Raw genomic sequence first — 70,980 nt, 5'->3', positions numbered from 1 at the left:
GATCTCTGGATTTCCTTGCTGCTCTTTTAGTCCCTCACTTCAGTGTATGCGTTTCTTGCTCCATCTTTCATGCTAGAGGAATTCCTCAAATATCAAGTGGTCCTTGGCTACCCATTCATATTTCTGTGAGGGGAGGAAAACAGCTGAGTAGGATCTCTGTGGGCCTGATGGGGCCTGTGTCTGTCTGGATTCAGTGTTTCCTCAGGGGTGTAGAGGGTTGAACTATTAACAGGCAAACAGTGTTGGAGCCCTCACTGATCTCTAAAAACATACTTATTCCACACATTACCACAATGACAGACATCCTCTGAACACGTGGAAATGCTGACAACACACCCACACCCACATACACACTATTCGCAAATGACCAGCAGCATTCAGACTGTAAACTACACCTGATAATGCACACTGATACTCAGAACATATACACAAACACACACACATACAGACCACTCACTGTCTCAGAGCCCACAGTGACTTGAACTCTCTAAACACACACAGACATCAACAAAACACACCTTCACATGGATGCCATAATAGACATGCACCCTGTGACCATACAGAATTGCTGAACACACACACATCCACACAACAAGGAACGTGGCTGTGCACGTATGGGCTTTATCAGGAGGTTTTTCACACCTCAGCATCAACATGGACACCCCAGGGTGAGACGGAGAGGCAGAGGGTACAGGGAAAAAATGTGGGGAGCAGTCAAGAGACAACTGCATAAAGCAAATATGATAACTGTAAAGCTGGTTGCTAAATGACATGTGACTCAAGGGTATGAGGACCCAAGAGGATCTGAAATGGTACAAAGGAGGTGACTGATACAAACCCATCACAAGATATTTAAATGTAAGGAACAGTGATATTTTAAAAGGCACTGAGGAGAGTGCATCAAAGCTTAGATATAATTCCAAACAATGAATGACATGGAATTCTGGCCAAAGAACAGCCATATTGCTGTTAAAATTCCTATTTAAATGTTTCTTATAAAATTATAGAAATACTCATTGAAAAATGACAAATATTCATTGGTTTAAAACATTTAAAACATTTCAGGGTAAAATAACTGCAGGTTCCACTTTTACTGAGTAGCTTTCCTTGGGCAGCTAGAAAAGTAGGACAAAGCACACAGAACAGCTGTGTGAAGGGTCACAGAACATCCTGTGCAGACAGGACTTGGGAGTCTATAATCTCTGAGACGAGGGAAGCACAAGATTGTGAGCCCCAGCTCCATGCAGCTTCTCCCCTAAGGCATTTGCTATTTCAACAGTGAGAGAAGAGAGTCTGAGCAGAAAGAGGAGGAAAAATGAATTGAAATTTGGTTCCAGCCAAGTCCAGTAACTTCTGCTTCCAGTCAGATGTGGTAAAGGCAGAGCAACAATTAAACATTGATTTAATAAATACTGTATGTTTGAAAACACCAAAGGGATGTGGAAGCAAACAGGACTATATGAAATAAAATTTCAAAAAGGGAAGAGCCTTTTTAGGTGAGATTGCCACACATGCCCTCACCCAGGGGAATTTGCTTAATCTGGACTCAGAAAATGAAACCTGTCTTACCAGAAAAACAATTAAAAGTATAATCTGTCATAATTGATCTATGTAAGCTTTCTAATATCACAAGCTTTGTTTGGATGTTAATTTTTATTGCCTCCACTAGAAGACTCTGTGAAGGGAAGGCCATTGTATCATTTGCCACATGATCTCCAGAACATTCTTCAGTTGGGGCTGTATGACTTCTATAAATATTTGTTAATTGTTGGTTTCATGAATGCTATGGACTGAATGTCTATGTAACCCAATTTCATAAGTTAAAATCCTAATCCCCGATGTGAGGGTATTTGGAATTGGGGCCTTTGGGAGTTAATTAGCTTAGATGAGGCCATGAGTGTGAAGCCCCCATGATGGGATTAGTGCCCTTACAAGGAGATGGAGGGCCAGAGCTCTCTCTGCCAGATGAGGGTAGAGCAAGAAGCTGTCCTTTTGCAAAACAGGAAGAAAGCTCTCACCAAAAACAAATCAGCTTGAACCTAGATCTTGAACATTCCAGTCTTCAGAATTGTGAGGAATGCATTTCTGTTGTTAAAAATGCCCAGTCTAGGGACGGCCCCGTGGCTCAGTGGCTAAGTGTGCATGCTCCACTTTGGCAGCCAGAGGGTTCACAGGTTCAGATCCCGGATGCACAGTGACGCACCGTTTGTCAGGCCATGCTGTGGCAGAATCCCATATAAAAAGTAGAGGAAAATGGTCACAGATGTTAGCCCAGGGCCAATCTTCCTTAGCAAAAGGAGGAGGATTGGCATCAGATCTTAGCTCAGGGCTGAGCTTCCTCACAAAAAAAAAAAAGAAAAACCCTAAAAATGCCCAGTCTAGGGGCCTGCCCCACTGCCCAGTGGTTAAGTTCAGTGAGCTCCTCTTCGGTAGCCTGGGTTTGGTTCCTGGACACAGACCTACACCAGCATCAGCAGCCATGCTGTGGGGGTGACTCACATACAAAATAGAGGAAGACTGGCATGGATGTTAGCTCATGGTGAATCTTCCTCAGCAAAAAAAATAAAGTACCCGGTCTATGGTATTTTTGTTACAGCATCTCATACTGACTAGGACACTGAGTGTGTGGATAAGTTCATTTAGATTGACGATCCTTCTTCTACATGACACGTTATTGCCAATGATTCCTGAATGGGTGTGAGTCAGATTTCACTTAAGGATCATGAAGACATTAGGGCCCTTCTTTGTAGTTATGCACATATTGATACACATGAAAACATGTTGCATCAAGTGATTTATTGACACCTTAGTCTCACACCTCATCCCATTAGCCTTCAGTGAACCTCAGTGTTAACAGCCAGTGCTTTGGGCAATAAAGGAAAGTCCCTGAACTGAAGAGGGGCCGGTATCCATCATCCAGCTCCTGTCCTCTGCCCAGCCAGCTCCAGAGCAGGGTCAATTTACAAGATGGGCTTTCCTCCAGGCAGCTCTGTTTTCCTCCCAGCCTGTTCTCATTTAGGATGATCTCACCAAAAGCAATGAGTGGAAATTGGGAGGGAAGAGCTACAGATGGCATCTCCCAGGGGAAATTCTTTGTGGTTACATGATCTAGAATATGGATAACCTGGGCCGGCCTCCTGGCTTAGTGGTTACGTGCACGCTCCACTATCAGCAGCCAGGGTTCAGGTCCTGGGCACGCACCAACACACCACTTCTCTGGCCATGCTGAGGCTGCGTCCCACATACAGCAACTAGAAGGATGTGCAACTATGACATACAACTATCCACTGGGGCTTTGCGGGAAAAAAAGGAGGAGGATTGGGCATAAATGTTAGCTCAGAGCTGGTCTTCCTCAGCAAAAAGAGGAGGATTAGCATGGATGTTAGGTCAGGGCTGATCTTCCTCACAAAAATAGATAGATAGATAGATAGATAGATAGATAGATAGATAGATAGATAGATGAAAGAAAGAAAGAAAGAAGAAAGAGAGAGAGAGAGAGAGAAAGAGAGAGAGAGAGAAAGAGAGAAAGAGAGAAAGAAAAGAAAGAGAAAGAAAAGAGAGAAAGAAAAGAAAGAAAGAAAGGAAGAAAGGAAAGAAAGAAAGGAAGAAAGGAAGGAAGGAAGGAAGGAAGGAAGGAAGGAAGGAAGGAAGGAAGGAAGAAAGAAAGAAAGAAAGAAAGAAAGAAAGAAAGAAAGAAAGAAAGAAAGAAAGAAAGAAAGAAAGAAAGAAAGAAAGAAAGAAAGAGAAAAGAAAGAAAGGAAGGAAGGAAGAAAGAAAGGAAAGGAAGGAAGGAAGGAAGGAAGGAAGGAAGGAAGGAAGGAAGGAAGGAAGGAAGGAAGGAAGGAAGGAAGAATGAATATGGACAGCCGGCAGCTCTAAGGTGTCCTGAAAATGGAACCCTTCCCATGTCTGCAATATCCATCCATGTCCTCTTTCCCCTCCATCTCTCTGTTCTTGGTGGCCAAATTCTCTTGGCAATGACAACAAAAAAATGAAAGTAGGGAATAGCCCATTTCCAGTCTCAGAATTCTATGAAATTTTACTGCCTATCCCCAATCTCCCAGGACTGAGACCCTTTTTATTTTTTTAAGATTAGATTACATTTTAATCTGCTTTAATCAAAGTTTTCTCTCATCCTTGTTATGTATATACATATTCTAATACATAATATTGAAAACATTATTTTTGGCCCTACAATTTCCAGATGGATACATGCCTTTGTAATTATGTTTATAACTCCATTAACTATAGCAATTGGCTAAGTGATGAGTAGTAATGTACTAATACAGGAAAATGGCCCATTTTTATTCAACATAAAGTTTCATATTTTCATCAAGACAAATACCTGAATACTTAATTGTTCAGCAAAAACTCTTACTGTGTACATGTAAGCAATTATAAATCTATTGTAGTTGGTTTACCTTGTTGATTATTCTTTGTTTCTGAATTGTGCATTCAGCATTTCCATGAACACTTTAGAGTCCTGCATCTTTATCTTACCATTTTAAATACTAGGTCATCGACAAAAGTCCACATGACTTGTTCAGTTGTGTGCTAGTGGGTCCTTTGTAGGGTGTCTTCCTGGGTACATCTTCCAATGTGAACTCCAGCTGATGGCCTTGTGACACTGATGTAAATACTGGTGTCTCCACAGACCATGGGGCCAATGATGTGGTCCTTTACAGAGTCATATATAAACTAATACTTTTCATTCAATTAGTGTAAGGAATTCTATGGAAAGTAGATTGGGGACAATTAATAAAAGAAGATTGATTATGAACATGCTGTTAGGGAGAAATATTGAACCTCTGGCTATAAAGGTTTACATTTTATGCAATTAATCAGCCACCCTAACAAACCCCGTTCATAGGCAGGGCTATATACACATATATATTAGATTAAGATTACATCATCTATTAGTTTGAATGTGATTTTTTAAAGTACGCCTTGTTTCTCTTGCACTTTCGTACTGGGAGAAATATGGAATAGATAGAAACCGACTGGATTACTCTGGTCTGAATTCAGATTGAATTCAGGGCTTGAATTCACCAGGGCTTGAATCGTTCAACAAATGAGCCACTAATAGTGGCTACACCACTGGGATTTCCTGATGCAACATCGCGGTCATACACTCTATTGAGGATATGGACTCTAGAATAGGATTGTTCTGTTATCCCGAGGGTAACTTGTTCTGTTGATCAACATTTTGGATCAATAAGTGATAAAATATTTTGATTAGCTGGTCTAGATTTTAATGACTCAGAGGTTATTTTCTTCTCTGAGGTCACCCCAACCAAAATTGTTAGTCCATTTAAGTTTTGTTATCCCTTGATTTGGCTTACCTTTGTTTTTTTTTTTAATGAATTGAAGCTCCATAGGGTCTTCTCGTCTTATTTTCTCATTCCCGCCTCTTCAGGGAAAGGTCAATATCACTGATTAAAGGTAAGAGAGAGTAAAACCCTCGAGTGGCCGTTCATACAAGCCCTCATTTAGACAACAAATGATGATGCTGCCTTTGCAGGGTCCAGTCATTGCAGCCTTTACACCGTGTCACTGGGTAAGCAGTGCCTGTAACACCAGAAATGCCAGAGGAGATGCTTTTGGTAAAGAGGTGGGGGCTGTGTTTGCCGAATTTCTCTTACTTTTTGAAATCTTTCCTTGAATGCCTACCTGTGTTGGGTTAATGATTAATGTAATAAATGATTATTGGGTTGAATTTATTTTATTGTCAACTTTCGGTGATTATCTGTTCTGATATAAGATTATGCAAGGAGAAATAATTCTTGTTCCTCATAGTAACAGTACTACTTCTATGAATTAATAGATTAACGCAGCATTAGATTAGGAGTTAGTTTCTGTGATTGAAATTAAGATAAGTATATTGTTGAACCTGAAGGCTTTCTTAATTTGTAGCTGAATTTAGGCCAACTAGGGTATTGTTTGTACTCCCTCTCTAAGGAAGGTTGTAGCCTGTATCTAAAAGGCTGTACCTCTTTAGGGTTGGGTCGGGTGAGCAGGAGGCTGAACAAGTGTGGACCTGGCTCTGTCCCAGAGGGATGAGCAAGAGACACAGGGCACCTGTTGCCACACACAGCCGCAGCAGACATCACCAATTAGTCACGACGTGCTGGGCTGCAGAGCCCCCAGTCCTCGACAATGTGCTCTCCAAAGCCACTCCCGGGCAGAGCAGGGGACTGTGATGAACCCATTTGCCAACCCAGCTCCCCTAAGACATGCTCCAGGCCTCCTCTCCCCACTTACTCCGCCAGCTCCTCACTGTCCTCGGGACTCAGGCCTTCAAGGCCCGCCAGCAGGCTGCTCCAGCTCTTCTCCCTCCTTCCCATCACCTCCCCTCTCTGCTCCCACTCTAGTTCCAGGGCAAGTTACCTGTGGCTCCTGAGTGCTGCTCCTTGGCTTGGAAGGCCCTTCCTTCACCCCATCCACCCTGTGCACTCCTACTTACCCTTCAAGACTCGACTCCAGTGATGCCTCCTCGGAAAGCCCTCCCTGACGCTCCATCTCCCCAGGCCTGCTCTGAGCCACCACTCTGCCTTCTGCCCATGTCCATCACTGCCTGGAACCTTGCTGGGCTCCCTTGTCTGTTCTCCACATCCAGCCCAGCCCATCAGGAGGGGAGGAAATGCTTAGGCTCAGGGCAATGGAGCAGATTCCTAGACTGTGGTGACACTGCCCACCCCAGGAGAGGTCATTCTTTGGTCACTTCCAGCTTAGGCCCAATGCAGCTCAGGGGGAGCCAGGACACAGGGATGATGGCCCTGCGCTCAGCGGTCACAGGGTTAGCGTAGGGAAAGGGCACAGGGGGTCGGACACAGGGAGGATGGCCCTGCACTCAGCAGGTCACAGGGTCGGCCTAGGGAAAGGGCACAGGGGGCCACACACAGGGGTTCAGGACAAAACTTCAAGTCGACGATACCCTTGCTAAGGGCAGCAGGGGCCAAAGGCAGCTGCACAGCCTTTGAGCTTTTCATCTGCTCAGAGTGTTCCAGGGCTGGATAGAAGGAACTCAGGAGGCCCATCTGAGGTGGAGGTCACCTCGGGGGCATGTAAGCAGAAGCTGAGGGTCCCACAGCAAGTGGAATCTGAAGAGGTGACCTCAAATGTCGTGCAGCTCTAACGTCTCCAAGTTGGAAGTCAGTCCCCTCAGTCACAGCCTCTAGCTGCCCCCTCACAGGGCTGTGCCTCTCAAACACCGCTCCCAAGGCAAGTGGAGGCTGAGGGTGAAGGAAAACTCCTACCCGTGAGAACCGCTGTGATCACAGCCTCCTGCAAGGGGCCAAGGATGATGAGCAAGGGACAGAGGGACTGACCCACACGACTTCCCCTCAGATGCTGAACATGCTTGTGATTCACGGGGCCAATCAGTATCGGTCCTCATCCTCCACTCCTCTCTCCCCAAAAGGACATGTCAGTGTTTACTATGACATCCACAGACACATCAAGGGCATCTGGGAAGAATCATGTGTACATCTGGAGAGAAGGGAACTGTGAAAACCAGTAATATCTGCATCCATGTGTGCAGATACCGACATCTACATACAGCTGTCACATTCCTCCAGCAGCCCCGGAATACTCCGCAATCACGCTGGCAGATTTTGGCACATGGGAGCCAAACCAACTGGTGGTGTCCCCGAATGCCACCACTGCTGGGGCCTACCTTGATGTTGGGGGGAGGCAGGGTGCCATGCCCCATCTCACAAAAGTCTGGCTGGTGTCCAGGAGGGTCTCACAGCCTTCGACCATCATGCCCTCCATGGCTATGTTTTCCTGGATGCTCTCTGTTTCATTTACTTCATTGTGCATTATCCTGTGGGGACACAAAATAAGTCAGAGACAGGCTGCCCCCGTCTCTCAGGGAGAAGGGAATGCTGGGCCTCTGGCCAGACCTAGGAAGAAAGCCTGGCACCCAGGATGCTCAGGTGGAGCCTGTGGTCACGAAGGGGGAGAGAGAATGCATATTGAATGACCACCGTGCTGGGCACTCTATGGGCATAAGCTCACATCATCCTTCTGACAGGCCAAAGAGAAAGGTGTTCTTATTTCAGAGTGAAGGAAATGGAGATTAATAGCTAGAAAACAGGTCTGATTTAAAAGTCTAAACCTCGTGGAACAGAGATGGAAAAACTAGGAGGAGGACCGGAGTAGAGGAAAGAACCTTTCTTCACTATTCTGCCCCCCACACCACTACTGGCCTTATCTCCATCCATAGAACTCCACTCACCCATCCTGCCTCAGGGCCTTTGCACTTACTGTCTCCATCCCTCCCCCAATGCACTTTATACAGTTGCTTCCTTAATGTTCAGGCCCTGGAATGGCTTAGTTTTGGAACACCTGGCAATCCCACTGGCTCACAGAAAGACTGACTTCAGTAGGCTCCAGCACGTCTTGGGGGGAGCAAGACACACCTTGCCCCTCAATCTGAGAATAATGACAACACTCTTATTTGTCATCTTCTGACTGCCGCAACACCCCTCCTCCAGAAGGTGGCGCCATTTAACTGCTTTTTAAAACTAGCATTGCTGGGAAAAGAGGTGTTTGAGTTGCCAACTTTGCTAAGAGCCTTGATGGGTTTTCAGGAGTCTTAGGAAGTTAGTAATTTTGGCGGGAGGAGCGTCTGGAAAAAGTACTCCACCTACTCCAAGAAAAGTACAAAACCCCTTATTTGTCTACTGATGCCTCAAATTCTACAACCACGACCAGATCACCAAGAGGGCTGGTTAATATGCGTGGCTTAACGAAGTTCTCTAGTAGACACTGTCCAACTTAACTCTCCCAGCAGTGAGAGATGACACTGGTCGAGCTGGATCGGTGATTAACGAACTCAGCGTGATGAGCAAATGACTGGGCCCTTCTGACCCTCAGTTTGCTCATCTGTAGAAGGTCGGATGAGGATGGAAGAGAATGCATTTCATGTGCTGACCTCAGGCCCAGCATATGGCAGGTGCTTGAGTAAAGGGCAGTGATCACTGTTTCTAGTATCACTGGTTGCAAAGGTGTTATTATAAAACTACTGTTATCGTTGTTTTCTGGTTATCAGACTGAAGCATGGAGATGGGGTCTCTTTCTTAGGAGCCTCAGTCCCTCCATCCCAGCAACTCTCTTCTCAGCAGCCCAGGCCCTAGCCCTCTTCTGGAAGGGACAGGGTACAGGGAGGCACCTTTCAAGGATATGCTGGTTCCCTGGATATGGACTCATTTTTGCAGGTTAGCAAAGGTAAGCAGAACCATTTCTTTTGACGAGGGTGGGGATTTTGCTGAGGAGGGCTGTATTTGCTACAAACAAGGGGGCGATCCCACAGTAGCAACACTAGTTTCACTGTTAGACAAGTGCCAGATGCAGCTGCTCAGGACTGCTGCCAGCCCCTGCTGGGGTTTGTGTTGAGAGCCACACTGTCACCGCAGCTGGGGAGGAGTGCCCAGGGCCGCAGTCTGCCGGGGGAGCTGGAATTGACGACCTGGGTTACAGTGAGCCCAAGAGATGAGGTTCAGGAGAAAAAGCGGGACAAAGGCCAGAGGTAGGAGAGAGTCAGCCCCAGGGGAGGAGTGTTTCTGAGCAGAGCCAGGGAGGATTTGTTATCTGCTGGCTTCCTGCCCGGCTGGGAGCTTTCCTCAGTCCCCCAAGGGAGGGAGAGAGGAGGATGAAAGGGCTGCTGTCAGGGCGACAGGAAAACCCTCATCTGTGTCACTAGGGCTGTGTTCAGGCCAGGTGCAGGTGATCAGGTGGGACAAAAGACGAGTAGGCTTCGGGAAAGGGGATCAGGGTCTTGGGACAAACGTCTTGGCACCCATGTAGCTTCCTCACCACTGCCCACACCGGGATAGGGCATCCCGCAGGGACAAGGAGCCTCGTTGGAGCCCCAAGTCTTCTCCTTGGGGAAGTGTACAGGATTTGGCTCCTTGGGGCAGGAGAGGACTGGGGTCCCCACCCCACAATGCTTTTTGTTAGTCTGCAATCACACTCTGATTACATCTGCTCCCTGAATGAACCTCCACTCTGGGGCAAGTGCCCTGTCCTGCTCCAGCCTGGTCCTCCCTCTGCCCAGCTGGGAGACGTGGCCTTACTGGCTGCCTTTTGCTGGACTCAGGAAGCCATTTAGGGCACTGAGTGGTTGGCAGGTCTGGGGACTAGACCCTACACGCTGCAGACCGACCCTCCTTTGCAGCTTCTGGCAGCCCATCACTGACTACAAGGTTGCTCATCATCTCTTGGCTTGCACAAAGTGGAGACCCCAGGGCTCAGCTCTTGGTACACATCTCGATCCTGCCTAAACTCACTCCTCTGGTGATCTCACCAGTCTTATGACTTTAAATACCATCTCCGAGCTGATGGCTCCCGAATGGCTCGCTCCCTTACACTCCAGACTCAAACGCCCTCCTCCCTTCTTGTCCCCTCCACCACTGTTGTCCATCTCAAGTTCAACATGCCCCCAGTCAAGCTCCAGTGAAGCAAGAAAGACTTCCCCTCCACACCTACCCATCCTGCCAGTTTTTCCATCTCGGTTAGCAGTAACTCCAACCTTCTGCATGCTCAGCCAAAAACTCTGGAATCACCCTTGAGTCCCATCTTCTCTCACCTCACATCTAATGCATCAGAAACTCCTGTTAGTTCCATCTTCAAAACACACCCAGAATCTGAACCTCCTCCTCACCTCCAGTGCCACCACCTGGTGCAGGCCACCGTCAACTGCTGCCTGGGCTGTTATAGTGGCCTCTTCCCTGGTCCATCTATTTCTGCCCTGGCAGAGGAAGGTTCCCTCTGGGCTTTGGGAACAGAAAGAGGGGCAGCAGAGGGGCCTTGACCAGAGGGCTGGGGCCTCTGACACTGGACAAGTCATTGGCTTGTCCACCCATGACACTGCCTGCTGTTGACTGCAGCCTTGGGTACATGAAGGCCCATCACCCAGGCTCCCCTCTGGGGCTCCTATACCACACGTTGTGACACACTGACACTGGAGAACAGGGGAAGTTGGCAGAGTGCCTGCGAGTCACTGGGCGGATCCCCGTCCTGGCAGATGGGCCCACGTGAGTGCTCAGGGCCCTTCCTCGAAACCCATCTGTGCCAGGGACAGCACACCACCCACACCATCCCACCAACTTTCCCCTGGGCTTGAGCTGTGAACTCCTCAGATTGCTCCAGGGGCCCTGCTTCCAGGTGGGGCAGGCTGGGGGTCCCCCAACCACCACCCCTTGGGATCCTAACCTGAACAAGAGATTTTACCATCTGGGGCTCAGCAAACTCCCACTGGGGAGCATCCTCAGTCCTGGCTTGTCCATTGGTGGGGGCACCTGGGAGCCGGGCTCACCCAGACAGCCCCCCCAATTTAGCCCTGGCGTCGTCCAGGCTGTTGGCTCGATGTGCTGATGAAAAGTGGGCCAGGAGCTCGTGTAGTGTCAGAATGTGTTGGGAATCTGCAGCAGGGAGAGGCAGGGGTCAGGGACAGAGGCAAGGATGGGGAAGGACAGAGGGACAGGGAGACAGAGGCAAGGAGAGAGACAGTGATGAAGCAAGTCAGAGACAGAGCAGCAACGTAGCGAGGGAGAGAGAGACAAAGGAGACAGAGAATGGTTCTCTCAGCTCCCAGCACTCCCACCAGCAGGGCTGAGGATAGACACCCACAGCACTTTTGATCTCAGACTCTAACGTGGAGCCTCTTCCAGGGTCTTGTCTGGGCCAAGAGCCCAAAGCTTGAGGCTCTAAGCTAGCAGGAGGAAGGGCCTGGAAGTGGGCTCAGGACCAGGAGCTCCCCCTCACCTTCCCACACTGCCTGCTCTGTGGAGCTGGACAGGCCTGCCATCCGCTGGGTCAGGGTCTGGCTCTAACCCCATTCTCCAGGCAGCCCAGAGCTGGGGCCTGTTAGGGCCTGGGCTGTCCCAGCCATGGCCCCCTGGTGCCCCCAGGTGTGGCTTCCTCCCAGCTAGGGCCCTCACTGCCCTGGTCCCCAGTAGGCTCCCCAGGCATGCGCCCTCAAGGACAGGGCTAGGTGCCAGCTGGAACATGGGGTCAGTGAGGAAGGCCTCCAGCACCCTCTCCTTGCAGTCAGTTTGGCCTCATAGTGCTTCAGCAGCTTGTCAAAGTCACGTCGCTGTTCTGCTTGCAGTGGGCCAGGATCTGCAGGCTGTACTGGTGGCTGGAGACCAACTCCTGATAGAAATTGACCATCAGCAGCAGGATGGCCAACGGACCTGCTCGGGAGATGCCCCACAAGCCCTCGGTCACCCAGCCCCACCCACGGAGGTCAGGTCCAGGTTCAGAGCTCCCACCCAGAGACACCCTTGCCTTTGTGGATGACTCTGGCACCACTGCCCTATCCAGGGCCAGATAGGTGGCCCCAGGCATCGGGACTGCATCAGAGTCACAGATCTTTATAGAGATGTGGCCGTGTCTAGTCCAACACCTGTGTATTGGAAGGTCAGAGAGGGCTGTTGTGGGTGCTGTGGTGTGCCTCGCCGCCTGAGGGTCTGAAGGGCCACTCAGCTCCGGAGCTTTGGGGGTTCGGCTGAGGCCTCTGTGGTAACTGAATTGCAGCTCCACATCCCCCTTGGCCCTGGCTCTCCCAAGAGGCCTCCCTCCCAGAGTGCCCCACCAGTGACAGAAGTGACCCATCCGTGGTCATAAGGTGAGTCAATAGCTTGCCTGGAACCAGGTCTCCTGAGTCCCCCATTCCAGGGCTTCCCCCATATGACATGTCCTCCCGAGTCGCGTCCCATCAGCTGTCTGTCCCTTTATCCATGTGTCCCTGTCCTTCCATGCCTCCCCTGGTTCAGCAACTTGGGTCTGCTGCTGGCCCGCTCTGTCCCAATCTCCTGGATACACAACACCCTGCCTTCCAGCCCCTGAAACACCAGCCAATCTCCCCAAACCTGTCCCTCAGTATTTGATTGGCAGGGATGGACCCACTGAAACCTCTGCTTACAAACTCCATTAAAAAAGAAAAATGTGCTTTCTTTGCGATGAACTCTAAGTGGGAGCTTATGCAGGGCATTCCACTACCCAAGGGACAGCACCTTCAACCACGCAACTACAGGAAGTGCAGACCTCGTCCTTCTAGGGCCTCTTCTCATTGTGACCTTGGAGAAAAGCGGGGCTCTCTGACTTAGGGAAGTGAACAACAAAATGTCACACTCAGTATGAGAGAGGCGCAATGCAGGGGTCCTGCTGTGGAGCCCTTGGGGCCGTCATGGCGGTACAGCCAGCTCGGAGAGCAGTGACGCAGGGTGGACGGAGTGGGAGCCTTGACTGTGCTTCTACCTTTTATTTCAGTCATTCTACTTTTGGAAACCTGTCCCAAGGAGATGCTCTCCCATATGAACATTTCAGATGCAGAGATGAGTGTTTGTAGTAGCAACAAGTTGCAACAACTTTAAGAGCCAATGATGGGAGATGGCTGCATGGATGAGGGCATGCTCACAGGTACTGGAGCATCATACAGCCATCAAAAAGCATACTTTCAGCATGAGAAAACATTTGTGCTATAATGTTAAGTAAAAAAAAACACATCAAGATTCAAATTCAATATTCATGTGTGACATTATTATTATTATTGTTTTTTTGTGAGGAAGATCAGCCCTGAGCTATCATCTGCCAATCCTCCTCTTTTTTTTTCTTTTTTTGCTGAGGAAGACTGGCCCTGGGGTAACATCCATGCCCATCTTCCTCCACTTTATATGGGATGCCGCCACAGCATGGCTTGACAAGCGGTGAGTCGGTGCGCACCCGTGATCCGAACCAGCGAACCCCGGGCCACCGCAGCAGAGTGCATGCACTTAACCACTTGCACCACCGGGCCGGCCCCTGTGACATTATGTAAATAAAATGGGGGTAAAAACCCCAAGACCTGTGCACAGAAAAAATTTTGAAGAAAACACACCAAAGTCTTTACAGTGGTTTTCTTTGGGAAGCAGAACTATGGCTGTTATAGCTTTTAACATTTTCTGCTTTCCTAGATTGTCAAATTTTCTCAAATGGGTTCATATATATAATTTTTAAAAGGGGAAAAGTAGATAAGAAACTAAAAATACCTCGCTTCGTCCTAGAAAAACAGCTTGCCAACTTGTCTTTCCTCTTCTGCTCCCTCTGAGGGATTCTGTGTGTTTTTAAGGGGCCGCTGTTACACCCCGGGAGGATGGAAGTGCCGCCAGCCTGGAGGAGTGGACCCTGGAGAGGGACTTCTCAGGTGGATTTGGGTGCAGGTGGGGCTGGGGACCTCTGCCAGGGCTTCCTGCTCACCCAGGCCCCAGTGGGCCAGCTGGAGATGCAGGCCTTCAGGCCTTGGTAGAGACCTGGTGCAAACACACGATGGCCTCACTGACAGAGGAGGCACAGGGTAAGCTCCGGCCATGGAGTTCCTGCCCCTCCAAGGGTTCCCCGCCCCCAAGTCCAGCAGAGCTTAGGGGCCCAGGGAGAGGGCAGAGGTTGCCACCACCCGTGGGACTCTAGCAGCAAATGTCTTTCTCATGTGACACCTTATGTGAAAACCTCATCAGCGGGATACACTATGTAATTTGTGGGGTCCAGTGCAGAGCAAATAAGCAGGACCCCTTTTTAAAAAATGACAAAATTTCAAGATGGTGACAGCAGAGCACTAAACCAAACACAAGCTTTTCTAAACATGGTCACACACCCCAGAAGCTGGCAGAGGACAGGAGCTGCTCTCACTGCCAGCCTTCCTGGCACCCTCAGTGCCCACCTGCTGGGGTGACCCTGAGGGATCTTAGAGGAACTCAGGGCTCTGGAGAATTCAGAGGAAATGCCACTGATGATGTGAAAAGAGCTAGGGCTTGAGACCCACACAGAGCAGGCTCAAATCTGCCCTATGCTGCTTCTTCTTCTGCAGCTGCTTCTCAGCTGTGTGACCTCTAGCAAGATGCCTAACATGTCTGAACCTCAGAAAACCTCTTTTCTGTAAAATATGAAGGTGAAATGAGGTCACTCCTGCAAGTAATGGGACAATTTGAGGGCCTGTCTTGACATGAGTGCAGCCATGTTTGGCCGTTCCATTGACCTACAGCCACCAGCACACAAAGAAATATAAAGCTGCTTTCTGTGTGGTGGGAACTGGCCTTTCTCCCACGGAGATAGTTGCAATTTGTAACATCTCAAGGTCCTTTGGGCATTGTAGCCTGGGACAGACTGGCCATCTGTGCTGGGCTGGGACCATAACCAGGGAAAACAATGCACATGCACAACTGCCAGGCTGGGACAATAACCAGGAGGCTCAGTGCACATATGCCACTGATAACCATTTGTGCATGGGAACACTGAATGCTTGCTCTGTAAACTCTGTAACTGTTTACTCTGAAAACTACTGACGCTATATAAACCGCTGGAGACTGAGGCCTGGTGAGAGTCTCACCTGTGAAGGGGACACCTGGCCCAGGACTTTTGATGATTGGATTCCCGCCCAGCCATGTCAATTGAAGGCACTCTCCCAGCAGTGGGGAGTGGATGTTGTGAGTAACCAATCTGATGTGTACTCTTTTCAGTCAACCTGGTGTCTGAATTTCTGATTGATTTGTGTCATTTCCCTTCAGTCGATGTCGATGTTTCCCTTTCCAATTGAGCTAGTGTTTTTCCCTCTTATTATTTGACCTATTCGGATCTGTTTGCGGACTATCGCCTTTACTCTCTTCTGTATAATAAAATATACCTTCAGTCCATTTGTTTGGAGTGGCAAGTTTCTTTTACATCTCCAATCGAGTCCCCTGAACCTCTCAAAACAGGGCCTGGTGCAGAGAAGGTGCTCAGTAAATGCTAGCTCTCCACCACTCCCTTTTGGGGGGAAACTTAGAAAAGCAAAAACACCTGGATTCTCCCAAGCACCTGCTCTGTCACCACCTAAAGAGACCTGGGGAACATGCCTTCTCATTGTCAGTTTAGCACCAGGCTGGGTAAGGGGCCCCTGAGCAACCCTGGCAGCCACATTTGCCATGGCTCCCCTCCCAGCACCCTCTTCCCCGCCCGTACTCCCCAGCCAGCCAGCTCCAGAACACAGCCCGAGTCTCCTCTCCCAGGATGAGCTGTAAGGATGCCAGAGAGACTTCTTCTACTTCCTGCAGCCCCCTCCCCTCCCAACTGTTCCTCCTCTGCCCCTGCTCATCACTCCCAGCTCCTACCTCCCTGGAGACCTGGGAACCTCCCCAATGTGTCTGGGGTTTCAGCTGAATGACAGAGGGGAAGCCAAAGGGACCCTGTCATGCACTCCATTTGTGGACAGGAAAACAAGCCCAGAGAGAAAGAGTGAACCCCTCCAGGAGTCAGGGTAGCCCCAGCCTAGGAGCCTGTCCCCATCTCCCTGCAGTGGTCTCTGTCTTTCTCTGCCACATCAGATGCCCCTTCCTGGTCCCATTCTCCATGTGTGCTCTCTGTTCCATCTCTCTGTGATGACCCAGCACTTTGGCTGTTGGAGGCCCCTAGTGTTGTCCTCCAAGGGGAGCTGTCACAGGGGACTGTGCCTTCTCACAGCAGTTTGTGCCCTGAGGGCAAACCCCCACCTGGGGTCTCACTCGCGCAGTACAACAAGAGCAGGGGGTGGAAAGTGCTGAGTGGGCGCAGAGACACCTCTGAGCTAAGTGGCACACATCCAAAGATAGTAGCTCAGGAAATCACAAATGTGCCACAGAGCCAGCTCTGCTCCCTTTTCAGGGCATGTGGCTTTGTCCCCTCAAGGCCACTTGCTGAACCGCAGGATGAATGGGCTCTGACAATTGAGCGAATGGAGCACTTTAAAAGCAAAATGGGACAGTTACCCTCTGTCCACTTCCGGGTTGCTAAAACTACCCCGGCCTGTGCTTGAAGAGCGGCTGAAAATATCTAATGGAGAAATATTCAGGGCCGATGCAGGCTTTTCTATTTTTTCGATTCTCTGAGAACCTTGGCACATGAAATAATGGCTGTTCTTGGATCTGACCTCTAAAGAGCTAAGAGACTTACACACACAGGCTTGTGCAGAGCTCAGAGACACGTGGATGCCCAGTCAGCACCCTCACTGCCCTGATGTCATCACCCCCATGCCAGTCTGCTCTCTTTGCCAGTTCTGGGATTTGGACGTGGTATCCTTTTCTCTTTAGGATGGTGGTGTGTGTGTGTGTGGGTGGGTGTGTGGGTAAAAGTAGTCTGTATGTAAAACTGATGGCGCTCTTCTCAGAGACATCTACAGGACATCTACTCCACAGGGACCAGAGCAAAAACCAGACGCAGTCAGGTCAGGCGCTCTGCTCCCTGCACAGGCAACACCAGTAGTCTGGGAGTCGGATTTAAAGATCGGGCCAGGTGGGCAAAGCTCTGGAGAGCTGTGAGCCTGGGGACCCTGCAGAAGCCTTGGGCCACAGCCCATCCCTGCTATGAACCAGTGTCAGGATGGAGGTAAGAGCCCCAGCCCTGCTGGGCTCGCAGAGGCTGCCTTTCTCTTACCCTGCAGGTCCCTTCTGGGGATGCATTTGCTTTGGATCCGGGTTGGCTTGGCTGACGTCCAAGGCTAGCTCAGTTGACCCTTGTCAACGATGGCGATGGAGAGTTGGGACTCGGGCTTACACCCCAACTCGCCTGCTAGAGTCCAGCTCTGGCTACCCAACCTGGCTCAATGCCTGGCATCTCAGCTGAGCCCTGCCCACTTGCCATCCAACAGTCTGGCCTTCTTGGCCCATCAGAGGCAAATCCTCATTTGCCACACCCATTAGCAGCACTGCTCATTGGCTCCTGCCACACCCCAGTCCCCTGTCTGGAGACAGTGTCTTTAATCCAGAATGCATTTAGTCAGTGCAGTCATTGATGGGGGAATTAGTCCAGGGTTTTCTCTTGTTTATTAGCAGTCAAGGTTTTGCTAAACATCTCTGTACTTCTCGCTTTTCCAACAGCTGCCACACAACTCAGTTCTCTCTCCTTCATTCTCCATCCCCTCTGGCCTCTTACAAGCCTAAGAGATGCCCATCTCTGTCTCCCTTTGCGCCAATCCTGTCAGCATGTCCTGATGGAGTCTCTGTGGTGGGCACCATGCTGGGCATGGGTGAGACACAGCCGGAGGTGGATGTCAGATCCCTTCCCTGGAGGAGCTTCCAGCCTAAGAAGGGTGTCAGATACCCACAGAGGTAACTTATACTCCAACAAGGTGAGGCCAGAACAGAGGTGTGCCCCTACTGCAGTGGGAGGGTCTCACCATGGAAGCCACAAGCGCTACCCAGAGGTTTTGCAGGACAAAAAAGGAGCCCAACTGGGCTGGCCCCGTGGTGTAGAAGTTAAGTGCACACACTCCGCTGCTGGCGGCCCAGGTTTGGATCCCGGGTCTGCACCGACGCACCGCTTGTCGGGCCATGCTGTGGCGGCGTCCCATATAAAGTGGAGGAAGATGGGCACAGATGTTAGCCCAGGGCCAGTGTTCCTCAGCAAAAAGAGGAGGATTGGCATGGATGTTAGCTCAGGGCTGATCTTCCTCACAAAAAAAAAAAAAAAAAGGTGCCCAATAGGTGTGCTATAGGATGGAAGGAATTGGAGCAGAGGGGATGGTGTGAACAAAGATGCAGAGTATGACAGGGTGTTGAGTGCAGGGCAGCAGGGGTGTGGATGGCAGGAGGAACATGGGAAACAGGACTCAAGGCATAGAGTGGGCCCTGCAGAGGGGCTGCCTCGGAAGGGGTCAAGGCGGCCCTCTCTATGTCAAAGTTGGTTTGCAACCCTGATTCCACGGCTACAGTTTTACCTTAAACCATGAATTAAGATCGCTGCAGTTTATTGCAGAGTCAGCCTTCCAGGATTCTGAGTGCTCCCAAGCCAGGAAAATACCACAACCGTCTCTAAACTCCTACCCTGCCCTTTAGGGCTGCCTAAGCCATCCCAACTTACTTCCAATCATAAATGGGAGAAAAATAGCTATTAAAACAATGAAATGGTGGCAAACTGAGGATTCTAGAGAAGCGGAGGATTCTTCCTAGAGGAGGATGGTCCCGTTGCTTTAGATGGTCCTTGGAGCTTTTTGATTACCAAAGATGGGGCCCAAGAGGGCTGTTTAGATGGAAGAGAAGAGACTGAGCAGAGCTGGATAGTTTCGATAATAAATTTTGTGCAGACTTTTGTTTGGGTGTGATCTCCTGTTACCTCTAGGGAGAGATGGCTGTGGGTGCGGGCTCTGGGGGTGGAGAGTATAGAAGGAGTAGAGACAGGGCCAGTGTCCTCGATGTGTGACCTGTGCACAGCCTGCTTAGAAGGGCCTAATGCCTGGTTTAAGGCTCTGCTGTTGCTGCCTTGAAATTCTTAAGAGCCCTGCATTTTCATTTTGCACTGGGCCCAGCAAAGTATTTAGCTGGTCCTCAAAAAAGGTGTAGACAAGGGTATATTGGTAAAGGATTAACGACCAGCTCTCTGAAAGAAAAACTCTGACTGGTAGCACTGGCCGATTTCCATGGTGTAAACATTCTTACCTTGGCCCATTTTAATCTACCAAAGGGTGAATAACAAGCTTGCAAGATTCTTGAAAATTTCACAACCAACTTGCAAGTTGATATGAGCCAGCTCTGGTACATCACTGGACGGGGGCGAGGGTTTTGACAGATAAAGGGATTATGAACACTCCCACCACCAACAAAATGGCAGTTGGAAGCATGTGGAGAGAGGTCAGTGTCAGGAGAGGAGGTCAGCAAGAAATCCCTGTAGCAGGAAAGGCTGAGTGACAGGAGGGCAAGGATGTCTTCTATTCACCTGTAAGCCATTTTCTGTTTCAGTACTGGAAACCCCCTCTACTGTATCTAAGCCTTTCAGAGAGTCTGGTCCATACTTGCCAGTGTCGGGGTCTTGGGGACTGAAGGAGGAGTCAGTCGGATGTCATTAGGGCTTTCGTGGATACTCTGGTTCTCCTCCTGGGACAGGGCAGGACTGTACTGCCCAGGACCCTGAAGTCGGGTGTGGTCATGTGACTCGCTTTGTCCAATGAAATGTGAGCAGAGCTGTCAGGCACCATTTGCCACATTGCTTCCCCTGCCATGGGACTAGTGAATTTCCTGATGGTGGAGCCCCGTCAGCCTGTGTCCCTGTCTCTGAGAATGTTGTGGAGCAGAACCCACAATGAACACAGTGTGAGAGAGAAAGCAATCTTTGTTGTTTTAAGACACTGAGACTTGGGGGTTGTTTGTAATTGCAGTAGAATCTAGCTCCACCTGACGGACACATGGAGTGACCACACGGGGGTAAGGAGCAGTCAAGACTGAGTGAAGACAGCCATTGTGAGAAGTGATACAAGAAGTCAGGAGAGCAGAATTGGAAGTCAGATGTGGCCAGGAAAATGGAAGACCCTAGAAAATCCTCAGGAATATGTGGGATGGTGCCTGAGGAATTTTTCTGGCTATCAGAGGAAATGTGGCCCAAGAGAGCTTGAAGCCATCCAGGTGACGCAGTGGTTCCCGAACATGCACCTTTTATCTGGCCCGTCTCCCCAGCAAGGAAGGAATAAGTTGTGGGTCAGCCACAGGCCAAGGATCTACACCAGGAGACCCAAGGTTAAGCCTGGATTCCAGCGCTGGAAGTGACCTTAGAGTGACTTTGCATAAGTCCCTTCCTCTTCTGTGGACCTCAGAGTTCTCAGATCCCTCCCAGCTCTGACGTTCTAAGACCCTCTGTCTTTGTCATGGGCGTCACTCCTCACTTATTTGGCTCGTCAGCGCCTCCTGCCTACCTGATGGCCTACTTCCTGGGAAATGGGCTCTGTTTCACCATCCTGGAGCCCCTCCAGAGCACACAGGTGCCCTCTGCCCGGCAGGATATGTCTGTGTGTGTGTGTGAGAGAGAGAGACAGAGAGACAAAGAGAGAAAAGGAGGGAAGGAGGGAGGGAGAGAGAGACTACAGCCAGAAAGCTTTACCAAGCTGATCTTTCAAAGTCTTCTTTAAAAAATTTATTTGCCCTGGAGAGTAATGCACTCAGTTGGAAACATTGCTCCAAATTCCCACCAAACAGGCCTCTGCTGCCACACTGACAAACACACACACAAGCACACACACACTTTCAGTCAAAACTGACCAGTTTTGTGCTCCCCAGCACCAGAGAGGGCCCTGACCTTTGCACCCACCCCTTCTTTGGCCTACCAACCCCCAAAATCTTTCAAGGCCATATGCGACATGAACCCATACCCTCTTTGGCCATAAAATGACTCATTATCTACCTGGATTCACTCCTCAAGCTCTAATATGTCACCAAGCACACTCTACCACAATCAGATCTTAAGGGTAGGAACTTCCATCTCTTTACTGTCTACCACAGAGCCTGATGTCCATTCATTCATCAAGCCCCTACAGAGTACCCACTATGTGAGAGGCAGAAGGGACAGAGTGATAAATGACTCTGCCTTCATGGAGGTCCCACCATGCCTGGTGGGGTACAGAAACCCAAGGAGCTGGCTTTGATGTGGCATGCTTACAGTGGGAAAGCCGTTGGAGCAGGAGGCATGGAGCACATTCTGGGATGAGAGTCCCCAGGAGGAGGCATTCGAGCTTGGTAGGATTCCACCAGGCAGAGAAGCCTAGGGATGGCAGAGGCACTCCAAACAGAAGCCCCAGCATGTGCAAAGGCCAAGAGGTGCTCAGCTCATGACCAGGGATCACTGGCTGGAGCCCCGAGTGTTGAGGGAAGAGGAGCCTGGGGAACAGGATTAGGCAGTGGTCAGCTGATCTTAGGCAGTTAGTGAACAAGTGAGTGAGTGAATAACACCCTTGATCATGATGCCACTAACTTGATACTGGTCCCTAGACCTATTCCCTGGTCCCTAGCAAGGACTCAGCTTGGTTTCAGGGATATGTGTAGGGCTAGGCTAGATCTCAGAATGAACCAGATGGTTTAGACACGGGACAAGCCCCCATCCCAGGAGCCATGTGGGAAGAGGCTACGAGTAGAGTGGGAAGACTGGCAAGTAGACACGCAGACCTGGGTTCTAGTCCTGCCTCTGCCACCTCCCAGCTGTGTGAGCTTGGGCAGGTGACTTGAGTTCTCTGAGCCTGCTTCCTCGTTCGATCCTATGAGGATGGTTGTGGGGACTGACTAAGGAAGCATGTCTGACAGAGCCTGGTGCAGGGTAGAAGAGGTGTGTGGAATCTGAAACTTTTGTTCAAACTCAAGTTCCAAGCTAATGTGACCATAGTTCAGAGCTTGGCAGCGGCACCATAAGATGGAATTGGCAATTTCAGATCTTTGAACATTCCAGGCAGAGCTGGCTTCAAGGACGTGTGATGGGGTCCTATGCTCAGAAGGCCCCATGCTTGGGGCTTCAAGTTCTGTGGTTGCCACCTTGAAGTTCTTAACCATTTCTCTTTGAATTTGTGTTTCAGGAGTAACATCTGATGGAACAATTGAGCACGCCCCAGGGGAGTGGGACTCAGCCCTCATGTGTTCCTGCCTCCTGCTGCCTCCCTGGGATTGTTTCTCAGCTGCTCGCTCCCCACATGCTGGCACCCCAGAACCCATGACCTCCTCTACCCTCTGTCTGGGAGTAAATGGGTTGAGTCAGCCAGGAAGACTCACATCCCACCGTGAGTCACCCTCCACCCTCTGCAGGGGCCTCGGGGTAGGTGCAGAAAGGGTGGGTGCAGTGCACACCCAATGCTGTCTCAGAGCAGGGGGAGGAGACAATACCTGGGCACTAGGTGGGTGACTCAGCATGGGCCTCTTGCCCACCCCTCATCTAGGTACCAAGTGTATCATGGCACAGAGGTTAGAGGAGGTTGGAGGTTGATATTGGGGGGTCGCCTGTCTGCCATGGGTGGGTTGGTGGGCTGTGAGAAGGGGAGGTCGACTTCCCTAGGGCCTTGCATTTTTCCCTTGCCTCAGGCCCTACAAATCATGCAGCTGAACCTGGTTAGAATCTATGTTTCCATTTTCCCGTCCTCAGCTCAGCGTCCACGGTCCTCGTGTGACATGGCCAAATGGCTCTGAGCATCTGGTGAGCATGGTGAGATGAGGGGGGAGAGGCAATCACATCATTCGGCGCTGGGGTAGACAGCTGGTGAGGGGCATCTAAGGGACAGAGAGCCAGCGCCTCTCAAGCTTTAATGTAAATGGCAATCAACTGGGATGTTGTGAAAGTGCAGATTCTGATTCTGGAGGTCTGGGCAGGGCCTGAGATTCTGCATTTCTAACATGCTCTTGCTTCATGGACCACATTTTGAGTAGTGAAGTTCTAGAAGGCTTAACCTAGCAACAGTGTGGCCTCCAGACTGATGTCCAGTGAGCCCCTGTAGGAGCTCTTACAACAGTCAGAGGGAACGACTGCTTGGAACTGAGCCAGGAGCCCACACTATGATGACCTACCAGGACCCTGTGTCCTCGGACACTTCAGCTGATAATGTGGGAATGCTTAGTCAATGTGGTCATCAGCAGAGTAATTAAAAACTCGCCCATAAATAACCTCACTCAATCCTCACACTCTTGTCAGGCAAGTAGAGAAAGGCTGTTTTATAGATGAAGGAATGCAGGGACAGAGGATGGGGGGACGTACTCCAGGTTGCAACTGTCAAGTGGCAGAGGTAGGATCTGAACTCAGATCTGACTAAGGCCCTTCCCACTCTGCCAGCATCACTAACTTTAAGTTTGGAGGCTGGCCTAGCTGTGACTGGAAGCTGGCTCCCTGCCTGTCATGTGCCCCCCGATCCTGCAGGAGCCCGGAATGTGAGGTGTTGGGCCTGTGCCTTGGGCCCCCTGGCCAGCCTCATCTGCACCCCTAGCCAGCAGTCACCTCTGCCTTCAGCCGCTTGATATTGATCTCCCCATCCTCGATCTGCTGCTGTAGCTGCTTGGCCACTGTCTTCTCCGTCTCCACGATGTGCAGCAGGTGCAGGTACTTCTGCATCAGTGCTTCGTGCTCCCTGGCCAGGGTCTGGGAGCTGTGGACAGACAGACGTGGTAAGACACTGCCTTCTTGTCCCCCAGGGATCCAACCAGAAGTGGGGCTCCCCCACTGACTGCAATTAGGAGAAGGTCCTGACTCCCAGACTTGGTGCACAGGGCCTTGACCTGGCTGCTGTGCTGTTACGGACTGCTCTGGCCCCTTCTCCAACTCCTGTCTCACACTCTGACCTCTGGTTCCTCTAACTGATCCTGTTCTCTCCCCTCCCCCTCCAATCCACCCCACCCCCACCCCGGGCCTTTCTACAGGCTTACTCTCTTGTTAGGTGTGATGCATCTGGTGACTTTAAGTTAAAGTCAATGCTCAAATGGAACAACAAAACCTGGATGACAGGACATCTGTTTATAACATGGTTCACTGAATACTTTGAGCCCACTGTTGAAACCTACCACTCAGAGAAAGAGCTTCCTTTCAAAATATGACTGCTCACTGGCAAGTGCTGTGGTTCCCATGTAGAGACTGATGCTGGTGTGTGCCTTTCTCCACACACACACACAGAAGTTAGGAAAAGTCTTATGACTCACATAATAGAGGTCTCCCAGGAGAGCAGGTCCAGAATCTCAAGCAGCTCTGAAATGGCTTGAGGGAGCAAGGAAAGGAGCCTGGCCTGGGTTTTTATTGTGGTTGGGGGTTTTAAAGAAAAATATTCAATGACACTTGTCAAAGATGGTAAGGCATATTTTATTCAGAACCACTGTGATACGTAGAGACCACCATGATGGGATTCACAGTGGGGGAGAAACGAGATTGGGCTCGCCTCTGAATGCAGCATGGGCGAGTGGGAATTCACGGCGAAGGCAGCATGGTGGGGGTCAGGGCATGGAAAATTACTAAGAGAAAAAACAAGTGTTGGGTTACTGGCTAACCTGACCTAACAGGATTCTTACGGAACACAGGCCAGAGTGATCAGACACCACCTGAGGGATGGTGGAGGAAGAGGAGGAGCCTGAGCAGATGGCCAGGGCGATCAGACATACGGGTGTGGGTTCTGGTTAAACTGACTTAGCAAGGTTCTTGCTAAAACTGGATTTTACAAGGAAGTGCACAGACAGGCCTACAAGAAGATTCAGGAGCCTGACTAAAGTTTGGTCAAAGCAAGAAATCTTTGCCAGGGGTGAGACCAGGGCAAGAGTTCTGCACACAGACAGGGGATTGTGTGGTTGGATCCAAAGCCAATGCCAGAGAAGGGAGCCTACGGACTTTCTCCTCAGCTTGTCCAGGTGTGGACACGAGGGGAAGAGGGAGAGGAGAGGCGTAAGCTGTCAGCACACATCAAAACGTGTGGAGTCTGACCGCTCATTACAAGGACTAACATGCGTACAAAAATATGCATTCTCAATGGCTTGTTTTTATATAAACATTTTTTTTGGTTTTTATATAAGCATTCACAATGGCTTGTTTTTATATAAAGAAACACCAACAGGAAGCTCAAGAATGATCAGAACTGTGTACTGGGGGTGGCTGGAGTAACAGCGCTGGAGGGGACCCAGAAGTGTTGGCAGTGACTCTTCTGAAGTTAGACTTTTCTATCTTACAGATCTATCTAATATAAACAGAAATTTACACATACCATGTTTTCCCATTTAATAGTTTTTCTTTAATTTTAACTTTTGTACATAGGAAACCATTCTAAGATTTAATTCCTTTAGCACACTAACGGTTACAAAAGAGTAAACCAGAGGAAATGAAATTTTCATATCGCTTGCTAACTAAAAGGGCAAGGTGCATCCTAGTTTGTCCTTCCACTGTATCTCACACAGGCAGTATTTTCAGGAATCAGTGGCATATTATAACGCAACAGGGGTTTGGGTTTAGCTCCTTAAACATAGTAGGATTAGTTTGATTAGTTTTCTTCACATCAATTAAAATAGAAATTCCATTGCTTTAGCTTTTTAAATCTCAGTGTTCTCTAGGGACATGCACACGCAAACACTGATGTAAAGACGAAAACTGCACCTGTAAACTTCAACACATTCTTTTCACATCTTGAGAGTCTCTTGCCTAAAAGGGACAAAAATTCTATTTAGTTCCACAATTTTCTTGCCTTACTGACATTAGATCTCTCCATCAATTCACATTTTTAAGCCCAAGAAACTCGAAATGTTATTTGTTATATAGGAAATAAAATTACAAGGTGCTAAGGGAAACCAGAGGCACAGGGCTGCACTGTTCAATCGATACAGGAATCCAAAGCAAAGAAACACAAATATTGGAATCAGGACAGATAAGCAGCCTGCTTCCCAGGGACAGAAGGAAAGCCACATTCAGAAAGTTAAACACATTCTAAACTCTCCTGGTGGGGACAGAAGCCCTGAGTGGGTCAGTTCCTGGTGCAGGAGGGTGGGGACACCTGAGCAGCCACAGGAATGGACTCTGGGAGCTCACACACCCTCCTCCGCCCGGGGAGGAAGAGAAGGGCTCCCTCTCTCAGCTTCCACTCTCACAAGTGAGGAGACTCTCGGCAGGATGCGGTTTAAGGTTGTGACCCAAATGAACCCTAAATTCATAAACCCTAATCCAGACACAGAACTCTTGACTTCACAGACTTTCCCAATGTGCATAAATTACCCTCTGCAGGCACCTGCACTGTGGGTGCAAAACTCCACCCTACGTGTAGACACAGGCCCAAGGGGAGCACAGGGACAACCTCAGGAAGGGCAGCAACTCCCTCCCCCTGTGCAGGTGCCTTCCCAGCTTTCCAGGGCTCTGCAGCTTCTCTCAGCAGAAAGGCTCCTTCTGCAGTGGGTATGACCAGGGAGGACACCCAGGAAGAACGTGTGGGCCCTCAAGTACTTCCCTGTGCAGGCTCAAGGGGGGCTTAGCTTAGAGACCCTGACCCCAGGCTTCTGCTCCCAGTCACGTCGCTTTGGACCACAGTGATCTTGTAAATGGCACAGCCCAGTGTTTGAAGAATCCAGCAAGGTCACACAAACCCACGGTTTATGTGGAAAGGAGGGAAGAAAGTTATACAACATTTTTCTGGTACAATGAGAAAAGCCACATGTATTTATTAGTTTCAGAAAATATTATTAATTGTTATTTCCATGGCAAAACACTGTTTTATAAACAATTAATCATACTTAACACTTTTGCTGTTCAAACGTAAGCCCTGGAATTCCATTTGGAACACCCCATCCCAAAGAAAATAACTGACCTCAGAACAGGACTACACACGCTCAAGGGGGAAACCAGAATTTTTAACACATTCAATGTAATATTAGAATCTTTTATTTTTTTCTGAAGTACCTATTTCTTGCCTCTTTGGAAATATTTTATACTGCTTTTCAAGGCCACTGATTACATAAACTTTAACTTTTGAAAACCTGAAGCTCCACTAAGTGAGTAAATCTTTTCAAGGTGACAAACCCAGGGAGGAGCAGTGGTGACAGGCCAGAACACCCAAGAAAGATTGCACAGAGGAACCTCCACTCCAAGGCCTTCCCGTAGGATGTCTGTGCCAGGAGAGAGCCTGGGAGGGGCACAGGGACTTCATACGAAGGATTCCAGGCAGCCATTTTCTGCTCCCCTCTCGTGGAAAAGAGCCACAGACTCCCCAACACCCCGCTGCCTCCGCCTCCCCGCCCACGCCCCAGCGGCCTTGGCCTGTCAGGCCGGCGCCCCAGCCCCGCCAGCGCACCCCTCCCCTCTGCTCCCCTCCCCAACGCCCCGCTGCCCCCTGCCCCAGCGGCCTTGGCCTGTCAGGCCGGCGCCCCAGCCCCGCTGGCGCACCCCTCCCCTCCCCTCCCCAACGCCCCACTACCCCTCGCCGCCCCCCACCCGCCCCAGCGGCCTTGGCCTGTCAGGCCGGCGCCCCAGCCCCGCCAGCGCACCCCTCCCCTCTGCTCCCCTCCCCAACGCCCCGCTGCCCCCTGCCCCAGCGGCCTTGGCCTGTCAGGCCGGCGCCCCAGCCCCGCTGGCGCACCCCTCCCCTCCCCTCCCCTCCCCAACGCCCCACTACCCCTCGCCGCCCCCCACCCGCCCCAGCGGCCTTGTCCTGTCAGGCCGGCGCCCGAGCGCAGCGGGCGGAGTGGAAGAGCGTCCAGACCCGCAGGGAGCGGGCTGTCAGAGGCGCCGGTCTCACCACAGGCGCCGCCACCCGCTCTGCTCGAGGACCATGCTCCGCCCCGCGGCCCCGCCCCAAACCGCGCCGGCCAGTCCTGGCGGCCGAGGGCCCAGGTGAGCGCAGCCTCCCAGGCCGCCCCGCCCAGGCACGCCCTCACCCGCGTTCTTCTTTCCGCTGCCCTGGAGAATGAGCGCCACGCGACGGGCAGCCGCTGGGGCCAATCCGGCCGAGCAACGCGGGCCAGGCCGGAAGTGCAGGCAGAAGTGCGTGGGTCGCCATCTTGGCGTACGGCAGGTCCCTGCGTAGAGGGCCTGCCCGCACAGTCAGCTCCCCCGCGGTCTGGGTCGTTTGCTCTGAACACCGCAGCAGCGACCTATCGGGGCAGCGGAACAGACGCGTTTGGGCAGCGCGACCCTGGGCGGGCGCGTTGGCCGGCATTTTGCCTAGGCTCATGGGCGCAGCCATCTTGCTTTACGGCCGACGGGCAGGAGCGCGCCGCCATCTTGCCGTCCTGCAGGCCTCGGGGATCAGCTCCACGTCCCACAGAGTGTCGCGGCGAGCCCTTACCCTTGTGGCGGTCCCGCTGTGGGGTGGTGAGGAGGGGGCCGGAGCATGGCGGCGCGATAGCCTGAGGCCCGATAGCCTGAGGCCCGGGATGGTGATCGCTGTGCGGCCGCGAACTGCTCCCATCGCCGGGCAGCAGGAGAAACCGCCGTCTCCTTCCGCAGGTAACCGGCCGCTGCCGCCCAGTCAGCACCCCCGCGCGGTCCAGCCCGAGGCGTGCGGCACTTTGTCCTCGGGCCGGTCCAGCGGGTGAGTCAGCGCCGGGCGCTGTGTGGCCTTGTCTGTGCCACTGTCTCTAGTCCGGGCGCCTCGGGCCACCACGGCCACTGGCGCCCACTTTATGGCCTCCACCACCCTCTCACCCCCACCCCGCGGCCACCCTGGTCTCCACTGATTCCGGCTGGGGCCAACAATGTCGAGAAACAGGGTGTTCTGGAAACGCTCTTCCTTAGGTCACTATCTTTTTGCATTTGCTGTGACTTTTCTGCTCTTCTGATGGCATGGAGCCTGCCTTGATCTCTGCGATCAGGAATGCGGCTGAGCAAATGCAGCTTGTACCTCTTTGATGGACGTCCCTCCCGGCGCTCTGTTGCTAGAAGGGTCCTGGCAGTGCAGAAGGGTCCTGGCAGTGCACAGAAAGGTGGCTCTGTGCTGGAGGTGAGTCCTGGAGAGGCATCTGACAGCATCCTGGGCGGAGCAGGGCGCAGCCCATTCCTCACGGGGAGGCTGACCCTTCTGGCCAGGCTGACCCTGTGGACTGGGACTCTGCATGTGACAGCATCCTGGGTGGAGGAGGGCACGGCCCACTCCTCACGGGAAGGCTGACCCTGCGGGCCAGGCTGACCCTGTGGACTCGGACTCTGCATGTGACAGCATCCTGGGCGGAGCAGGGTGCAGCCCACTCCTCGCGGGGAGGCTGATGGTGCGGACTCGGACTCAGCATCTGACAGCATCCTGGGTGGAGGAGGGCGCGGCCCACTCCTTACGGGGAGGCTGACCCTGCAGACTGGGCATCTGACAGCATCCTGGGTAGAGCCAGGCGCAGCCCACTCCTCACAGGGAGACTTACCCTGGGGGCTCAGGGAAGGAGCTTCTCTCTCCACCATCTTCCTTGGGCTCCCACAGCGGGGTGAGGGGTTTGCCTTCCTCCTGGCCTGGCTCCCTTCAGGAGGGCTTCTGGAATTCAGCCAGTTCACCGAGTCCTTTGGACTCCACACTGGAGGTCCCAGAACAGTGCGCTGAAGACATTCTACTTTGAAAACCTGGCAGATCCTTTTGTTTCGTGTTGCAGGTTGTTATTGAAGTTTGAAAGACCTGAATGGCACTTGTTGTCTGTAATCTTATTGAAAGTTTACAGTGGTTTGTTCTAAGTCGGAAGTTGTTACAATCTATCCAAAGAACTAGTAACATGAGCTTGTTTCAGAGGTTAGCCACCATGCTTTCTTGACAGTTTCCTTCAGAGCCTGTGTCCCAAAAGTTTTGTTACTGTTTTTGAGAATGAGGCAAAGCACTGCAGAGAAGGCTGCTCTTGGCACGTGTGGTGGTCTAACGTGGTCTGGGGGCAAAGGAGGTGGGGGTCCTTTGGTAACTAGTCACAAAGCATTGAGAAAGGTTAGAAGGTCATGTTGCTTGAAACTCCCTGAGGACCTAGTATCCACCTGGTCTGGTCCACAGCGGCCTCAGGGGGCTAGATGACCTCAGGTGGAGCAGACAGCCCTCGGGAGAGACTCCCTCCAACCCCCCGCCCCCACCCATGTGCATAGTTTGGTCTAAATAGAGATTTTACCTTAATGAGGAGAAGAGATGATGAAGTGTCTTGGTCGGTGTCTTGCAGGGGCTGCTTGCTTTGTACAGGGAGCAGCTTTTCTCCTGGTAGTGGAAGGACAGGAGGAACACGGAACTGCAGCTCTTGGGGCTGACCTCCTCTTGGCGGCGGTCTTGCATCCTCAGCTGCTTGCGCAGAGCTGGGGCCAGGCGCCCTGCTGAGTGCCTGGGAGGCTCTGCTGGCCGACCCCTGGCCTGGCTTTGAAATGGGGGGACCAACCATCTCTGTTTTAGCAGCCCAAGTCCTGCATCCCAGGGACAGCAGGAGGTTTGGGCAGCCATGAGCTTCTAGGAACTATGTCCGGGGCTTCCTGAAGCCTTTCTTGTTGTCTTGATGCCATCCTGTGCTATCTGCCCGAGCATCTGTGTCCCTACAGGGCACTTACCACAGCCTGGGAGGAGGTCCTCCCCTTCCTTTCTTCTCTGCCCTACAGATGGTGAGCTTCTTAAGGTAGACAGTGGGTCTTTCATCTTTCTATTCCAGTAATAACTTGCAAGCAGAGGTGCCTTAATCTTTACTAAAGAGTCCTTAAATCTTTACTAAAGGTTTAATGGGCAAAGTCGCTACAGATTTGGGTGTCCGCAGAAACACTTGTTTTGCTTTCATAGTTGATCATTTTAGGGCGAGACATTTAATTCTTTCTTTCTAATTACTTTCTCATTTATCCTTGCAGGCTCTGCATAAAGAGCTCAAAATGTGTGGTCCAGTGGTTAAAAGCTGTTCACAGGGATGACTGGACCCCACTAAGCATTCTTTCATCTGTAGCGAACATTTCAGCAAAAAAAGCTCTCGGAAAGGCTGGAGGATCAGTACTACGTGCACAAACCTGCGGCCGTGCCCTCCATCTTCCACCTGACTGAGAAGAGGGGGCTGAAGGCCCTGGCCGCCCCAGGAGAAAGGACACCAGGAAGGCCGCCGGGGGCCTGAGGGAACATGTGAGTGAGGCAGATGGGAAAGGAGCTGCAGGTTCATCGTCGTCCTCGAGGGAAAACCTGAGGGCCTAGCCGGGGTCCCGCAAGTTGAAGCGAGCCCCTCTGCAGGGTGAACCCGCAGCCAGGGCTGCCCGGGAAGCCGCCAGTCAGAAGCGGGCGCAGAGTCTCTGGAAGGAACTCCAGGAGACAGTGTGGCCTCCACAGCATCAGGCAGCCAGGGAGATGCAAACACGTCTGCTGTAGATGCTGGCGATGAAACCCCCTCTTCCCAGCGAGGGGCTGCTGGGTAAGAGTGGCATTTCCGTGGGTGACTTTACCCCCAGGATCTGGGGCGTGCAGATTTATTGGCTGGTTTCCTTCTTACAGTTTCTCCTCAGTGTACACTCGAGAGAGGCCATCTGTCCCCCAGAGCCTGTCGAGCGAAGGAGGCTGAAGAGAGACGCGGAGCCCAGCTGCAGCGGGACCAGCCTGAGGCCTGACGAGGGCTTGGCCCAGAGCCCCCAAGTTCATCATTCACAATGATGCCTCAGAAACCCTCCCAGAGCCCCTCCACTCCAACAGACGTCACCCCGAAGCCAGCCGCAGAAGCTGTGCAGGGCGAGCACAGCGACACCGGCCCCACGTCCCTCAGCGGGCTCATCCTGTCAGCACTGGGGGCCCAAGAACTCCTCGACTCACTGCACTCCTACTGCTTCTGCTCCCGGGGGAACAGGAGCATGGGTGCCGCCTGCAGGGGCAGGTGGAGAAGAACGGCGAGCTGAAGAGGGGCAGCCGCCGACAGCCAGGTGCAGACGCTGCAGGAGGAGCTAGATGAGCTGAAGGGAGGGGGCTCCCTGCCTTAGCAGCCTGCTGCCCCCAGCCAAGGTCAGTCCCGGGGCTCGGGGCTCCCCCACTGCCTGCTCATCATGAGGGGTTTCCTGCTATGCAGCAGACGGCCCCTGAGCACTTCTGTGTGCAGCATGCCTGCTGCTGTCTTGGGAGAAGGCTCTGCTGGTAGCCGCCCTTCGTAGACAGGGAGCCCAGGTTGCAGAGCTCACCCCGCTTGCTCTAGGGCACTGGAGAGGCAGCGGTAGCTGTCAGGGTTTAGCAGGTGGGAAAGGAGGCATTGCAGGTCAGCTGTGAAAGCCAGACCTACCCAATGAATGGTGCCTGGATGGTTGGTTTTCCACTTGAACAGGAGAAAGTCAGCTTCTGTTGCATCTCTCACACAAATGTAAATTCCAATGAGTTAGGATCTAAATGTGAAATAATATCGACATAATAAACTATTAGAAAAGTTATGGGAGACTCTTAAAGTAATGGGGAGGTTCTTTCCATTCATGTTTTTAATTAATTAATTTATTTTATTGATGTTTTAATAGTTTATAACATTGTGAAGTTTGGGGTTGTACATTTTTGTTTGTCCATCACCATATATATGTCTCCCTTCACCTCTTGTGCCCACCCCCCACCCCCATTGCCCCTGGTAACACAGTAAACCATGTGTTGGTTTACATTCCACATATGAGTGAGATCATACAGTGTTTGTCTTTCTCTTTCTGGCTTATTTCACTTAACATAATACCCTCCAGGTCCATCCATGTTGTTGCAAATGGGACGGTTTTGTCTTTTTTTATGGCTGAGTAGTATTCCGTTGTATATATATACCACATCTTCTTGATCCAATAGTCAGTCGAGGGACACTTAGGTTGCTTCCACTTCTGGGCTATGGTGAATAATGCTGCAGTGAACATAGGGGTGCATAAGCCTCTTTGGATTGTTGATTTCAGGTTCGTTGGATAGATTCCCAGTAGTGGGATGGCTGGATCATAGGGCATCTCTATTTTTAATTCTTTGAGGAATCTCCATACCGTTTTCCATAGAGGCTGCACCACTTTGCATTCCCACCAGCTGTGTATGAGGGTTCCTGTTTCTCCACATCCTCTCCAACATTTGTTGTTTTTGTCTTGGTGATTATAGCCATTCTAACGGGTGTGAGGTGATATCTTAGTGTTGTTCTGATTTGCATTTCCCTGATGATTAGTGATGTTGAACATCTTTTCATGTGCCTGTTGGCCATCTGTATATCGTCTTTGGAGAAGTGTCTGTTCGTTTCCTCTGCCCATTTTTTGATCAGGTTGTTTGTTTTTTTGGTGTTCAGTTGTGTGAGTTCTTTATATGTTACAGAGATCAACCCCTTGTCAGATGTATGTTTTGCAAATATTCTCTCCCAGCTGGTGGGTTGTCTGTTCATCTTGATTCTGGTTTCGTTTGTCTTGTAGAAGCTCTTTAATCTGATCAAGTCCCACTTGTTTATTTTTTCCTTAGTTTCCCTAGTCTGGGTAGGCATGTCATCCAAAAAGATTCCTCTATGACCAATGTCAAATAGTGTGTTCCTTATATTTTCTTCTGCGAGTTTTATAGTTTCAGGTCTCACCTTCAGGTCTTTGATCCATTTTGAGTTAATTTTTGTGAATGGCGGTAGCAGATGGTCCACTTTCATTCTTTTGCATGTGGCTGTCCAGTTTTCCCAACACCATTTATTGAAGAGACTTTCCTTTCTCCATTGTATGTTCTTAGCTCCTTTGTCAAAAATTAGCTGTCCGTATATGTGTGGTTTTATTTGTGTACTTTCAATTCTGTTCCATTGATCTGTGTGTCTGTTTTTGTACCAGTACCATGCTGTTTTGATTACTATTGCTTTGGAGTATGTTTTGAAGTCAGGGATTGTGATGCCTCCAGCTTTGTTCTTTTTTCTTAGGATTGCTTTAGCTATTTGCGTCTTTTGTTGCCCCATATGAATTTTAGTATTCTTTTTTTTATTTCCGTGAAGAATGTCATTCAGATTCTGATTGGGATTGCATTGAATCTGTGGATTGCTTTAGGTAATATAGACATTTTAACTATGTTTATTCTTCCAATCCACGTGCATGGGATATCTTTCCATTTCTTTATGTCGTCATCGATTTCTTTCAATAATGTCTTGTAGTTCTCATTGTATAGGTCTTTCATCTCCTTGGTAAGATTTATTCCTAGATATTTTATTCTTTTTGATGCAATTGTAAATGGTATCATCTTTTTGAGTTCTCTTTCTGTTAGTTCATTATTAGCATACAGAAATGCAACAGATTTTTGCAGATTGATTTTGTACCCTGCAACTTTGCTGTAGTTGTTGATTATTTCTAATAGTTTTCCAATGGATTCTTTAGGGTTTTCTATATATAAAATCATGTCATCTGCAAATAGTGAGAGTTTCACTTCTTCGTAACCTATTTGGATTCCTTTTATTCCTTTTTCTTGCCTAATTGCTCTGGCCAAAACCTCCAGTATGTTGAATAGGAGTGGTGAGAGTGGGCAGCCCTGCCTCGTTCCTGTTCTCAGAGGAATGGCTTTCAGTCTTTCCCCATTGAGTATGATGTTGACTGTGGGTTTGTCATAAATAGACTTTATTATGTTGAGGTACTTTCCTTCTACACCCATTTTGTTGAGAGTTTTTATCATAAATGGATGTTGTATCTTGTCAAATGCTTTCTCTGTGTCTATTGAGGTGACCATGTGGTTTTTATTCTTTGTTTTGTTGATGTGATGTATCACGTTGATTGATTTGCGGTTGTTGAACCATCCCTGCGTCCCTGGTATAAATCCTACTTGATCATGGTGTATGATCTTTTCAATGTATTGCTGTATTCGGTTTGCCAATATTTTGTTGAAGATTTTTGCATCTATGTTCATCAGCGATATTGGCCTGTAATTTTCCTTCTTTGTATTGTCTTTGTCTGGCTTTGGTATCAGGGTGATGTTGGCCTCGTAGAATGACTTAGGAAGTGTTCCATCTTCCTCTATCTTTTGGAATAGTTTGAGAAGGATGGGTATTAAATCTTCTTTGAATGTTTGGTAAAATTCACCGGAGAAGCCATCTGGTCCTGGACTTTTATTTTTTGGGAGGTTTTTGATTACTATTTCAGTCTCTTTACTTGTGATTGGTCTATTCAGATTCTCCATTTCTTCTTGGTTCAGTTTTGGGAGGTTGTATGAGTCTAAGAATTTATCCATTTCTTCTGGATTGTCCAATTTGTTGGCATATAATTTCTCATAGTATTCTCTTATAATCCTCTGTATTTCCGTGGTATCCATTGTAATTTCTCCTCTTTCATTTCTAATTTTATTTACTTGAGCCCTTTCTCTTTTTTGCTTAGTAAGCCTGGCTAAGGGTTTGTCAATTTTGTTTATCTTCTCAAAGAACCAACTCTTTGTTTCATTAATCCTTTCTACTGTTTTTTTGGTCTCAATTTCATTTATTTCTGCTCTGATTTTTATTATTTCTTTCCTTCTGCTGACTTTGGGCTTTGTTCTTTTTCTAGTTCAATTTAAGGTTGCCTATTTGGGCTTTTTCTTGTTTGTTAAGGTGGGCTTGTATCGCTATGTGTTTCCCTCTCAGGACCGCTTTTGCTGCATCCCATGTGGTTTGGTATGGCATATTTTCATTTTCATTTGTTTCCAGATACTTTTTGATTTCTCCTTTAATTTCATCAATGATCCATTGGTTGTTCAGTAGCATGTTGTTTAATCTCCACATTTTTGTCACTTTCCCAGTTTTTTTTCATGGTTGATTTCCAGTTTCATAGCATTATTGTCTGAAAAGATGCTTGTTATGATTTCAATCTTCTTAAATTTATTAAGGCTTGCTTTGTTTCCCAACATATGGTCTATCCTTGAGAATGTTCCATGCGCGCTTGAGTAGAATGTGTAGTCAGCTGTTTTTGGATGGAGTGCTCTGTATATGTCTTCTAGGTCCATCTCATCCAGTTTTTCATTTAAGTCTACTATTTCTTTATTGACTTTTTGTCTGGATGATCTATCCATTGATGTAAGTGGGGTATTAAGATCCCCTCCTATTATTGTGTTGTTGTTAATGTCTCCTTTTAGGTTTGTTAATAGTTGCTTCATGTACATTGGTGCTCCTATGTTGGGTGCATATATATTTATAAGTGATATGTCTTCTTGGTGGAGTGTCCCCTTTATCATTATATATTTCCCTGCTTTGTCTCTCTTAACCTGTTTTATCTTGAAGTCTACTTTCTCTGATATGAGTATGGTAACACCTTCTTTCGTTTGTTTGTCATTAGCTTGGAGTATTGTCTTCCATCCTTTCACTCTGAGGCTGTGCTTGTCTTTAGAGCTGAGATGTGTTTCCTGGAGGCAGCATATTGTTGGGTCTTGCTTTTTAAACCATCCTGCCACTCTGTATATTTTGATTGGAGAGTTCAATCTATTTACATTTAGGGTAATTATTGATATATGAGGGCTTAATGTTGCTGTTTTGTCACTTATTTTCTGGTTCTTTTGCATTTCCCTTGTTTCTTGTCCCATTTGTTTCGGACTGCCAATTCAGTTTTGGTTCTTCTGTCTTATGACTCTTCTAGTTTTCTCATTGTTTATCATATGTGATTTTGTGTTGATTATTTGTTTAGTGGTTACCTTGAGGTTTGTATAAAAAATCTTGTGTATGAGATAGTCCATTATCTGATGGCCTCCTATTTCCTTATACTAAGTCAATTCAATCACTTTCCTCTTTGCCTTCTAAGTCGTTCTTGTTATACCTTATTCTACCTTGTGTTGTGGTTGTGTGTTTACAGTGATAAGGTTAAATTTATTTTTGGTGAATTCCTTCCTTTGATCTTTGATTTTGGTATTTAAGTGGTTGCTAACCTATTCTGGTAAAGATCTACTATTTTTCTGAGTTTGTCTACCTATTTTTCTCCTTGCTCCAAGCTTTGTATTCCCTTTCTCTTCTTTTTTTCAGGCCTGAGGGCCTTCTTGAGTATTTCTTGTAGTGGGGGGTCTCGTGGCCATGAACTCCCTTAGCTTTTGTTTATCTGGGAAAGTTACTGTTTCTCCATCATGTTTGAAGGATATTTTTGCTGGATAAGACTATTCTTGGCTGAAAGTTTTTGTTTTTAAGTATTTTGAATACATCATTCCAGTCTCTCCTAGCCTGTAAAGTTTCTGTTGAGAAATCCGCTGAGAGCCTGATGGGAGTTCCTTTGTACGTTATCTTTGGTTTTTGTCTAGCTGCCCTTAATATTGTTTCTTTGTCATTGACTCTGGCTAGCCTTACCACTAGATGTCGTGGAGTGGGCCTTTGCCTGTTGACATATTTAGGTAATCTGTTGGCTTCGCTTACTGGTATTTCCTGCTTCTTCCCCAGATTTGGGAAGTTCTCAGCTATTATTTCCTTGAATAGGCTCTCTGTTCCTCTTTCCCTCTTTTCTCTCTCAGGAATACCTGTAACTCTTATGTTACATTTCCTAATAGAGTCAGATATTCCTCGGAGACTTTCTTCATTTCTTTTTAGTCTTAGTTCTCTCTCCTCTTCCATCTGGAGCATATCTGTATTCCTATCCTCTATAATGCTAATTCTTTCCTCCATGTTGTCAGCTCTGTTCTTTAAAGATTCCAGGTTCTCCTTTATCTCCTCCATTGTGTTCTTCATCTCCATCAGCACTGATTGGTTTTTCTTTATGATTTCAATCTCTTTTGTGAAGAAACTCCTAATCTCATTGAATTGTTTGTGATGTCTTGTATTTCATTGAGTTTTTTAATGATAGCTATTTTGAAATCTCTGTCGTTTAGGTTATGGATTTCTGTGTCTTCAGCGTTGGTTTCTGGGTGCTTGTCATTTTCCTTCTGGTCTGGTGATTTCCTGTACCATTGCATTGTGGTTCCTGTATTGGCTTTGTTTTTCCTCATCCTGGAAATATCTGGTTGCAATTTCCACCCGCTGCCACTGTGTGGGGGTAAAGGGCTGTGTAATCTGTGCCCCCTGCACTCTGCCCTAGCTGTTCGCTTTGATCCGCAGGGTCCAGCTTGCGGGCGGGGGAGGTGCTCTCTCTTTTGCCTGCTGGGTCCGTGGTGTGGGGGGCTTCTCGTTCGCCCCTCGGTATCCGCTCTCCTGGGGTGCTCAGATGTTGATGGTACCCCGTAGCAGTTCTGAGTACTCTGTGTGGGAGTTTCCCACTGGCGGAGAGAGCCGGAAGGGCTATGGTTTCCCCACAGAGGGCTGCCCCTATCCCCTCACTGGGAGCCATGTGGACTGGGATCGCTGATCTGATGGGGAGGGAGAAGAGTTCTCCTTACCTCTCCTCACTTCCTCTGGGGGCCTAGCACGTTCCTCTCTGAGATGTGCAGCAGTGTGGATCTTTCTGATCTTGCTTTTCACTGTCTAGGATTCTGTTGTTGGTCTGTGACTGTTCCTTTTGTTGTATCTTATCGGGGGAAGAGTTTACGGGAAAGCTCACTCCGCCGTGACGCTGACGTCACTCCTCCCATTCATGTTTTAATGAATATCCTTGAACTGAAGTCATTTTGAATATTTTAATAATTTCTTTAAAATTTTAAACATCTGTTTGAGTAGAATACGTTCACTTTTGTAAAAATTAAAACTACAGAAATATATAAACTAAGAAGTGTAAAAACTCCTATTTCTCACCTATCTCCCAACTTTTGTCCTTGTCCATGGTAAAATTTGGTGTGTCATCTCCTAGACTGTTTCCTGTGCTTTACATACATATTTCTCCACCTGTACAAATAGGTTAGATATATTTTTGATGTATTTATTGGCTATGTTTCTGATTTTCCCACTCTTTTACAGTTTAGTAGTTGTAAACATTGGTTTCTCGATATTCCTTACGTACTGAGGGTACCATCTTTTGCCTGTTATACATCCATGGAAAACATTTCCCTACCACATTGTTTATTTATTGATTGATTTGTTTGTTTCTTTCTTTCTTTGTTTTTTTGCTAACATCTGTCAATCCTCCTCTTTTTGCTGAGGAAGACTGGCCCTGGGCTAACATCCATGCCCATCTTCCTCCACTTTATATGGGACGCCACCACAGCATGGCTTGATAAGCAGTGCATCGGTGCGCGCCCGGGATCCGAACCCCAGGCCACCACAGCAGAGTGCATGCACTTAACCCCTACGCCACTGGGCTGCTCAGCCACATTGTTCATTTAATCTGGATCAGTGCTTGTCTTTCCAGATGTCAGTAACACGTCAGGTGGGAAATGGCTCTATGTGACAGGCTGTTCAGGACCTCCTGGACCCCCGGGGCAACAACCATTAGGACAACACAAAGCTAGAAACAAAACCCATCCCGCGTGTTTCCAGATGCATCCTGGGGGAAGGACAGCTCCAGTTGAGGACCGCTGATGTCCTGGTCAGAGTTATCTGCTATGTTCTCCTATCACGTTAAAGCTGTTTCTGTAGTTTGTCATACCTGATGGTACAGTTTGGTGCCTTTGTCTGTTCCTCTTGGTCAGACTGCGCAAGGTTTCTCACTGTTACAGGTCTTTCCAGACAGCCAGCCCTTGACTCCATTGCTCAGGTCTACGTTGTTGTTCCTGCCTCGTGAATCCTCGCTTCGTTCTTCTGTCTTTGGTTTTATTGTGGTGTTGTTCTGGCTCCTGGAGGGAAGTGCTCAGCTTCTTCGTGTACAGGTGATATTCCCTGATACCTGCAGTGGAGGCTGTGTCCCTTCGTCTGTCCCTTTGTCCCCATGCCATGGATTTGCCTCATGCTGCTCTCCTTGCTGTTCATTTCTAAAGAGTTTGTCTGTCTGTCTGGATCCGCCCTTTAACCTGAGAGATTTAGAAGAGTGTGGACAGATTTTCAAGTGGATAGGTTGAGGGAGGGGAGCCAATATTTTGTGATTATTTTTTACTTTTATTGCTTGAAGGTCCAGTAATATGGTCACTTATAGATTTCTGCTTTGTGGACAATTTAGAGATTTCATTGTGGCTTAGCACACAGTCCATTGTGGTGATTGTTTCATTGTGGTTTGAGGAGAATGCATCCTCTCCACTAGTTGCTTACGTTGTTGTCCCTCGGGCTGAGGCCAGATCTAGCTTTTTTGTGTTCGTCAACAGATCTGTTTCCTAACTTACTGTATCACTTGACCTGTGGATTTCTTTTTTTTTTTTAATTTTTATTTATTTATTTATTTATTTTTCCCCCAAAGCCCCAGTAGATAGTTGTATGTCATAGCTGCACATCCTTCTAGTTGCTGCATGTGGGACACGGCCTCAACATGGCCGGAGAAGCGGTGCGTCGGTGCGCGCCCGGGATCCGAACCTGGGCCGCCAGCAGCGGAGCGCACGCACTTAACCGCTAAGCCATGGGGCCGCCCCATGACCTGTGGATTTCTAAGAGAGGTAAGGTAGGTTTCCCTGTGATTCTGGAGGTGCCTGTGTCTTCTTGTTTGTCCAGTTTTGCTTTATGTTTCAAGACCATATTGTTGGGTGCATAAGTGTTCCTGACAGCAACACAGAAAACCCCTTTTTGTCCATTTAAAATCTTATTTCTTTATCTCCTCATTTTCAACCATATTATATCCCTTTATTTTATGACTATATTTCAACTCAACTTGAGAGCCTTCGTCTTTTTATAGAGCAATTTCCTCCATTCGCAATCGTGATTATTGATAAACTGGAAGTTGAGTCTACCATTTAATTTAATTTTTAATTTGTTAGGTTTTCTCATGATTTTTCTATTCTTCTAGTGGGTGTCTTTCAGCTTTTAGGAACAACAGTTTCTGCCTTTCTTTCTGGAAATGGTTAGAGTTGATCAGTTCCTGTGTTCTACACTCTCAGCTCCTCACCTTCCACTCCCCAGCTTGAGACTGTCTGATCACAGTTCTGTGTTCTTATTTTCCCCATCAAGCAACCATGGTTGGGTGTAAGTATACGTTTTATCGGTTACTTTGTTCACCACTATTTATTGTATGCAAATTTTTCCTCCTTTTTGGAAATATTTGATGCTATTTTGGAACTCATATGACAGTGAAATTTTGAGAGGAGTCGAGTCTGAGATACTCCTTAGGTGCTGATGCTGGGGAGCTAGCACCTAAGCTCTTGAAGTTGCATCGGTGTGTCTGCAGAGTGAGGATGAGGTCAGAGATGTTTAAAAACGTGGAATTGAATGAGGTTTCCTGGAGACACTGCAGCTGTGGAAGGGCCCCGGGCCCAGCCTAGGAGCAGGCAGTGTTTGCAGAGGTGTAGCTGAAGAGGGTCCAGGAAAGGGGACTGAAATGGTGGAGCATGAGGTTGCAGGAGCCACGAGGGGAAAAGGGTATTGCAGAAAGGAGGGGTGCTCAGCTGGGTGGGATACAGCTCTGATCAGAATGGAGAGAAGATGGCTGGACTTGGCCACGTGGGATCACTGGTGACCTCAGTCTCCTTGAGAGGGTGGGAATGAAGCTGGGTCTAGAGTGGGGGAAGGGGAGCCATGGGAGGGCAGTAGGGATGAGGCCCTTTACTTAAGAGGTTTCGCCATGAAGGGGAGTCGGGCAAGTGGACAGTAGCCAGAAGGGAGCATGGGTCCAAGGGAGAGTTTGTTTGTAAGGTGGAGATGAGCTAGCAGGTGCTGCAGGGAGGACCAGATGGAGAGGAGGAGGCTGAGGGCCCGGGAGGAGCGTGCTGGGCCCTGAGGAGGTGCAGGGCTGGGCTCCACCGCCTGGGGAGGCGCAGAGAGCAAGAGGACAGCTGTGCTAGTGGAAAGGGTGCCCTGCGCCTCTGCTCCTGTATTCCTGGAGCGTGAGGTGGGCAGTGGCTGGGAGTGGAGGGGCGATGCAGGAGGTGTTAGGTGAGCGGCAGGGGGAAGAGTGGGAGGAAGAGAGGGCGCCCTGGCTGGGTCTCCATGGCCCACCCAGAGCCCCCCACTGGGGTCCCCGGTCACCAGCTGTTGTCTCTCTTTGATGTCTTCCTCAAATTTTGGCTCTCTTGATGGTTCCCAGGGCTATTATGAATTTGTTCATCAATGAAGGAATCTTTCGGTCATTTTTTAGGGATTTTATGTCAGAGGGGCTCTACATATGTTTATTCAGTCCATCATCTTTACCCAATCACTTTGTTTTTGGACAGAGTCCATACAACAGAGCAGCCGGGCCAGTGGCCTGCGGGTTCCAGGGTTCGGGGGGTTTGCCCTCCAGAAAGCCGGTGCTGATTGGCATTCTCACAGGACGTGGTGCTCTGTCCCTGAGCCCGCTCTAACTCTGGGTGTCTCGACGTTGTAAATCCTGGGGCAGTTCTGTCAGGGCCCATCGTTGGCATTTCTGTGACCAGTGAGGGTGAACATTTTCCTTGTTCATTATCAGTCACTTGCCTGACTGTGCTGTCGCCTGCCTTGCTCACTGAGCTCCAAACCTTCCTGGTGGAACCAGGACGTTCACTCTCTATCCAGTGTGATTGCACGTTCCCTCAGTGTGCCCCTTGAGTACTTGCTTCAAAAATATCTGCTTTCTTCATATTCTTTGATTCCTTGTATATATAATCTAGATTTAATCTGGAGCTTTAAAAATGTTTTATTGTGGAAAACCTTGAACATTCACAAATTAAACAGAAAAGTGTGATAGCCCCCCATGTCCCCATTACCCAGCTTCAACATTTATCAGTGTTCTGATATTCTTGTTTCGTGCGTATTTCTACCCACTCCCTACCTTCCATTGATTAATTTTTAATTAATAGATTGTTTTTTAGGAAAGTTTTAGATGGACAGAGAAATTTAGCAGATAGTGCAGAGCATTTCTCCCTCCTCCCCTGCGGTTTCCCCTACTGTTAACATCTTGCATGACCACCTGTGTTAGTGCGGTTCATTCCTCACAGGTGAGGAGCTGATGCTGCTACAGTGTTCGTAACCAAGTCCGTAGTTTACATTAAGGTTCGCTGTCTCGCTGTCATGTACTTGGAATTTGACAAATGCATAATCTCATGTGTCCACCACGACAGTATCCCACAGAAGAGTTGGATTGCCCTAAAAGTCCGTGTGCTCTGCCTCTTCGTTCCTTGCCTCCCAACTCCTGGCAACACTGATCTTTATAGTGTTTCTATACTTTTGCCTTTTCTAGAATGTCGTGTAATTGGAATACATGAAAACTATGGAACAGAGTATATAGCCTTTTCAGGTTGGCTTCTTTCACTTATCAATATGTATTTAAGGGTCCACTATGTCTTTTTGTGGCTTAATAGCTCATTTCTCTTTTTTTTTTTCCCTTTTTGTATATTGAGTTAAAATATACATAACAAAAAAGTGTGCCATCTTAACCATTTTTAAGTGTACACTTCAGTGGCGTTAAATACATTTACACTATTGTACAGTCATCACCACCATTCATCCCCATAACTCTTATAAATCTGAAACCCTATACCTATTAAACAATAACTCTCCCTTCTCCCCTCCCCCCATCCCTTGGCAGCCACCATTCCACTTTGTATCTCTTATGATTTTGACTACTCTCAGTTCCTCGTGTAAGTGGAATCATACAGTATTTATCTTTTTGTGACTGGCTTATTTCTGTTAGCATAATGTCCCCGAGGTTAATCCATGTGTGGCATATTGCAGAATTTGCTTCCTTTTTAAGGCTGAATAATGTTCCTTTGTGTGGATATACTACATTTTGTGTATCCATTCATGCGTCAGTGGACACTTGGGTTGCTTCCACGTTTTCGCTATTGTGAACAATACTGCTATGAACATGGGTGTACAAATATCTCTTCAAGGCTGTGCTTTCAGATCTTTTGGATGTATCTCCAGAAGTGGAATTGCTGGATCACGTGATAATTCTATGTTCAATTTTTTGAGGAACATCCATACTGTTTTCCATAGCGGCTGCACCATTTTACGTTCCTGTCAACAGTGTACCAGGGTTCTAATTTTGCCGCACCCTGGCCAACACTTGTTGTTTTCTGTCTTTTCCATAGCACTCATTTTAGTGGGTGTGAGGTGGTGTCTCATTGTGGTTTTGATTTTCATTTCCCTAATAATTAGTGGTGTTGAGCATCTTTTCATGTGCTTATATGACATTTGTAAGTCTTCTTTGGAGAAATGTCTCTTCAAGTCCTTTGCCCATATTTGACTTGGCTTGTTTTTTAGTTGTTTAGTTTTAGGACTTCTCTGTATATTCTGGATATCAGTCTCTTGTCAGAAACATGATTTGCAAATATTTTCTCCCTCTCTTGGGTTGCCTTTTTACTCTGTGGACAGTGCCTCTTGATGTACCAACTTATAAAATTTTCATGGAGTCCAATTTGTCCATTGTTTTTCTTTCGTTACCTGTACCTTTGGTGTCATATCCAAGAAATCATTGCCAAGTCCGCTGTCGTGAAGATTTTGTCCTATGTTTTCTTCTAAGAGTTTTCGTGTTTGAGGTCTTACATTTATGTCCTTGATCCATTTTCAGTTAATTTTTGTATATGGTGTTGGATGGGGTCCAGCTTCAATCTTTTGCATGCGGATATCCAGTTTTCCCAGCACCATTTGTTGAAAAGAAACCTTTCTCCGTTGCGTGGTCTTGGCACCCTTGTGAAAAATCACTTGACCGTATATGTGAGGCTTTGTTTCTCGGCTCCCTATTCTATGCCATTGGTCTCTATGTCTGTCTTTATGCGAATACCATACTGTTGATTACTGTAGCTTTGTGGTAAGTTTTGAAATCAGGAAGTGTGAGTCCTCCAGTTTTGTTCTTTTTCAGGATTGTTTTGGCTATTATGAGTCCCTTGAGAGTCCATGTGAATTTTAGGATGGGTTTTTCTATTTCTGCAAAAAAAATCATTAGGATTTGGATAGGGATTACATTGAATCTATAGATTGCTTTGGGTAATATTGACACTTTACCAATAGTAAGCCTTCCAATCCATGAACATGGGATATGTGTCCATTTATGTATGTCTTCTTTAATTTCTTTCTGAAATGTTTTGTAGTTTCTATGGTGCAAGCCTTTCACCTCCTTGGTTAAGTTAATTCCTAAGCATGTTATTCTTTCTGATACTATTATAAATGAATTGTTTTTGTAATTTCCTTTTCAGAGAGCTCATGGTTCGTGTATAGAAATGCAACTGATTTTTGTGTTGACTTTGTATGCTGCTACTTTCCTGAATTCGTGTTAGGTCAAACGGCTTTTTTTTTTTTTTTTTTGTGAGGAGATCAGCCCTGAGCTAACATCCGCCAATCCTCCTCTGTTTTTTGCTGAGGAAGACGGCCCTGGGCTAACATCGGTGCCCATCTTCCTCCACTTTATATGGGACGCCGCCACAGCATGGCCTACCAAGCAGTGCGTCGGTGCGCGCCCGGGATCCGAAGCAGCGAACCCCGGGCCGCCGCAGCGGAGCGCGCGCACTTAACCGCTTACGCCACCGGGCCGGCCGCAGGTCAAACGGCTTTTTTGTGGAGTCTTTCGTGTTTTCTACATATGAGATGATATCGTCTTCCAACAGAGACCATTTTACTTCTTTCTTTCCAATTTGGAAGGCTTTTATTTATTTATTTTTATTGCCTCATGGTTCTGGCTTGAACTTTCAGTACTGTGTTGAATAGAAATGGTGAAAGTGGGCATCCTTGCCTTGTTCCTGATCTTAGAGGAAAAGCTTTCAGCCTTCTGTCATTGAGTATTATGTTTGCTGTGTGTTTTTCATATATGGTTTTTGTTATGGTGAGGCACTTTCCTCCTATTCTAGTTTGTTGAGTGTTTTATCATGAAAGGGTGTTGAATTATGTCAAATGGTTTTTCTGCATCCATTGAGATGGTCATGTTTTTTCCCCTTCATTTTATTGATGTGGTATATTACACTGATCGATTTTTCTATGTTGAACTCCCGTTGTATACCAGGAATAAATTTCACTTGGTCGTAGTGTATAATTCTTTTAATACGCTGTTCAATTCAGTTTGCTAGTACTTTGTTGAGGATTTTTGCATCTATGTTCATCTGGTGTAATGGTCTGTAATTTTATTTTCTTTTAGTGTCCTTGTCTAGTGTTGGTATCAGGGTAATGCTGGCGTCGTAAAATGAGTTTGGAAGTGTTCCCTCTTTTTCAACATTTGACAGAGCGTAAGAAGGCTTGTTTTTAATACTTCTTTATAGGTTTGGTAGAATTCACCAGTGCAGTCATCTGGTCCTGGGTTGTACTTTGTTGAGAGATTTTTTTTTTAGATTTCTTGAAATATTAGTCACATATAACATATGTAAGTTTTCGTGTTCAAAATGATGATTTGTGAAAGGATTACCACAGTACAGTGAGTTAGCACCTCCATTCCCTCCCATAATTAACTTCTTTCTTCTAGTCATCACTTTTTTTTTTTTTTTGGTTTTTTTTTTCCCCTTTTCTCCCCAAAGCCCCAGAAGATAGTTGTACATCATAGTTGCACATCCCTCTAGTTGCTGTATGTGGGACGCAGCCTCAGCATGGTCGGACAAATGGTGTGTCGATGCGCACCCGTGATCCTAACCTGGGCCGCTGGTAGCGGAGCACACGCATTTAACTGCTAAGCCCTGGGGCTGGCCCAGCTGCTATTTTTTTAAGTAAACTTTCTTTTCCTTTCTCCCTGTCTTCTCTTCTGGTACTTTAATAATGCTTATCTGTTTCTTTTCACGGTATCCCGTAATTCACACTGCCTTTCCCCGTTCCCATCCATTCCTTTTTTACTTTTTGCTTCTTTGACTGGATGATTTCAAATGACACATCTTCTAGTTCACTAATTATTTCTTGTACATGGTTGAATCTGATTTTGAAGCTTGCTATTGAATTTTTCAGTTTAGTCATTGTGTTCTTCAACTCTAGAATTTCTGTTTGTTTTTCCTTAAAGATTTCTGTTTCTCTGTTGAACTTCTCACTTGCTCATGTGCTGTTTCCTTATTTCATTTAGTAGTCTATCTGTGTTTCCTTATAGTTTTATGAGTTTCTCAAAGAGGGTTGTTCTGAAGCCTTTGTCACATAGTTCCTATATCTCCATTTCTTGGTCGGTCATTGGAGTTTTATTCTTTTTCTTTGGTGGTGTCATGGGTCTTTGAGTATTCATGATCCTTGTGGTCTCCATTGGTGTCTGCAAATTTGAAGAAGTAGGCACCTCTTCCACTCTTTGCAGACTGGCTTTAGCAAACCAAAGCCTTCACAGTCAGCCCATCTAGGGGTCCTGGGTAGGCCATCTGGTGGTGTCCAGGGGCAGGCTTGCTGCTGGAGTCCTTGGGCAGCCTGGTACTGGGGTGAGTGGAGAGCTTGGGTCCACGGTATTGTGTCTGGCCCTGGGCACAGCTGGGACCCTGAGTTCATGAGTAGCTCCACTGGAGCCTGGTTTGGCAGGTCCTGATTGAGAGCCTGCAGCCACAGGAGTCATCCAGGGCCATGGGAGTTGGCCAGTGCTGGGATGATCTGAGAGCCTTGGTTCACGGGAGCCTGCCAGGAGCCTGGCGCCATGAGAGACAGCTTGTGCTGGGGTAGGCCAGAAGTCTGGATTCCTGGGAGCCTGCTGGGGGCCTGGTGCCACAGGAGCTGCCTGAGGCTGCAGGAGCCAGCAGGTGCTGGGTCAAGATGGAAGCCTGGGTGCATGGGAGCCTGCTGGTGCCTGGTGCCGTGGGAGCTGCCTAGGGCTGCCTGAGTCAGCAAGCACCTGGGTGAGCAGGGGGCCTGGTTTTTGGGAGCCTGCCAGGAGCCTGGTTCCATGAGAGCTGTCTACAGCTGCTGGAACTGGCAGGTGGTGTGGTGAGCCATGGGCCTGACTTCCCAGTAGCCCTGAGGGAGCCTGATGCCATGGAATCTACCTGGGGTTGCTGGAGCCGGTAAGTGCTGCAGTGATCTGGGGTCCTGGGTTTGTGGGAGCCCACTGCGTGCCCTGTTGCGGAAGCTGCCTGTGGCTGTGGGTGCTGCCTGTGGCTGCCTGGAGTAGGCAGGAACTTGGGTGAGCAAGGGTCTGGATTCACCAGAGCCCACCAGGAGCCTGGTGCCAAGGACACCACTTGTGGTCACAGGAGCCACCTTGGGCTGTTTAAGATGGCAGCCCCTAGGCTGAGATGGGGCCCTGGGTTCCCAGGAGCATGGTGGGAGCCTGGTGTCAAGGATGCTGCTTGAGGCCACCAGAGCTGGCATGCTCCAGGGTGAGCCAGGGGCCTGGATTTGCAGAAGCCTGCAGGGAGCCAGCTAGGTCCACGGGAGTCAGCCTGGGGCTGGGGCAGGCTGGCTCAGGGGTCTGGTGAAGTCGGGCATTCACTTTACTCTCCTTTCGTTGGGAGGTGTTTGATTACTCATTCAGTCTGCTTGTTTGTTACTGGTCTGTTCAAGATTTCTGTTTCTCCATGATTTAGCCTTCATAGGTTGTTTCTAGGAATTTATCTATTTTGTCTAGGTTACCCAATTTGTGAGTGTACAGTAGTTCAGAATAGTCTCTTCTGATCTTTTTCTTTCTGAAGCATCAGTTGTAATGCCTCCTCTTTCATTTCTGATTTACTTTATTTGAGTCATCTCTCTTCTTTTTCCTCGATATTCTATCTAAGGGTTTGTCAATTTTATTTTTTTCCAAAAACTCAAGTCTTACTTTTATTGATCTTTCATACTCTCTTTCATTTTTTCCCTCTCTCTTTTTGGTGACTTCCATCCTTCTGCTAACTTTGGGTTTCATTTTTTCTTTTTCTAATGCTGTGCGTTGTAAGTCAGGTTGTTTCTTTGACATCTTTCTTCTCTTATAATGTACAAGATTATCACTACAAACTTTGCTCTTAGTACTACTTTTGCTGCATCCTGTAAGTTTTGGTGTTTTTATTTTTGTTTTTGTATTTCTGGAGCTATTTTCTAATGTCCGTTTTGATTTCTTCTTTGATCTAGTGGCTGTTTAAGAGTTTGTTGTTGAATTTCCATGTATTATGAATATTCCAGTTTTCCTTCTGTTATTGACTTCTAGTTTCATGCCATTGTATTTGGAAAAGATACTTGGTATGGTTTCAGTCTTCTTAATTTTGTTAAGACTTGTTTTGTGACCTAACACTTGATCTGTTCTGGAAAATAGTCCATGTGCCCTTGAGAAGAGAGTGCATTTTGTTGCTGTTCAGTAAAATGTTCTGTGTATGTCTGATAGGTCCATTAATGTTTTCATGTCTGCTGTTTCCTGATTTTCTGTCTGGATATTCTATCCAGTGTTAAAAGTGGGGTACTGATGTCTCCTCTATTTGCAAGTTATGTAACTGAGAAGGCTCTAATATTGAGACTATATAAAGATCTCCTGGAAGTCAATTATAAGAAACAAAGAAACCAATGAAAATGGGTAACCAACTGGAATAGACATGTCTCCAGGAGATACACAGATGGCCAATAAGCACTAGGTAGATGCTCAGTATCATAAATTATTAGGAAAATGCAAATCCAAAGGATAGTGTGATACTATTTCACACTCAAAATGAAGGCTATACTCAACGTAATGGAAAATAACAAGTGTTGATAAAGATGTGGAGAACGGGAAACCCACATAACATTACTGGTGGGAAAGTAAAATGATGCAGCCACTGCAGAAAACAGCTTGGCATTTTTTAAAATCTTAAACCTAGAATTACCATTAACCTGGAGAGTCACATGGTAGGTATGTCCGAAAGAGCATTGGAAACATATGTTCAAAGAAACACTTGTCCATGGACATTCAAAGCAACATTATTCACAATGGTCCAAAGGTGAAACAAACCCAAATTTCTATCCAGTTACGACTGCATAAACCAAATGTGGCCTATGCATAATATAGGATATTATAGAGCCATAGAAAGGAATAAGATACTGCTACATGCTCAGCCATGGATGAACCTTGAAACGTGTGCTCACTGAAGCTGTCCACAAAGGCCACAGATAGCATGATGCCATTTGAATGCACTGTCCAGAATAGGCAAATCCATAGGGGGAGAAAACAGATGTGTTGTTTCCATGGGCTTGGGTTAGGAGAAAATAGTGCGAATGAGTATGGGTTTGTTTGGGGGTGTTGAAAATGTTCTGGAATTAGATAGTGGTGATAGCCACACGACATAATCATTGTACTAAAAGCCACTGAACTGTATACTTTAAAATGCTCTCAACGGTGTATTCTATGTTAAGCAGATTTTCCTGGATAAAAATTTTACAGTTTTTAAATTAATCAGGGTATTGATTAATTTTAATTTAGTTAATTTTAAGTTGGTTGGGATATTTAATAAGGGCAATTAATGGAGTTATTAGGGGTAGGGCATCTTGTAGCCAAGAGAGTAAACATCTGATGAGGGCTATAGAAACAAGTCCTGTGATTGTACAAGCAACAGTCTAAAATCCAGTCCGTTTCCATTGTCCCCAACTTGGAGAGACCAGCCATGAAAGTAGGTTAGTGATCTCAGGGGCCTTGGGTATCTGTTCAAGATTTGGGTAATATTATGCAATATTTTAACCTCTTGGGTCATCTGGTGGTGGTAGGTTTGGACTTGTGTGTTGATGTACGTTCAGCAAGTGGTTCCAGGAAAGGCACAAACCCCTCCTTCCTTAGCTGGTATAGACACTCTAGGGCCAGGCCGTTTTCTAAAGCCATTTAGGCAAGAGACTCATGAGAGTGTTGTAAAAGGGCTAGGATAGGGTCTTACGGAGTTGTTGTCCATGTTGGGTTAAGGTTGTCGATACTTCTTGGTTGCCTCAGTTTCCTGATTTTGTGTGGGTAGGGCCACCGCACCTGTGCCCAGTCCAGTCAGTCAGTCCTAGTAGAACTGAACACCCAGTGCTATAGGACTGACAGTGTCTATATGGGTTGGTGGTAGCCAGTCAGGGCAGGAAACTCAGGGGAAGTTTCCTGCGACCTGAGGGAAGCAGTCTGAGAGACAGACAATGATGTATTGCAGAATATATCCTGGAGCAAGCTGCTCAGAGGGCTGGGGAAGAGAGAAGCTCACTGGGTGAGAGCCTTGTGATATCAGCCCACAGTAAAACCCAAATGTGGATGCTCCTGGTGTAAAGTATTCATTAGCGGTCTTGGAGGTAAAACCAGTAATTTGCATCCATTGACTGGTTACCTGTGCTATATGATTTCAGGGGGTATGGTTAAAGTGTTTGTGGGCCGAGGGATGTTTGTGCCTGGGCACAAAATCACCAGGGTGGCCTCGAAGGCTACCCCAAAATGACCCCTCAAGGAGCGGTTGGGGCAGAAAGTGGGGGGAGCATTTTGAAGGAAGCCTGGGGCAAAGATGATGTTGTTCGATGGAGTTGGCTACAACTGAGTCTCTCCGCAGGGTAAGCACTTCAGCTGGGGTACAATAGGTTATTGGAGGCCAAGTGACAGACCCTGCGACTCCTGATTCCCAGTGCACGGGCAGCCCTCTCAGCCCATTGGACATAAATGGTGGTGGTGTTTGTGAAGCATCTGGCTGGCAGTGTGGAAGGTATAGGGGACGTGTGGTGGGAGACGTCATGATACTGTCGGGAGGAGCTGTGTGTGAGATTACGGTGTTGGGGGGGAAGGACTGGAGGCAGGTGCAGTGGGTGTGTGACCAACAATGGTCAGTGAAGGGACAGCCGGGGGGTAACTGGGGAAAGCAGGGACCAGCAGAAGTCATGTGTTTAAAACAAGACACCAGGCCCAAATGGAGCCGCTTAGGCTAAGCCCCATGTCAACAAGCTGAGACTTAATTAGACTTTTGGCCCTCCCAGGAATGGAATCTTAAACCAGTCAGTGGGGGATCGCCTGATGAGCAGCAGGTAGGTCATCTTCCTGATGGAGCCCTGCCATCCCCTAAAGGAAGGTAACCTTGCAGTAACCAACCCGCTGTTGTGTCTAGTGTAACTTCCTTGTTCCTGCTCCCTTCTGCCTATAAAAGTCCTTCATGTTGTCCAGCTCCTTGGCGCTCCTTTCTCTCTGCTAGACTGGATGTTGCCTGATTCATGAATTGTTGAATAAAGCCAATAAGATGTTTAAAATTTACTCAGTTAAATTTTGTTTTGTAACAGTTTGGTGGCAGCAGTGGGATTCAAAGGACTCATCTGATGGCTTCGGAGATGAGAAACACAGGCATTGGTACCTGCAAAACCTTTGAGGTCTCCATCTTTTTCGCTGTTTCTGAGGGCCGTGGGTAAGTTCCTCTCGGATCTGAGATCCACTGTCTTTGTGTTGAGCTCCCGATCTAACTGGCATTTCAGTCCAGGGTCAATGGGTCAGTCTAGACTGACAAGATGCTCTAAGAGAGCATCAGTCTTAGCCCTTGGTTAGTCCACAGTCCCCATTTGTTGGGGTCTGCTGGTTGAGTCTGCAGGCCCCTTGTGTTAGGGTCTGCTAGTTCAGTCCGTGGTTCTTGCTAATGGAGAGGAGTGGAAGAAATGTGTGCTCCATGCACACCCAGTCCTTGAAAACTTCCCACGTGCATTTTACATGCATTTTGCCTTCTGTTGACTGTCGATGGGTTCTAAGGAAATGGTGAAGGCACAGTGAGGAGGAATTGTGGGTTTCTGCATGACTACCTCGAGCACTCGTCAACCTGAACAACCGCCCGGCACTACCAGAACTGAAAGACATCCCATCACCATGGATTGGAAGACTCCTTATTGTGATGGTGTCAATATTATCCAAAGAGATCAACAAATGCAGTGCAGTCCTTATCAAAATCTCAAGGACATTTTGTGCTGAAATAGAAAAAAAACCCATCCAAAAATTCTTATGGAATCTCAAGTAAGTCCAGATACCCAAAACAATCTTGAAAGGAGGTACTAAGTTGGAGGACTCATTCTTTCCTGATTGAAAACTTACTACAAATCTACAATATCGGAACAACATTGTCATGGCATAAAGACAGACATGTTGACCAATGGAAACAGAATTGAGAGCCCAGAAATTAACCCTCACCCATATGACCAAATGATGTTTGACAAGGGCGCGAAGATTATTCAATGAGGAAAAGACAGTCTTTTCAACAACTTGTGCTGGAAATTGTGGATATCTACATGCAAAAGAATCAACTTGGACCCTTATCTAACACCATATACAAAGCTTAATTCCCAGTGGATCAAAGACCTAAATGTAAGACTATAATAGCCTTAGAAGAAAACATAAGACAAAACTTGACAAAATAGGATTTGGCAATGATTTCATGGATATGACACCAAGGAGCAGGCAATAAAATAAGAAGATACACAAGCTGGACTTCATGGATATTAAAAAGTTTTGTGCCTCAAAAAACATTATCAACAGAGTAAAAGCACAACCCACAGGATGGGAGACCATATTTGCAAACCATGTATCTGACAAGGGCTTACTATCCAGAATAAATAGGGAACTCCTAAACTCAACAATAAAAAACAAACAACCCAAATCAGAAATGAACAAAGTACTTGAATAGACATTTCCTCAAAGAAGATCTGCAAGTGACCGATAAGCTTATGAAAAGATGCCCAACATCAGTAATCATAAGGGAAATGCAAAGCAGAAACACAGTGAGAGACCACCTCACATTCATTAGGATGACATCTATCAAAAAAAGAAGAAAAAGAGTAGAATCAGTGTTGGCCAAGATGTGGAGAAGTTGGAACCCTTGTGCACTGTGGCAGGAATATAAAATATATAGTTGCTGTAAAAATCAGTATAACAATTCCTAAAAAAAATTAAAAATATAATTATATAGGATCCAGCAATTCCACTTGTGGGCATATACCCCCGCCCAAAACAGTTGAAAGCATGTTTTCAAAGACATATTTCAGCACCCATGTTCATAGCATCATTATTCACAACAGCTAAAACATGGAAGCCACCCAAGTATTGTAACCGAGGAAGGGCTCGCTGCCCAATGCACCCCTTAAGCCAAACATGGGATACCCACTCTTGTAGAAGGGAAAAAGCTGTATTACGTGGTTGGCCAGCAAGGAGACAGCAGACAAAGGTTAAATCTTTCTCCCCGATGGGCTGTTGAAAAGGGCTTTTTAAGGGCAAAGCAGCAGGTGCAGGAAGGTTGGGGGCAGTCCTAGGCATTTTCTGCAAGCGCAGAAGATTTTCATGTTCTGTCATACATCCCCCGTTCGAAAGGCGGTGTCCTTAACATCATCGACAGGGGAGTTCTTGGTCCCCCAGGTCATTCTCCAGTCACTTGTGCACTCGTGGTTTGAGTCTTGCCAGCCATCTTGTGGTCTCGTTGGCTCAAACCAGTTGAAACTTGCTCAAGGAGCAAAAACGGAGTTTCTGAAAAAAACAACTCACGGCCCAAGATTAGATCCTTAGTAAACATCATATGAGACGTGCCTTAAGAAAGGAGTCTCCAGGGGACAGTTGATGAAAATCGGGCTGGGGGCCCATTTTATTTTGGGCTTGCTTTTGGGCCCGGTTATGGTTTCTGTCCAGGGATGTATGGATATGCAAAATGTGGTATATACATACAATGGCATATTATTCATCCTTAAAAAAGGAAGTAAATTCTAAGATATGGCACACCATGGATGAACCTTCATGATATTACTCTAAATGAAATAAGCCAGTCACAAAAATACAACCTTGTGTGATTTCCCTTCTATGAGGTTCCTGAAGTCGCTAGATTCAGAGAGACAGAAAGTAGAATGGTGTTTGCCAGGGGCTGGGAGGAGGAGGAATGGGGGGTTATTCATGAATGGGTATAGAGTTTCAGTTTTGCAAGAGGAGAAGAGTTCTGAAGATGGATCGTGGTGATGATTGCACAGCAATATTAATGTCTTCAATACACTTAAAGCGTACTTAATGTATCTATGGGGCCTGATGACTTGTCCTGGCCGAGCACATGTTTGTGCTGTTGCACATCTTACCCTTCACTGTACAGTTGGTAAACTGGCCCAGGAAGAGGCAGGTACTGGCCCAGACCACGGGAGGTAGTCCGGGTCCCGAAGACTAGAGAGAGCTCCAGCTTCCTTGGCCAAGGCTCCACCCCTTCCCTCAGGTTTCCTTTGGCAATGAGAGGCATTAAGATCCTAGGGGATTGCTGCCCACCCTTCTCCATATGGGGTCATTTTCCCCTCATCATCGCATGTGCACAGGCACCCCCACTCTCACTGACTTCTCATGTGGGGACCACGGAGGTGCAGTCAAGAAAGAGCTGACACCGGGGAAGTGACAGGAGGCAAGAGGGAGAGAGGTTGCAGGCAGCTCTCCCACGGGGCAGTAACATCCGTTCTCCTAGATACGTGTCCAGGGGCGCAGAGATGGGCAGAGGAATGTGTAAGGTTCCTAGGTTTCTACCTGTTCCAGACCCATCCCTGGCCCAGCCTGGGGAGCACAGGACTGGGGTCCTGCAGTCCACCTCTGCGGGCACCCAGAACTGTGATGAGCCCATCCTCCCCTAGTGTAGGCATTGGGAACAGGAGAGAAGACCTCAATGAGGGTCCTTCTATATAAAGTGGAGTGCATCCCGCAGGTGACTCCAAGCGTTCCATGTGCTTGCAACATGTCTGTTGGAGTGGGTTCTCCGTCGATGACCTACTGTCATCAATGCTGAGAAAATGCTTTCCACCCCCTGGAGATCCTTTAGAACTGAGGAGGCTTGGGGGCTTGGGTGGATGAGAACTGGGGATAAGGAAGAAGATGCTAGAGCACTGGACACCAAGTCCAGAGTCCAGGGAGAAGACCAGTCCTTGTTGGACCGTCGGGGCCCTCATCTGGAGGGAGGGGAGATTCATTGTCCTGGTTGAGGTTGGATGCCTCAGGAGTGAAGAGGACACCTGGTGCAGGACAGCAAGATGGGGGGAAAGGTAGGCTCCCGAGATTGCTCCCACTCCCTCGAAGCCGACAGGTCCTGCTCCTTTACCCCTGGGACCCTGGAGAGCCTCTGCCTTGAGGACACCTGAAGAAAAGTTCCTTTCTGTTTGGTGGAGTTTTGGCAAGGGCTGCAGTGCTAGTGCTGGCCACCAGGAGGCAGGCAACCTCTTGTGTCAGTGGTTGCCAGTGAGTTTTTGTTTTTATGTTTTTTCAGTTCTACTGAGACATACTTGATATACAGCACTGTGCAAGTTAACACTGCTGTGTCGTATATTTGAAAGTTGCTAAGAGAGTAGATCCTAAAACTTCTCATCACCAGGAAAAAAGCTTTTATTTCTGTTTCGTGATGGATGTTAACTAACCTTATTTTGGTAACCGTTACATAATATATATATATCAAGTCATTCTGCTGTAAACCTGGAATTTACACAGTGTCCACTGAACTTTTCTTGAGCACCTGGAGCAGCGAAGAGTCAAGCAGAGGTCTTTCTGGCTGTCCCCCTGCCTCAGAAACAACTTGTACCTCCTCTTACTAGTGTTCATCTCCACAATCAAAATTGGTCATAAGCAGGGGGAGGGGTGCAAGAGCTTCCCATGTACTGATTCAGCAACTGTGCACTGAGCACTCACCCTGTGCTGGGTGCCCTGGTGGGCCGAAGCGCAGGATGAAAATGACCAAGTGGTCCCTGCCCGCCAGGAGCTCACAATCTAGAGGAGAAAGGGACAAAAGCAAAGACATGAGAAAGAAAAGAGCAAGTGCTGTAGAGAAACACAGCAGGGGGCTGTGAGGGAGGGCTGGGGGTCACTGGTAGGAGGGTCTGAAAGGCCTCACTGGGGTGACATTTGCTGGGACCAGAATAACAGGGGGGAGCCAGCCCTGCATGAGCCTGGTAGCAGTGTGTCAGGGAGAAGGTGCGACTGATGCAGAGTCTTGCAGGCAAGAGTGAGTTTGGCCGGAAGAGGTTAGAAAGGTGGCCAGTGTGGCTGGAGGGAGCCTGGGAGGAGAGAACAGGAGCTGGGGTGGAAGGTAGGGCCAGGGCCTGGTGGGCTGTGTCAGTTACCTTTCCCTCTCTGACTTCATTGCCGCAACCTTGCATTTCAAAACTACAAATGTTGACTATCTCACAATTTGTGTGGATCAGCAATCAGGCAGGTTTTAGCTGGGCGCCTCTGCCTCAATGAGTTTAACAGGTTGGGGCTTTGGCCTCAACTGAGGCTCCACGGGGGGAGGACTGGCCCCCAAGTTCACTCTCAGCCTTCAGGGTTCAGTTTGAACTGAGAGCCTGAGTTCCCTTCTGTCTGTTGGCCTGGGCACTCCCTTGCTTCTCTCCTCGATGGGCCTCCACATTGGGCAGTCCCAAAACACCGGTATTTGATTCCTCAGTTCCAGGGATTCGACAGAGAGAGAGAGACACGGAGTAAGTGGAAGTGAGAGACTTTTTTAGTTAAAATCTAGACAAGACATCCCGTCACTTTGGCTGTTATTATGTTCAGAAGCCAGTGACTAACCACTTAGTGGTTCCACGGGGAGGTGTATAACATGGGTGGGGCTTACTGGGTACCACTGTGGAGGCTGTCCACCTCATAGGCCAAGATGAGGCTCTTGGATCTGATTCTACATAAAGCAGCAAACAATTGAATGGTTTTATGCCACAGTATGGCAATATCTGAATTTCCATTAGTTTCTACCCCCTCATGATGCTGACCTGAAAATGAGGCCAAGTTGGATGTGACTGTCCCAATATCACATTCCTGGAACCCAGGCCTGTTTTGAGTGGTGTTCTGTGCTGCGTGTCACCCCTCATTATTATTCTTCCATCTCTAAGTTTGGGCCTTAGGTACAAGTGACACTAGCCCACAGGGGTAATAGATATTATCTCATATACACTGGGTGACGTCCCTAGGAAGTAGATTCTAGCCTGATCCCCATGGTACAGGTTTGGAGACTGGGGAGGACCTGAGAGGCACAGTGACTTTCCCAGGATGCAGAACTGGTAAGAAAAAGGAGGTCTGCCTTCATCTCTGTCTCCTCAAACCTAGGACCCGAGTGAGGTTTCCAGGGAGCTGTGGCTAGGGCTGTGTGGGCTCCTTGTGTACAGTTCAGGAGATGACATGGGGGAGGAGGGTGAGCAGCCTGGGGGCAGGGGGCAGCTCTGGGCAAGTCTGATTGAGGGAAGGGGCCCAGGTAATGGAATCTTGAAAAATGACCTCACTTCTTTGGTCATAGACCTCAACAGATCTTAGAACTCTGGTAACCAGGCACCCACAGACCCCCATCCAGCTCACTTGACTGGCGACAGTCAGCAGACAAAGATGTTTAGTTGTTGTGTCCCGATTTTTGGAAGATCTGGCTCAAAAAAGCCCAGAAAGAGAATCTTTTTCGTCGTTGCCGACGTTGGCTCAGCCCTCATCCCCGATGCCTCTGGGCATCTGGCAGGAGGCAGCGAAAGATAACAACAGGGCAGCCCAGGAAAGGCTAGTGCAGGCCAGGACACAACTGTGATCCCACCTGATCAGCCCCACACTCCTTGCCCCTCTTCGTGTGTGTGTGTGTGTGTGTGTGTGTGTGTGTGCATGTGTCTGTGTGGAGGGGGGAAGGCAGGGCATGAGGGGTGGGTCATTCCTAGGCAGGAGCTGGTAGTTCGGTGTCGGAAGCCTGGTGGGTCTGTCATGTTCATACAGGGTCATGGCTGGCAGCGTGACAAGGTGAGCTCCTCTTCTCATATGTTACCGAGCCCTAGAGGTTTCATCTCTTTCCCTCCCTGACCACAGTTCTTTGCAGGGATGCCCCCTGTGCCTGAACTGAGGAGCAGACTTTCTCTTGGGGGTCGGCCCCAGTGGCAGTGTGCAAGCAGCCCCTGATTCCTTCTGGCCCAGCTCCCGGGCAGTCTTTGCAGAACTCCACTCAGGAGGTCGTCGAGGAGCTGCCCAATGGTTTCGACTCCACCAACTCACTAGACAAGGGGCAGGTGCACGAGGCCACCCGCACCATCCAGTGCTGCTCTGAGATGAGAGCAGGAGCAGAGGGTCTCCACACTCAGGACCTTGAGATGCCGGGCTTGGACCAGAACTAGGGAGGGACCAGACTGGGGCTGTCCCTTTTTCAAGCTAAAGGGGATGTACATGCAGGTCACCTTGCCTGCTTAGGAGATGAGCTGCTGTGACCCTCTTTCCCTTGCCCGGTGTGAGCTTCTGGAGGCCACTGAGGCAGAGCCAGAGGGTAAGGCGGCCTGCAGGCTGGGTATTCCCGGAAGGGAAGTGGGATCTTTCCTGTGTTTGGAAGGACACGTGGAAAGTCAGCTATGTGGGTGAACCTTTCTCTTTATCCCGCTGCAGCGCCAGCTGCAGAGCTCCAGCCGGCGGCAGAAGCAGGGCAGTGGACAGTGGTGGAGGTAGAGCTGGCTCCAGCTCCGTCAATACCACCCCCTCTAGCGCTGGAGCCAGCGTCCCCTCCATCAGCAGTGTTGGAGCTGGAGCAAGGGCCCACGTCGGCTCCAGCAGGAGTGGGAGCTGCTGAGCTGGAGTCACCTGGACCATCATTTCTAGTGGGAAGTCCATCTCCACCTGTGGCCATTAAGGAGGATGAGAAGAAGCCTAACTTCACGGCCTTCCCTCCTAAGCTGGTGGCGGAGCTGTTGACCGTGATGGATGTGGTGAGCAGCTGGGCTCTCAGGGCGGAGGGGCAGGCCTTCCCTCTGCCATCAGTGCCCCAGACCTGATCCGGACTCCTATGACCTGGGCCCAAATCCTGGTGCTCCCCCTTACCAACCGTACGACCTGGGCAACTTTCTGAACCCCCAAGGCTTTGCTGTCCACCTGCAGACCGTAGAGGTGGACACTAACAGGACCTGCTGCACAGAGTGGCTGTGCCGGCTCCATGAGGTAGAAGAGATGGAAAGCTGCGCGGGGCCTGGCCCATCAGTGGGGGAGGGGAACTCACTGTGTGCAGCCAGGTCACTGGTGACCCAACCGGCTGCTCAGGAGGCTCAACAGCCTCAGCATTTATTAGAGACCTGATGTGTACTTCACTACAAGGGAGACAGACAGAGCCTGTGGTTGTAGCTGCCGCAGGGGAATGTGCATCAGAATCGGAGTGGGACCAGAGGGGGCATCAGGGTGGTGGAAGATGCCCCCTTGGGATGAGCCTAGTTGAGCCACCGTCTGGAGCTTGGAGTTAGCCAGGACGGGCTGGGTGCAAATGCCCCCTCCCTTCCCTGCCAGTATTGGGTCCTGGGTCATCCTGTGCTGGGTGCCTGCAGTGGACAGAGAAGAAAACCCAGGGACTCTCACAAGGCTCAGACCACATCCTGAGCTTCCTGAGCTCCAGCTCTAAACCGTGACCCCTGTGCGGCACTTTGGGGGTGGTAGACACGGAGCTGGGGTGTGGCAGGGCTGGGTGACACTCCCCCTGTTCCCCAGGAGCTCTTCCGGAAGGTGGTACCCTCTCAGTGCCTGGGATCCACCTGGGGCAAGAGGAACAAGCCCGGCAATGAGCACCTGGCACCCACCGTCCGAGCCACCGTTGACCACTTCAGAAGGGTGGTCAGCCTCGTCGTCACCACCTGCCTCGGGGACCCGAGCATGACGGCCCAGGACAGGGCGAGGGTGGTGGAACACTGCATCCAAGTGGCCCAGGTGTGCTGCGGGAGGCCCAGTGGAGCCCCTCTCTGGAGCCTTGGGAACGGCCTCTCCACCTTTATCAGCTCCCAGGATTGCAGTGTGTGGTCTAAGCCCCTGCACAGTCCCTAGGCCTTTCCTTCCAGGGGCCCGCTGACCTTGACTCCAGGTCCCAGTGGGAGGATGCTCACTTCCTCCCTGGCTCCTTCCCTGGGTTGAGCTAAAATCCTCCTCCCTGTGAGTGTTACTCTCTGGGTCCTAAATGTGCCCTTCTGGGGCTCCCTGAGCATCTGTCTCATCCAGGAGGAGAGATTTAAATAGAAGGGGACTGAAGCTAGAGCAAGCGGGTCTCCAGCACCCCACCTCACAGCTCATTCTCTTTCCTTCCCCAGGAGTGCGAGATCCTGAAGAACTTCTCCTCACTCCGTGCTGTCATCTCTGCTCTGCAGAAAACCTCCATAAGCCACCTGAAGAACAAGTGGGTGGATGTTTCCCAGTGGGTAGGCCCCTCTCCATAGGAGGACCAGGGTGGATGGGGGATCTCTCGTATGTCTGCCATTGCCCCCTCAGTCACGTGGGAACTCCTGGGAGGCAGCAAATGCTGGGGACAGGGCCTGGGCCTCGGTGGGGGGTCTCTAAGCCTCCCGGGGTCCTTAGTGCACCAGTTCTGCTTCAGGACTCAGTTTCCCTAAATGCCAGGGTTGAGCCACATTGGAGATTTTCAAGTGTTTATGGCAACAGAACTCTATGCCCAGTTGAAACTCAAAGTGGTCAAACAGAGCTGCTCTGTAGAGCTGGGGAATGGAGACCCCAGTGACCAACAGGAGAGCCCCCGCCCAGTCCCACGAGACTTTAGCGCTCAGAGGAGCCCAGTGAGAACACTCCTCCAGGCAGGTTGCATCTCTTGGGTTTGCAAAGAAAAGGGATTTGCACTCAGACCCCTCTCATTATCCCCCAATTTATCCTTCCTTCTTTCCACTCCCCTCAGGGAGAGCTCAGAAAAACTTAAGGAGCTCTATAGCCATGACAAGTCCTTGAGAAGAGAATTGATGACCAAGGTAGAGTGGAGGCTGGAGGTCTGGAAAGAGAGGAGGGGCGAGGGGGAAAGGGGGACTGGGCAGGCTGTGGTTTTGATAGTTTCTCACTTGAGAAACTATCCCCAGGCTGGGGAAGCTCAGAGCTGCCTGATGGCACAGCTGCGTGAGGTTTTATCTAAGCTGGACTCAGCCTCTCCGTCCCATGCTGCCCATGGGGGAGAGAGATGTCGGGTCCCCCCAAGTCAGGCAGCACATAAGTGGCTGAGCAGTCCCCTCTGCCTGAGGCCTCAGCCTCCATGTCTGTCATCAGAGAGGATCCCTCAGCCTCACCCCCCTGTCCTCCTCCTCTGGAGCCCAGAGCCCAGCCTAGGTCCAAGTCCTGTTTTCTCTGCATGCCCGGCCCCCTCTGGGGACCTGGCAGTCGTGCACCATGAGAAGGGGTGGGCATAGAGGGCCAGTCAGGCTGGGGGGCTCTGATGGACTCTGGCTGTCTGCCTTCCAGGGGAATGAGATCAACCTTGAGAAAAGGACTGAGGTGAGCAGCTGTGGCCCTCCCTGCAGGGGAGGGGAAGGAGGTGGAAATCAGAGACCCTCTGGGCAGAACAGTCCCTGGCTCCACCCCCAGTATCTTAGATTGAGAGGAAGAGTTTGATAACAGAGAAGAGGGAGATCCATCCAATTGGCAGGTGAGTTGAGGGGAGGATGGCGTTAAGGAAAACTTCCTGGAGGAGGGGTTGATTATTCCCCTTCTGAGAACAGGTAGAGCCTGCATGTGACTGGAGGGAAGGATAGTTCCCAGGACTGGTCCCCTGCCCCACTCCTCACCCCCCACAAGGCCTCTGCAGCATCCCCCACCCAGGCCCTGTCTCCATCCTCTCCTTCCCTCTGGCCCCAGGAATACCGAGTCATGAGGGAGATCCTGTTGCTCCAGGTGGCTGCAAAGAATTACAACCTAGAGCCCGAGGAGTGATTTGGGGCCTGGTTCCAGGACATGGAGCTGCTCAAGGAGAATGATAGGTGAGGCCAGGCAGGAGTTGGCTGAGGGCAGAGGTGGACCCTCCTTGTTGGCCAGTCCAGAGAGCCTGTCTCCGTGGCCCCCTGGTCAGCCCCAGGCCTTACCGTGTTGCGACCTCTGGGACACCCAGACTCCAGCTGCTGGGCAGGCAGTGGGGGGGCACCTGAGGTGTGGCTCCTGGTAGGCTCACAGGTGCTTCTGTGTCCTGTAGCTACAGCCTGTCCTGCCAGCTAGGGCCCCAGGCCTAGTTGGCCAGCAGAATACTCAAGGCCAAGAAGAACCGGCCATCATCAAGGTCAGGGGTGAGTGAGTGTCTGGGCCGGGGTGACTGACTCCTAGGGGTTCAGTAAAGCTTCGGGCTAAGCGTGGCCTTTGGGAGTCGGACAGCTGGCACTGGAATCCCAGCTCCACTACTGAGCAGTCCTGTGACTGGGGTGACTCTCTCCAGCTTCCTGAGACTCTGTTTCCTCCTCTGTAAAATAGGTGATACTAAATGATCGCTCATGTGACAGGGACAAATGGGGTACTGGTGGCTGACAGCACTGAGCACAGGGACTGGAGCACCCAGTGCAGTGGGGACAGGGTGTGGCGCCATGGTTCTGAGGGAGGGCCCCCAAGATAACCCGACTCTTCTACTCAGCCCCCAGGCCCCAACACCGAGCCCCATACCAGTGGCCAATCACAGCCGCATCCTCAGCAGCGGGGACACAGCTGGGACGCTTGCGATGCACCGGGCCGGCTCCTCCCACCTGATGGGTAGGGGAGCATTGCAAGCTGATTCCTGGGGCCCCGTGAACCCCAAGAGAGCGGGGACGACCCCACCCCAGCTCCCTGACATGTCTACCCCAGCGCCTATTCACCCATTGGGGAGTGACAGTAGTTATGTGTTGTAAATAATAAATGCCATATTTGAATATTATATTAAAGTCCTGTTCCCTTTATAGCCTGGGAGTTGTGGTGTGGTTCTGTCGCTTTCTGTCGGCATGTAAGGGAGACATAGAATCTCACATTTCTCCTTGAATCAAGAACTCTTCTGGGTCATCAGCTTATTGTATGTAGGAGAAGGGAGAAGGGCCAGCCCCTTCCCTGGCCAGTGGGGTCACTCCTAAGTCAGAGGACAAGTTCATTTCAGTATCATTCAGCTGCTCCAGGAGCAGACACGGCCCGGTGCCCATTCTGTTGGGATTTAAAGGTTGAAGGTACTTTCACAGGCAGAGCAACAACCACTGAAATGTGGGTGTCTTTAAAACAGCACTACCCAGGACCATGTCGTGCTACAGGCAGGGGCTGCCTTTCTACATTCTGCTTATCTTGTTGAGGTTTCTTTTGATCACATTTTAGGAACTTGTAGTTTTCTAGTTCAACCTCTGGAATTGCATCAGCTGTAAGTGGGGAAAACGAGGTAAAAATATCAAAACGTGCACAGGGAGAGGACAAGGCCCGAGGAAGGTCACTTGTAAATGGTCTAAAGGCAGGCAGGACTTTCCTTCCTCAGGCCCCTCTAGGGGCTCCGTGTTCACCCCTGACCTAGATTTGAATCCTCCTGGGATCCTTGTCCAGGTCTCTGACTTCCTTTTCCTGCTTGTTTTCTATCCACAGGCGAAGATTTGTGATGCAGCTTTTAAGGCTACATCTGGGCCTCCTTCCGTCATGTCTATGCTGCCTACACACTAGGCTCTCCAGCATCCCTTCACGTACTTATGTAATGCTGTTTCAGGAGGAAATGTCCTGGAGGCCCCAGCCTCTGTCAGGTACATTGTGGCCACTCTTCCCTGAGGGAGTTGATCTGGTGGATCAGGGATGGGTTTTCATTTCCCAGGCTATGGGTCCCTCTATTTGGCCACAGAAAACCACCACCCTCTCCGTTGCATACCAAGGTGACTTCTGGGTTTGTGTGGTTCTGAAGTCCATGGTCTCTGACATTCGCCAGTTTACACATTCAGTCATGATTTTACTGACGTGTCCTAAAGGGCTAGATGGGCCTGAACCCATAGATTTTGTAGCCCCCTGGGATGGCTGTGTTATTTGCCACAGCCTTGTGCTGTGGTTATGTGTCATGGGGGCTGTGAACCTTTCCTGTTGGGAGCTTTGAAAGATGAGGCATGAGAGGGGAGGGTGTAGGCAGGTCCATTGAGGGAATGCCACCACACTGATGATCCATGGCCATGAATGGACACAGTCTTACCAATCAAAATACTGAAGTGCTTCCCATCTGGTGGTGAACAGACACTGCTCTGAGCTCACCCTGAGAACCCACCCCATGACCAGGAACTAAAGGGTTCCCACGTGGCTTTTTGAACATCACGTCTGGAAACACCCTGTAAGTCAAGGCCCAGATGAATTGCTTGGCAGTTCTGAGCTATCCTCCTCCATCAGAAGGCTGCAAGTGTCCTTCAGACACACAGCAGGCTGGACTCTGCCAGGGAGGCCTTTACAGTGCAAGCTGGTGTTGAGCATACATCCTGGTTCCCAGCAGCCCAGGCCCTTCCTGACATGGCACAGCCATCCAGGAAAGTGATTTGCTAAAGGAAAGATAGGGAAGACTATACTTTAGCTCCAAATAGAAAGAGAAGCGCCAGCTCCCATGTCTAATCAGGACGAGGAGGTAGTCAAGGGTGCCCGCAGGGTTTCTACTGCAGGACTATGAGGCTCCTGAGAACTGATCCTGCGTGTGGCAACATTTAATAACCCTTGTGCCCAATGATATAGCAGAAGGGCGACAATTTATTGCACCTTTGGGCATCCATTTGTCAAAAGTGCACTTACAGTCATCCATAAGAGAATCACGTTTGCACAACGGTACATATCACTCAATCTTTTACTGCTTTTTTATTTTTTTATTTATTTATTTCTTTATTGGTTTATAACATTGTAAAAATTTCAGGTGTACATCATTGTGCTTCTATTTCTGCATGGACTACATCATGTTCACCACCAAAATACTAATTACAACCCATCACCACACACATGTACCAAATTATCCCTTTCACCCTCCTCCCTCCCCCCTTCCCCTCTGGTAACCACCAATCCAATCTCTGTCCCTATGTGTTTGTTTATTGTTGTTATTATCTACTACTTAATGAAGGAAATCATACGGTATTTGATCTTCTCCCTCTGAGTTATTTCACTTTGCATTATACCCTCAATGTCCATCCATGTTGTCACAAATGCCTGGATTTCATCGTTTCTTATGGCTGAGTAGTATTCCATTGTGTATATATACCACATCTTCTTTATCCATTCGTCCCTTGATGGGCACTTAGGTTGCTTCCAAGTCTTGGCTATTGTGAATAACGCTGCAGTGAACACAGAGGTGCATGTACCTTTGCAAATTGGTGTTTTCAAGTTCTTTGGATAAATACCCAACAGTGGAATAGCTGGATCATATGGTAGTTCTATCCTTGATTTTTTGAGGAATCTCCATACTGTTTTCCATAGTGGCTGCACCAGTGCACTCCCACCAGCAGTGTATGAGAGTTCCCTTTTCTCCACATCCTCTCCAACACATATTGTTTCCTGTCTTGTTAATTATAGCCATTCTGACGGGCGTGAGGTGATATCTCATTGTAGTTTTAATTTGCATTTCCCTGATAGTTAGTGATTTTGAACATCTTTTCATGTGTCTGTTGGCCATCTGTATATCTTCTTTGGAGAAATGTCTGTTCAGGTCTTTTGCCCATTTTTTAATTGGGTTGGTAGTTTTTTTGTTGTTGAGATGCATGAGTTCTTTATATATTTTGGAGATTAAGCCCTTATCAGATGTATTACTGCTTTTTTAAACTTATGTAAATTTAACTAATGTACAAAATACACAAAATACTCAAACTTATTCATACCTGAATAAGGAAGAAATATAACAGTCACTCCATGTTTTTGCAGGTAGTCACCCTTTCATAGCTGGTATTTATAACTACCTTCTTCCATTACCCACTTCATATTCCCTTTGCCTCAGCAAGCACCTCAGCTGGTTGTGGTTCTTTGCAAACCCTTTTCAATTTCAGTGGTAGAACCTGACCTTCATTCCTGAAGGGTCACAGCCATTCGTAGTCCTGCCTGGACTGGTTTCTTGTAGTTTTCCATTGACGTTAATCACAGGGCACGTGATACTAAGAAAACCCTAAGGAATCTCCTGTATTCCTTACCTCCATTGTGGAGCAGCAGTCCAGTTTCCTCTTGGTAATCAGGATCAATCACCGCGGCCTGCATGGAAACTCTCTTCCTTTTGCCTGTAGAGTCAGAGGCGAGAGGAGCCGTAAGGGGCTGGGTGGCAGTCTTAATTTCCAGTCCAAAGAAATCAATGTGTTTTCTCCCTTTGGAATGAAGATCCCTAAACCAGTAGAGCATAAGGTCACATGAACATGAAAAAAAATTATGCTAGTGGATCATGAGGGGTAACAGTGGTAGTAGTGAACGGTGCCCCTCGCATTTCCACCCTTGATTGCTGGACTTGTGAATCCCAGCTATGGGAAAATCAGTGCTATATAATGGACGCTGATTTAGAGCATAAGCAGCTTCCTGGGGAACACCGCCCCAAACCTGCAAGGTATTGCCACCTAGGTAGTAGTACTGTAACTGCGTCTTCACACACCTATTCTTCTCTCAAGTCAGCGGCTTCAGATGGTGGGGAACAGGAAAAGACCAGTGAATTCCATGAGCATGGGTCCATTGCTGCACTTCATTTATGGGCAGTGAGTTCCTTAATCAGAAGCCATGCTGAGTGGAATACCATTATGGTGAATAAGGCATTCTGTGAGTCTACAGATGGTAGCTAACAGGAACATTGTGTGAAGGGAAGGCAAATCTGTATCCAGCGTAGGTGTCTAACCCACTAAGAGCAAAACACTGCCCCTTCCATGGTAGAAGAGGTGCATTGTAATCACCTGCCACCTGGTTGCTTCCTGATCACCCTGGGGAATAGTGCCCTATCAGGGACCCTGTTTTGGTCTAGGCTCCTGGCAGATTTGGCACTCAGCAGTGGCTGTGGACAGATCAACCTCGATGAGTGGAAGTCCACGATGCTAAACCCATGCATAACCCCCATTCCTGCCTCTCAGCCACTTTGTTCATGGCCCCCTTGGGCCTCGACAGGAGTGGCTGGGAAGAGAAGCTGGGTAGTGCCCACACAACAGGTCATCTTGTCCACTTGACTATTAGAATCCTCCTCTGCTGAGGTTACCCTTTGGTGCGCATTCTTATAGGAAACAAAGAAATTCACCTTTTTTGCCCATTCAGAGAAGTATAGGCACATGCCTCTTCTCCACACCTCCTTGCCACCAATGTTCCTCTCACATTCCTTCCAAGCTCTTGACCAGCCAGCCAAATCGTGCCTCTGTGAACTGAACTTGACTCGTTATCTCTGGCCATTTCTCCCTCCAAGCAAAATAAACAACCAGGTGCATTGCTTAAGTCTGGGCCCCCTGGGAGTATTGTAGCTTGTCACTTTCTTTCAGGGATGTCCCACACAGACACTGTAATGCTTCAGCTGGTGTGGTTTTGCGTGGCGCCTGCCTATCACATAGAACTATATATAAAGCAGACCTGAGTCTTCTTTTCCTCAGTCAACTTATTGTAGGTATCCTCCATGAGGCCATAGATGTGGTCTGGGAGAGTGAAGGGAATGTGTCAGGGCTGGGGGTCACAGACATTGGGTATACACACTCATGTGACTTGATTGTGCCTGAGGCCCTGCTCCAGACTGACCTCGTAGACACCACTTCATGGGACGGTGGGGTGCTGCCTCACCTAGTTCATGACGGGCATCCCAGGTCACGGGCTAAGTTGGTGGCCCATGGTTATGCATTCAGTTCTCCTAGGGCTCAGCAGCAAGCCAAAAGCTGAGCAGTTGTCTTCAGTGGATAGTAGGGCTTTGCTCCAAAATCCTAAGGGTCTGTGCTGTGATTCATCTTAGGAGGCTGTTAAAGCCACAAAACAACATCTCCAAATGCCACCAACACTTCAATCACCATTGGATCTGCTTGATCACATGGCCCTAATGCCAGAGTAGCTTACATAGCAGCCTGCACCTGCCCCAGGGCCTTCTTTGCTCTGGGCCCCGTTCAAAACTAGCAGCTTTTTGGATCTTGCGGTAAAAGAGCCGGAGTTACCCACCAAAATAAGGAATATGTTGCCTCCAGAATACACAAAGGCGCGCTAGGCAGTATGCCTCTTTTTCATTTGTAGGAAGGGCCAGATGCCGCAACTTATCTTTAACCATAAAAGTGACACCTCAAAAGGCCTGACACCACTAGACTCGCAGACGTGTCACAGAGGTGAGAGGCCCCTGATTCATTTCATTTATTTCCCACCTTCTGACATGCAAGTGTCTTCCAATAAAACAGCTGCTACTTTTGCTGACTAGGTTGAATGAGCATGATGTCAAAAATGTCACGGAACAGGCGCTGGCGTGGTGGTGAGTGGTTAAGTTCACTCACCGTTTTGCTGGTCTGGGGTTTGCGGGTTCGGATCCCGGGTGTGGACCTACGCACTGGTCATCAAGCCATGCTGTCACGGCATCCTACATATGAAATAGAGGAAGATGAACGCAGATATTAGCTCAAGGCCAATCTTCCTCACCAAAAAACCCCCCAAAAAACAGAAAAGTAATGGAACAGTGTTATGCCTCATGGAAGAGAAAGGTGATCAAGGTCCCTGTAGACTAAGTTATGACATAGAGCTTGAGAGCTGCTACACCTTGAGGTGGGACATTGAAAGTTTATTGCTGGCCTTGACAGGCCAAAGCAAACTATTTCTAGTGTCTCTTATAACAGATAAAGAAAATACCATTTACCAGATCAAAAGCTGTATACGAGGTATCAGGACTCAATTAATGGAACTATATGTGGGAAAGCAGGTGTAGTTGTAGTCACCATCTGGTTAAGTTTATGACAATCCTCCATCCTTCTCCAAGATCCATCTGTTTTATACACAGGCCATGAGATGACCTGAATGCAGATGTAGTGGGATTCATCACCTCTGCATCCTTCAGTCCTCGGTGGTGGTCCTAATCTCTGCAGTCCCTCCAGGAATGCAGTATTTCTCTTATTTTACTATTCTCCTAAGTAGAGGCAGTTCTAGTGGGTTCCATTTGGCCGTCCCTACCATAATTGCCCTCACTCCACAGGTCAGGGAACCCCATTCTGCCATTTGCTGAGTATGTCAGTTACCACTAAGCATTCTGGGACTGGGGGAAAAGCTATAGGATGGGCTCAGGGACCCACTAGACCCACTATGAGACAGATCTCGGCTAACCTACATTGATCACCTGATCCTATAAGCCTTACTCTGATTCATGGAGCACAGTGATGTTTTGGGTCTCCTGGAATTAGTGTGTCACTTCAGAGCCTGTATTCAATAATCCCTATAATTCTGATTATTTCCTTTTCCCTAATTATGGTCACCATCACAAAAGGATGTATATCCTTTAGGGGAAGGTTGGGAAAAGATTAAACGTTTTAATTTTAAATAGTATATCTAGATCCTTACTCAAGGGACTCAGCCTCCCCTTCACACCAGGGCTCCTGTATCTCTCAAGTGGCTCAAGGCTGGGAAATGCTTGAAGGGCCATGACTGTTGCAGTGATTCTGTTCACTTGATCTAGAACTATTCTTACACAGATCAAGAATTTCATCAACTGCCTTCTCTTTCCCTCTACAGACACTCTGATCAACTAGCTACCACCATAGGTTTCTGTGAGTCAAATGGATTCTCATTATTGCCTTGACTCCACTATCCATTACAGAAACCATAACCACCTTGTCTCTTGAGATTCAGTGCCTCTGCTTGGTCTCTGCTGCCCCGGGATCCAGGTGTCCTCACTGCATATCAAGATCCCAGGTCACTGGCAGCAATTCCACTGTAATGTCTGCCCTAAAGAGGAGAGTGGCCACAGAGCTCTTCACGGACTCTGGGGCTGCCCTCATGAATTTATTTCCACAGTAGTAGTGCAAGTGTGTCCTCTGGACCCTGTTGGGGTGGGTAGGCATGTCTTTCATGATAAATACATTCTAACATTCCAATCACCTAAGCCTTGGATACCTTCTTCTATAGGAGACCAAGGAAGGTCAGCCTCACTTAGTGTATTCCAGGCAACCAATCAAACTGCTGGAACTCTTTGTATTCTCTCAAGACACAGCAAAGAGTAGAGAATCTCTGCCTAGTTGGCCCATATCAATAAATTTGACCGGATCCAACTTTATGTTCCTTCCACCATTATCCAAACCCCTTAATAGCCATTTGCACACAGTTTTCCTAGATTTGTTTCTGTATACACTGGGGAAAGGATGCAGCTATTTTGGAACATAGCACAACTCCTCATGGGTCATATTTTACACTTCAGTCTCTGGGACATGCTGGGAATTGAGGCTACTAGGCCTAGTAGCAAATGGGGCTGGTGGGTGTAGGTCCTCAGGAGAATCAGCAGTACTTGCAAGGCAGCTTCCTGGGGGAGACCATTACAGAGTCCTTAGGAAAAGCAGAGTTCACCCCCTCATGCAGGGCTGGGAGGGCTTCTTCATTGGCAAAGAAGACTGTACAATCTTATAATCA

General features: G+C 48.6%; 1 protein-coding gene, 1 long non-coding RNA gene and 1 pseudogene across 2 annotated transcripts; all 3 read left to right on the top strand.

Moving 5' to 3' along the window:
* Positions 1 to 28,610: 28,610 nt before the first annotated feature.
* Positions 28,611 to 32,291, top strand: LOC131398631 (peroxynitrite isomerase THAP4-like; annotated as a pseudogene).
* LOC131398630 (ral guanine nucleotide dissociation stimulator-like) lies at positions 32,028 to 60,902 on the top strand. The gene is made up of 5 exons (XM_058532262.1): positions 32,028 to 32,140; positions 51,299 to 51,448; positions 52,014 to 52,080; positions 59,104 to 59,420; positions 60,777 to 60,902. The coding sequence occupies exons 3-5, from the start codon at positions 52,050 to 52,052 to the stop codon at positions 60,900 to 60,902; spliced, it is 474 nt and encodes a 157-aa protein (XP_058388245.1). The 5' UTR covers positions 32,028 to 32,140; positions 51,299 to 51,448; positions 52,014 to 52,049.
* Positions 60,903 to 62,508: 1,606 nt separating this feature from the next.
* LOC131398560 (uncharacterized) lies at positions 62,509 to 63,379 on the top strand. Its single transcript, XR_009216921.1, has 2 exons — positions 62,509 to 62,738; positions 63,077 to 63,379. It is a non-coding gene; the product is annotated as an uncharacterized LOC131398560 (long non-coding RNA).
* The last annotated feature ends 7,601 nt before the right edge of the window (positions 63,380 to 70,980 follow it).

The sequence above is a fragment of the Diceros bicornis genome, chromosome 35 (assembly GCF_020826845.1).
Source record: "Diceros bicornis minor isolate mBicDic1 chromosome 35, mDicBic1.mat.cur, whole genome shotgun sequence".
Taxonomy (NCBI): Eukaryota; Metazoa; Chordata; class Mammalia; order Perissodactyla; family Rhinocerotidae; genus Diceros; species Diceros bicornis.
This window is presented reverse-complemented; position numbering and strand designations above follow the sequence as displayed.

What these genes read in the sequence shown, in the direction of transcription:
- LOC131398630 (XM_058532262.1), top strand. Translation starts at nt 52,050, where the DNA reads ATGGCTTCGGAGATGAGAAACACAGGCATTG. An exon ending in GATGAGAAACACAGGCATTG is followed by an intron (nt 52,081 to 59,103) that starts GTACCTGCAAAA and finishes ATCCCGCTGCAG; the next exon opens with CGCCAGCTGCAGAGCTCCAG. An exon ending in TGTTGACCGTGATGGATGTG is followed by an intron (nt 59,421 to 60,776) that starts GTGAGCAGCTGG and finishes TTCCTTCCCCAG; the next exon opens with GAGTGCGAGATCCTGAAGAA.